Source organism: Trachemys scripta, chromosome 1, assembly GCF_013100865.1.
Source record: "Trachemys scripta elegans isolate TJP31775 chromosome 1, CAS_Tse_1.0, whole genome shotgun sequence".
Taxonomy (NCBI): Eukaryota; Metazoa; Chordata; order Testudines; family Emydidae; genus Trachemys; species Trachemys scripta.
Genome location: NC_048298.1, coordinates 260,196,553 through 260,268,641, shown reverse-complemented (window position 1 = coordinate 260,268,641; position 72,089 = coordinate 260,196,553).

Here is a 72,089-nt window from a genome sequence, read left to right as displayed (position 1 = left end):
AACAAGGACAAGTGCAGAGTCCTGCACTTAGGACGGAAGAATCCCATGCACAGCTACAGACTAGGGACTGAATGGCTAGGTAGCAGTTCTGCAGAAAAGGACCTAGGGGTCATAGTGGATGAGAAGCTGGATATGAGTCAACAGTGTGCTCTTTTTGCCAAGAAGGCTAACGGCATTTTGGAGCATATAAGTAGGGGCATTGCCAGCAGATCGAGGAACGTGATCGTTCCCCTTTATTCGACATTGGTGAGGCCTCATCTGGAGTACTGTGTCCAGTTTTGGGCCCCACACTACAAGAAAGATGTGGAAAAATTGGAAAGAGTCCAGCAGAGGGCAACAAATATGATTAGGGGTCTGGAGCACATGACTTATGAGGAGAGGCTGAAGGAAACTGGGATTGTTTAGTCTCCAGAAGAGAAGAATGAGGAGGGATTTGATAGCTGCTTTCAACTACCTGAGGGGGGGGAGTTCCAAAGTGGATGGAGCTCGGCTGTTCTCGGTGGTGGCAGATGACAGAACAAGGAGCAATGGTCTCAAGTTGCAGTGGGGGAGGTCTAGGTTTGATATTAGGAAACACTATTTCACTAGGAGGGTGGTGAAGCACTGGAATGTGTTACCTAGGGTGGTGGTGGAATCTCCTTCCTTAGAGGTTTTTAAGGTTAGGCTTGACAAAGCCCTGGCTGGGATGATTTAGTTGGGAATTCGTCCTGCTTTGAGCAGGGGGTTGGACTAGATGACCTCCTGAGGTCCCTTCCAACCCTGATATTCTATGATATTCTATGATTCATTTCTTCTTCTTTTGCTGGATATTTGGCTTTACCAGGAAAAAGTTATGTCAAGTATCAAGTCTTTTCCTATGCCTTGGTAAATCCTTGTCTGAAAACAGGGAGAAGAGTCATTACAAGAATCCTTTCCCCTCCCCTCCTTAAACTTGTGCACCTTCAGGAGAGTCAGTTATGCTCTAAGTCCCTATGCTTTCTGAACACTGGTGTGGAGGATGAAGAGATCACAGATCCACCATCTGAGCTAGATTTCCCAAAGTTAGGTGGGACTAAATACATATAGTGAGGAAGTACAGTAATGGGCAACACTCACTTCTACCCTTTTGTGTTGTTTGAGCTGAAGGTGATATCTTTTTTTCTTATCTTGTGACCTCTCACACAGCAAAAATTACCCTTAAGCATGAGAAATTGTCATTTACGTCATTATTAGTCTTGTAATAAATAAGACTCTGCAAATTAATTTGCATACTCTTATCCGGTTCATAACTTTAAGATAAGTATTAGTACTTTTTCTTATTGTCTAGGCATGCAGAGTTAGGATTTCCCCAGAAGTAGTAAAATGATTCATCTCCTAACTGATTTCTAAAAGCATAGAAAGTAAAGCAGTGCAATGACTGTTTGTTTGTTTGTTTCTTTTGATTCATTGTGCCAACCAACAGTCAAAAATATTTTTCATTTTAAGGAAACCAGAAATGATTTTTTTTGAACTTTTTAGCAAACTGAAAAAGTAGTTCTTGATCTTTTTACCCTTTAAAAAATGAAAGTGAAATAAAGTTCTAAGCAAAAATGTATTTTTAATTGAAATATATAAATGTTCCATTTTGAAAATACTGAAATTAAACTTTTTCAACTGCAGCAATCTGGTAAATTTGACATAAATTCATGAAATATTTCAGTTGAACAGAATCTGCAGGTTTTTTCCTGAAAAAAAAAATGGTTGAAAAAACTTCACCCAGCTCTAATGGAAAGGGAAGATATCAGGCACAGGAAAACAATTTATGAAGTTAAACTTCAGCACCCAGTAAAAATATTAAACACATGAGAACTGAAGACAGAAAACTATATAGTTGTCAATGGGTTAAAGTGTTCCTAGATTAGCTGCTTTCTGATATTGCTGTCTGCTAGAGATGGGTCCGAACCAAAATCCTGGATTAAATCTCAGATCCAAATGCCCCTGATGCTGGAGGATTTGCAATCAGGATATGAATTCTGTGGTGTTTGTCATTTTGTATGGCTCTCTTTAGCATCTAACCTTATATAAATTGCCTCTCTTAACATTTCCTCTATCCTCCCACCATTTTAATGGTCCTTATATTCTCAGCCAGATATAGAATTCCAGTCTTCTATGTGAACTCTCTATGTGTTTCCTTAGGACTCTTAAGCCTGTTCTGTTTTACTAGTTCCTGACCATCTACAACAGGGCTCATCCAGCTTATGTAACACTTTATTCAGAAAGCTATTGAATGCCAGTCCCAAAATCACTGGAGGAAAACTTCTGGGATATATTGCACCACTTGAGACATCTGATGGAAAATGTGGAAAGTTTCAATCCCTCTGAAAATCAGTGATGCTGCAGGCAGTGAGAAACAGAGATGAATAGGAATTTAATACTTTTGCTTATCCAAGTTTTGTTCTGGGGAAAGGAAACTCAAGCCCTGGAGTCTTGTGTACCACCTGTACATATAAATGACTCTTGTAAGTCAATTCAATGAAATATTTCCGCACAGTAAGTATTTTCTATGTGTGGGTTTTAAAATAGACCTCCATGTTTTCTGTATAAGTCCTTTTAAGTTATGGTAGTTAAGCTTCATTTTTGTAGGCAAAGAAGCCATGTAAATGTTGGAGCATTCATGCTTATGTTGGAAATGACCTGTTAGTTTTCAAGTCTTTTTTATAATGTTTCAGTCCTAGTTATCTTATGTTATGCTACTAGAGAAGGGAACTGATCCACATTTTTTCCTTAGGGATACAGCTGCTTTCTAAATTGGAAATTACAGACTAAATTGGCAGCTTCTTTGGATCTGATACTTTCCTACATTACTTGAGAGGATACAGATTGTAACTAGGTCGTTCATAATAGTTACAGTAACAATAAACTGGAAAGAAAGAACTGACTGTCTAAGTGTCTTGGCACCAGCCCATTATCCCTCACGTTATCCTGTGGGAGACCCAGGTTTGGGAGTTCCCTCTATTGGCTGATTAATAGAACTGCATTAATATCGATCTCAGAACTGACACAATCTTCACCTCTCCCAGTTGAAAGGATTAAATGCTGTAAAAGTATGTGGATGAGATCATGCAGAATAAGCAGAAAACAGCATCAGCTTCAGAATGAAGACGCAACACTTCCCCCATAGCTATATAGGATGGAGGAAGGGAGTAAAATAACTCTCATAAAAGTGGATAGTTCTCATCACCGTCTCTTGCAAAATATATATTGGTGAAAGTAGACAGATCACATGATTCCTAAAATATATAGTTAGTGTTTTACCATGCAAATATGTTGTCACGATATATTTTAATGATAATAGAAATGTGCCAATTTCACAATACTTCAAATGTGTAACCCATTTTATGGAATATTTGAAATGTGTTTTTTTTTTTCTCTTTTAATATGGGGTGACAGCATGGAAAGGCTGAGAACAAACACCAAAAGTATCACTATATACAGTATATGGATCTGTCTTATTCTAAGTAATAAATTGGTCCTACTTTAGTTGAGAAACATAATACAGAAACCTGCTATCAGAGGCCTTATTGTGTTATTTAGACACAACCCATAGCAAGGGGTGATGCAGAACCTGACCCAGTTCTGCCTTGAAGAAGCAGAATACTTCCCAGAGCTCCAAGCTGTGCAGGTGGGGAGGACACAGCTGGCTGGTATGTAGCAGGCCAGATCCATGACTCTGCCTCCTTTCCACCCCATTGTACTCTGCTGGGTTTTTTTGAGCAGAGGGTACTAAGGACCTACAGAATAGTAGGGAGGGAACAGTGCTTCCTGTACTTACTTGCCTTATGCCTTTTTATTCCATGTGGAGAATAAAGCCTGCACCACGGCCTTCCATCTTGGACAGTCTCTTGCTACAGTTTTAGCTTTTTCCCATGTCTTTTTGATGTTTCTTAGTTCTGCTTCTGTTGCGTATTTCTATGTTGTCCTTGTTCTACCTCGTCACCTCCTACCATGGGGATACCAGTCCAATGTCCGATTTGTTATGTTGTTTGGGTCTTTTCTCCATGTGTGTTCTAGCCATTTTAATTTTCATTCTGTGATTTCCTGTTCTATCAGTTTCTGTTTCTTCTTTCAAAGCACCTTGCTTGTAATATTTTCTGGCCATCTAACGTTGAGGATTTGTCTAAGGCAGAGAACAGGATCTGCAATTCCCCAGGGCCTTACTATGATCATACAAAGTGCAACCCATGTGTTCATTGAGTGAGTTTGCAAAATGTAGCCCAGAATGAAGATTCTTCAGGGTATGTCTACACAGCAAAGAAAAACGCATGGCTGGCCTGTGCAGCCAAAAAGGGCTCAGGCGGCTTGGGCTGCGGGGATGTTTCATTGCTATTTAGACTTCCCAGCTTGGCCTAGAACCCAGTCTCTGGGACCCTCCTATCCTGCATGGTTCTAGAGCTTGGTCTCCAGCCTGAGCTTGGACATCTACACAGCAATGAAATAGCTCCACACCCTGAACCCTGTGAGCCTGAGTCGACTGGTACAGGCCAGACAAGGGTGTCTAGTTGTTGTATAGTGTGGAAGCAGAGAAAGAACTGTCATGCATTGCATCCCCTTCCATTCAGTTCTTTCCCTGCTTCCACAATAGACATACCCTAACAGACTCCTTTTACAGACAGCTTCCTATCACAGTGCAGTCCTGGAATATGTAACTCTGACTGCAAATTGGGTGAAACAGTCATCTTCCCGACATTGTCCTCTGCTATAAGTAGAAGAAACGGTGTGGCTGTATAAGTTACTGATTCACTTAAAGGATGTTGCTGAGAAAAGAACATGTCAGTGCTCACTGAAGATGCAGAGTCAATCAATGTGATATGTTGATTAATTCACTTACGAACACCATGCACATATTAGGACGTTTACACCAAATTGAGTTTAGAAGACACCATAACTTCATTGTTAATGCCTGTAATGAAAGATCTCTGCTAGTGCCTATGAAAGAGTATCACAGAACTTACAATGCACAGTTACACACAAGCCAATCTTCATTGCAAGCAGCATAGGTGTACCTAAAAAACTGAGCACTTGCACCCTCTGTCTCTCTAGATTAGAATCTTGCGTTTTCACATGCCGGTAGATGTTTACACATACAGATCATCCTTTACACACAAATCCCGCATTTACTATGTGCTCCATTGTGAGGAGACTTTGAGCCAAAACCTCAGATGGTATTATAAAGCTAATGTATACAGATATATCTCCATTGAAGTCAGCCTAACTATGTCGATTTACATCAGCTAATGAACTGGCCTGGAGAGCTGATCATATTAAAGACAGTTACAAGTACATCACAACAATTCATTTCAATGTTTCCATATCAGCAGTTGCAGTAGTTACCATAGGAGTAATTGCAAATGGGCTAGTGATTAGGAAATTAGAAGGAGAGGTGGTCCATGAGACCTAATCTATTAACATGGAGTCCACATTGTGTAAATGTTTGAAAATCCTTGGGCTATCAGAACAATAAGTGTTTACGAAGAAAAAGTAAATAAATGCTATTCAAGATTAGGGACCTATTATCATTCTGTGGGTCAAGTTCTCCCAGTATTATGCAAATTGAGTATTTCCTTACTCCAGATGAAGTCCAACTGAAATCAATGGATTCAGATTCTACTCAGCCTGGGTAGCGGTGTCAGGTCATTGCTATTAACAATAAAGATGTGCTATTTAAAAGGGAAGAAAATATTATAAAGAAATTGCTGTGAAGATCTCAGAAGCAGCTCACTGACCCAAGGCTTGCCATGTATTTGTCTCCTTTACCATCATGTTTAGATTGTTTTTAATGTCACTGTGTTTTGGATTTCCTGCTACACATTCTGAAGACTATATTAACTGCACCCCTTGTACAAACTCTCATCCAACATCCCTAGGTTTGGTTTGGTTTGTTTTTTATTGTCATCTGGTAAGAGCCAAGCAGTTCATCTTTTATGTCAAGGTCATTTGATGATCAAGCTGATTTACTGAGCACATACACACACAAGCGACATCAGGGGTAGTCAATAGGCAGACCATTGGCCAAATCCAGACCATCAGTGGCTTTGGAACAGACACCAAAATATTTTATTGATTTATCATCATTATTGTTATATGTTTATTATATTTGCTGGAGTCTGGACCTTAACTATTCATTAACCAAGAAATTTAGGCCTTGACAAAAAATAGACTACCCATGATGATGCTGTTGTAACTTATGTAAAAGAGACAGGGATGGTGTCCGTAGCCTTTGTTTGCCAGAAGATGAGAATGGGCAATAGGGGATGGATCACTTGATGATTAGCTGTTCTGTTCATTCCCTCTGAAGCACCTGGCATTGGTCACTGTTGGAATACAGGATGTTGTGCTAAATGGACCTTAATCTGACCCACTATGGCCGTTCTTGTGTTCTTATGTTTGAACTCTATTTTCTGTTTATTGCATACAAAAATGTGTTTTGCTCATTCTTTGTAAGAAGGAAAATATTCATAATTCAATGAAAGAGTAGGTGCTATGTCCCTTAATTTACTTTCAGCTATTCCCTTTGTTTAAAAGCAATAATAACTAATGGCCCTCACTACTGTTACTCAGGGTACTGGTGCCTTATGCTGCTAAACATGAGGTATGCTCTCCTTTTCAATAGCTGAAACCTTTGTAACACTAAACTAGATAAAAAATTAAAAAATGGAAGAAAGAGGAAGTGAAGTTTTCACATTAGAAGCAGTTAAATGACACATTTATAACTAGCTTTGGAAGGATTTGATTTTTTTCCACGAATGTCAGTAAATATTGATTTCACTGTACACACACAAACTGATGACAAAATATTTCCATAGAAAATAATTGACATTTATAAATAGGCAATGTCAGAAAAATGTTGCAAGAGAACTTAGAGTTTGATTTAAGGGAGTTTACTTCATCTATTTTGACATATGATGTTGACTGTGGTTTTAATGGTTATAAGACTAATTCATTTAATCTTAGCTTCTACTTTCATTAAATAATTGTCTATACCCCCATAATTTCCTGCAACTGTAAAAATGTAAATCTATAGCAATTGAAAAAAGTGCTTAAAATAAGCATTTATGTTATTCATTGAAATTACATTTAAAAAAATCAAGTCTGCCAATCCTATTTATAACAAAAGACATCACTGCTAATGAAAGAACAGGGCATTCACCAAAACAGACACACACTTATAGTTTCTCTACTGTATATCACTAGAGATGTACTCTGACTCAGTAAGCCACCATACAGTATGTTAGGTACAGCTACAGTTAGCAAACCTTCATCACACACTTGGTGGCTTGAAGGTAAAAGACATGTCCAGTTTCTGTCTTCCTTTTCAAGCTGGCACAATCGATTCTCCAAGATCATTGCCAATAATGAAGGCTTGCTTTAGAGTTGGTGAAGCATCACTCCCTGGAGAAGACAGATGCTTTGTCTCACTCTGCAGTTGCTCCCCTGCACCACTGCCTTTAAAGCTGGTCTCATAAAGCACTAACATGGTTGGTAAGGTGCACTAATGTGTATGGAGGAATCCTTCATAGATGATTAACTTATTTTGAGACATTCAGAGCCCTATTTTCCTTTCACATGGGCCATTTTTATCCCACTATAACTCCATTCCTTTGAATTATTCCTGCTGCATATTAGTGTGAGAAGAAAATTAAGCCCATTGCAAATTTGCAAAATACTGTGTGGGGCTGTATCCTATAGATTTCCAATAAAGTCAATAGAAGTTCTGGACAAAATTTTCAAATTTGGGCAACAACATTTTCTCAGCATCAAGGGTAAAAATCAAGGGAATTTTGCTATGGACTTCAATGGGTCAAGATTTCACCCCTTCTCTTCTGTTTTACATGTATTAATTAAGATTATAATACCAGGTCATTGGGATTAGCTTCTGTTGTACAAAATGAACCCTGATTAACACTTCACACAACTACTGTTACAAACATAAGAAAATATTAAAGAGGGAGAAATTAAGAGAAATTGACAAATGAAAATGATGTTCCCAGGTGAGATTTGAAACTGTATATGGAGAACCGATAAGATGTGGCGAGCTGGAGAGGCTGTACCAATTATATATGGTATATTTTTGATATTAAAATACTCTCTGGGAGCCCTTTTCATAAGCCACCATCAGAATTAACATATTTTCAAAAATGAAAACATTTAACATTGGTTTCTGAGTTGAAATGCTGATGCAGCCATTGGTTCGGTGTTTTCTTTTCTTCAGGATTTTAAATATCATGTCAATATAGTGTCATCGATCTGTTCAACAGAATCAGCCTGGCTTGCAAGCTTCTTCAGAGATGTCCTGCACAGTGAAATTGTCTCATACAAACACTGATGAGATTTTCTGAATGGACAAAATCTGGTCCTAGTTGAGGGGAGGAAGCAGGGAGTGGGTGTAGAGAAATACAGAAGTGGAAAAAAGGCAAAAAACAAGCTACTTGGCCACCCACCCTCCAGCCTTGCAGTCCTCAGTGGGGCTTTCCACAGGCTAAAGGGTCCACCCACACTAATCTGTTTGCAGGATTGGGGAAAAATGAGGGTAAATTTGAATTAGCTCTTGGAAAGATTTGGGATCCTGAATTGGGATAGTGTCACTCTTCTTTGTAGATGTCAGATCAACTAACAAGCAGTTTAGAAGAATCCAGGATTGGAGAGGCCTCTGCTTTATCTATGTATAATGCAATATAGTTGGTGTTATGGATCGTACACCATTATTCTCTTGTATTTGAACTATTTGTTTAGCTACATGGATCACAGTGGATATTTGTTTGGTTTTGTGCACATAGATAATGCTTCAAAGTGTCACTGAAACTTAGAAAAGAGGAGGAAAAGAAACCAACAAAATCAGTAACAAATGGAGGAGTGTGGAAGTTATTTGTCTGTTAAGTGTGTGTTTTTTGGTTTTTGGTTTTCGTTGTGGATGGAATTAGGTCGCCTTCCTTTCCTCTCTTCCTGCATTAGTTTCAGTTAGCTGCCTGCCTAAGGAGTTAGAACTGTCAAATTAAGGGGGAAAAGTGTGAATTAAAAATGCATATAAATTTGGAGGGGGCTTGAGGGAACAAAACTATTCTTGCCAGAAGATAACAAGTAAGACTCAGGCTGCCCGGGGCTCTTTGTTTAGGCTCAACTAGGATTATCTGAAGCGAACTAACCACAAAAGCATAGATACTCTGTGTACAGACTATGGTTGGGTGAACCATTCACAAGAAAAACAATCCCACCAATATGTGAGTTGTTTGACACTGCTGAGGAGACCCTGCTAGTGCTAGTCCTATAAAAATGAACATAGCCTTTCATCTAAGCCTTTATCTTCTCTTTCCTGTGACAAGGCTCTCACACCTCCACTTGGGACTTCTCTGCCATTGAATAACATTTTCCCCAGTTTACTCCTGTGATGGGTTCGGTCACAAAGATCCCCTTTATCTTGGGACTGTCACCTGATGTGCTGAAATTACCTCTGAGTCCGTATTCCCTGCCAGCTTTGGACTCCAGAACCCTGCCTTGTTGAGTCAGACACACTAGCCTGCTGCAACACAGACCCAGGTCTGGGCCATGCCGCCAAAGCTGCAGACTTTAACTAAAAACAGCTCAGCAGGTTACCTGACCCCAACACCCAGACACCCAGCTCCCAATGGTATCCAAACCCCAAATAAATCCATTTTACTCTGTATAAAGATTATATAGGGTAAATTTGTAAATTGTTTGCCCTCTATATCACTGATAGATATGCACAGCTCTTTGCTCCCCCAAGTATTAATCACTTACTCTGGGTTTATTAATAAACAAAAGTGATTTTATTAAGTATAAAAAGTAGGATTTAAGTGTTTCAAGTAATAACAGAGAACAAAGTAAGTCACAACAGCAAAATAAAACAAACTTGCAAGTCTAAGCCTAATACATTAAGAAACTGATTAAAGGTAATATCTCACCCTCAAAGATGTTCCAATAACCTTCTTTCACAGACTAGAGACCTTCCTAATCTGGGCCCAATCCTTTCCCCTGGTACAGTTTTTGTTAGATCCAGCAGACATCTCAGGTGGTAACTAGGGGTTTTCTCATGACTGACAGCCCCTTTTGTCCTGCTCCATCCCCTTTTATAGCTTTGGTACAAGGCGGGATTCTTTTATCTCTCTGGGTCCCCACTCTTCCTTCTAAACGGAAAAGTATCAGATTTAAGATGGATTTCATTATCAGGTGACATAGTCACATGTCACTGTAAGACCCCTAGTCTTCATTCCCCATGGGCTGGCCCACACATACACAGGGTGACTTTCAAGTAACTAGGGCAGGTGCAGGTACATGCATTTCTTTGCACCAGCCCAAAGAAGGGCTTTAAAGATTATGTCCATGACTTAGAAGCAGAACTGACGAGAGGGCAAGTGGAGAGTATGGAACGCTGGTGTGATATGTTCTCTTTAGGGTTTCTTGCCTAACAGGTGGACTGCTAAACATTGATTTGGGCTGAAAATGGATTTTTTCAGGTCTAACATAGGTGCCCAGGTTTGAAATCTTAACGGTGTATCCTCAGCTGATGTAAATTTGTATTTGTGATACATAAAGGAGGTGCAGGGGGTAGCTCCCTTTGATTGACACCCAGCTAGCCAGTTAGCTGTAAAACCCCTCTTGGTGCTGTTCTCTGCTTGCTTTACTTGTAAAGGGTAAACAAAGTTCCCCAGATAAAGGGAAAAAAGTGGGAAACTGACCAAAAGAGCCAATGGGAAGGTAGAACTTTTTAAAATTGGGAAAGAAACTTTCCCTTTGTCGGTTTTTCTCAGGAGAATGAGACATGGAGCAGCAATGCTATAAGCAGGAATGCTGTGTAAAATTTGAACCAGATATGAAAACCTAGATCATATCTAGAACTACTTTCAACCCAAATATGTAAGTAAATTAGGAGTGTTTAGGAAGACACAATTAGGTTTATTTCTGTTTATATTGAAGGCTTGCAGATTCCTCTGTGCTAACCCCAGATGCTTTTGTTTGTTTGTAACAGTTAAGCTAATCCCTAAGAAAGCTAATTTGGGTGCTTAATTTTTGGAATTGCTCTTTTAAAATCTAGCAAAATCCTAAATTTCAGATGTATTTTCTTCCTTTTTGTTTTTAATAAAATTTACCTTTTTTAAGAACAGGATTAGATTTTTGGTGTTTGTAAGAGGTTTGTGCCTATGCTGTTTCATTAGCTGGTGGCAACAGCTAATTTTCTTTGTTTTCTTTCTCAGCTCTTACCCAGAGGGGGTGTGTGAAAGAGCTTGAGGGTACTCCACAGGGAGGAATTCCCAAGTGCTCCTCCCTGAGTCCAAGGGTGTTTTTTTGTTTGTTTTTTAATTTTGGCGGTGCTTGCATTTACCAAGCCAAGGTCAGAGAAAAGCTGTAACCTTGGGAGTTTACTACAAGCCTGGAGTGGCAAGTATTAATTTTTAAAATCCTTGCGGGCCCCCACCTTCTGTATTCAAAGTGACAGAGTGGGGATTCAGCCTTGACAGTGTTGTTCCATTGAATTCAGTGGAACTATGCAGATGAAATTTACCCCTGCAAAATAGAATTGAGACAAAGAGAATGTCTACTGATTAGAAAAGGCGAGTCAAACAAGACTTAAGTTACACTCCTGGCTCTGACACTGACTTCACAAGTCAATAACAAACAAAATTATAAGACATGTTCAGTAACATAAAAATCTTGATCTGAGATTCCCAATGTGTGTGTGTGTGGGGGAGGGAGTACTAGATAGTTATGTTACAGATGGGAGAACTGAGGCACAGGAATGTAATGCCCAAACTAGTGCCCTCTAGTTCAATTTTTAAATTAGTGGGCACATTTTGAAAATCTTGAATTAAAATTATGAGGGTTCGGTGAAATTTACATTTGTCTCCAATAAATACCCTGCCTTTCAACTCTGCCTGCTTTTAACATATACATTTTACAAGTATTTAAATAAATGAATATTTATAGTGCTCATATGCTACAGTGAATGGACACATACATGTTAGTTTCCTTTTATATGTAACCATTTTTATTTCCTATCTTTCTTCATTAATTTTAACCAGCTTTGATGTCTAGCCAGAAATCACTATATATCAGATTATATATGATTTATCATGATAGGAATCAAGGAAAGTACAATATTGTTCATTAAGCACCAATACTTAATTAATGATTAAGCTACTCAGTTGAAACTAAGACCAATAATTCTGAATTTTCAAAACACATAAGGAGAAGTGACAGCAGGAGCTAATCAGACTGCACAAAAAAGCCATACTAATGAGTTTCAGAAGTGCTGTTCTTCACTCTGTAGTGGATTAGTAAAGATGCTCCTGTCACTTTAAATGAGAAGAGTTCATCTGATGGCAAATAATACCCTTTTTTGTCCAAAAGTAATGTTAAACACTGCAAAGGGATCCATATTTTGGCTGAAAATCTCTCAGTATGCTTTTTGGGATCTATCTAAAGCTTAAAATTATATAGCAAATTCAATACTTTATTCAGGGTAGCCTAAAGGGATTATCTGGACATCTTTTTGTATAATGTGGTTCTTTCTCCACAGTTTAGTATAGAGGTACAGTGTATGCATAGGATTCTGATGTAAAATCTCTACAGAAGGTCAAAGGCACTTTGCTTTATACTGTGAAATTTGTTAGGATTTCGTGGATTCAAAAACTGCTTTTCATCTGCATCACACTTAGAAGCCTGTGCTGAAGATGGTTTGAAATCTTTCAAAGTCAGTTCACAGGAAATGCACCCTCACTTGTAGCACTTTCAATTCCAGACAAAGTTGTAGGCTTGAAAAAATGTTGTCCTATAGATCAGTGTAAAAGCCAATTTTATATGCTCACTTGAGTCACCCATAAAGACAAGACATGGTTGATAGTTATGATCTTATTACCCTCCACCCATCAATTCTGCAAATTATTACTAAAACCAGTATCATTAAGGCAGATTTACTCATGAGATAACAGCTTGAGTTCCTGCACTTAGAAGCTTTTAGAAAGTCACTTGGTTTTATATGAAATTCCTATTTTTCTTCAACTCCACATTATTATTCTAAAACATATTTTAATTATATGGCAAAGCCTTATCTATGTCAAGACAAAGAGTTTTGGAGATTGTCAAATGTCTAGTCTTTGTTTGACTTACTACATTTTCACTAGTTTCATATTACAAAAAACGTTTGGTGTTTGGTACTTCAGAAGGGCTAAGGCATATGGCAACCATGACTTCTGGAAATGATGTGGAAAATTCCAGATGAAGCATATGTATTACAAATGGTACTGAACATCTTTCCTTTCAACTTTTATGGAATAATTTTTGCTCTTTGAATGGGGGTGGTGGGAAATATTCAGCTCTGCATCAGTATTGCAGCACAGAGATACAGCAAGCTACTGGATAGAGTTTCTGAAGAAATGCAAGCAAGCCTGTGTATGTTGATTTTGTTAGGCTAAAAGATGACTGCTGGTAGTCATGACTAATGGCCAAGCTTCTAATGACTCTTGGGATGGGTGGGTGTAGTTTGCCAGGGGTGGGGCACATGAAATTTTTTTTTGCCTCTCCCCCACCTTTATCTATTCTATAGGGGATATTTCCAAGTAGGTAGGATTGCAACTCTTCACCTGGAGATTAGAGACTAATCATGTGTATCCCTAATTTTATTTTAAAATTAGCTCTTTGAGAATTTTGGTAGACAATAAGTGTTAGTTCTGTTGCTTAGGAATATTCCTACTTCTTACATAATGCACTATTAAGAGCACAGGGGAAGTGTTTCAAATAAATAGCAACTTCAATGATTTGTAGGCTCTTCAGCTCTACGAGAAGGGCCTTGAAAACAGATTGACGTTTTAAAGATCTAGTGACTAAAGCTATGTGAAATATTCATGGAAAAAGTGAAAACCCTTGAATATGCCACTGCCACCACCTGCGCTGAACTGTCTGGGCAAGTAACAATGGGATCAATGTGTGTGTGTGTGTGTGTGTGTGTGTGAGATTTTTCTGTTATCTGAGTGACTGGGAATTTTGTTGAATTTTTGTGGTGGTGTTTTCAATTCTTAGCTGAGTTGGTTGATGCTAGACATATGGCACTGGTTATGAGTTTCTAATTGGTCGGGCCTGTCCTGTCTCTTCAGGAAGGTCAACAGAAATAATTTTGACATTATCAGGGCTATAGCTAAAGTATCTCTCCAATTTCTGTGTTCACTGATAACATAACGCTTTGTTATGGATGGACAAGGTAGTATTAGTTTCTGATTTTTTTTTCCCTCGGGTAAAGAATTCACATAGTTTGGATGCTTTGTTTGAAATCTGTATTTCCTGAATTTCTAACATTTGAAGTTGAAGTTTCTAACATGTTTTGTTATATTGGTTTTGTTTTGTTTTTAACTCCAATGTTCTTGAAAGGCAATGACTTTACCTACTGATTTTTAGTTTTGGGTAGAGATTAAGATGCCTGACAACATCTGGGTCTTGTTGGATTCATCTCTATTCATGGATGTCAGATACCACTACTTTTCCCATCTACTCTTGGCTCAGGGACTGTTTGAACACCTACCAATGGTGATACAGTCCTTTATCACTCCGTGCTAGACTACTATAATGCATGCTCCCTGTGTTTGACCATAACAGCCACTTGGAAAGAAAAAAACTCATGACGATATCCAGCTGTTAATTATGACAGAGCACTGAGAACACATCATGCCATTGGATCAAGCCATTTGCAAATCCAATTTAAGGACCTGATCCCTGTCTACAAAGCTTTTAATAAACTGTGACTCAGTTACCTTAGTGACTTCTTGTCACTTTACACTCACCAAAGGCAACCAAGTTACACTGGATTGGATTGCAATCTAGACCCTGGATTGTCTTGACAAAATAGCTAAGCACAGATCCAGGAAAATATATAAATCTATCCATAATTCTAAGCATGTGATAGTCCCATAGACTTCAGTAGTTTTACTCACATGCTTATAATTAAACCTGTGTTTAAGTGCTTTCTTGGATTGAAGCCAAAATACCTTTATAGGAAATATTTACCATTCATTATATCAGAGGGATGAAGCTTTCTCAGAAATGCTTTTGGAGATAATCAAATGCCATTAGATTGGGAGCTACAGTAATAACTAAGGATTTCAATTTATCTTAGATTAGTTAGAATATTCATTGCACATCAAGTGATTAAAAAGGAGCCAGGTTTGTTAATTTTGTAGATTATCTGTTTTTATAATACTTAGTGTTAGGGAGAATGAAAATAATACTTTATATTTAAATTGTTTGAATATCGGACCTGAAGCCACTGTTTATGATAAATTGGGAAATAATGAGAAAAGTCTAATAATTTCCCAAATGTCAACTATGGAGGGAATTTTGTTTCTGAACAAATTAAACTTTTTTAAAAATATCAAAAATCCATAATATTTATTGGGCATGTTTATTAGCAAGTGATACTATACAAAATGTTGGGGGCTGGCTCAGAAGAAAATGTATATTGCTATGCAAAACTGAATATAAAACTTTGAAAAACAGTGTAGCGTAGTCACAAGTTGTTTATGTTAATGGTAGGCCAGAAGAGAGCTCTAGAAATTATAGCGAGCCAGAAACTCCTCATTCCTCTTTAGTTTTATAAGAGAAATGAAGAATATAAAAATAATATGCAAACTGCAAAAATACCGAATAAAGCACAGACTGCTAAACAAGCTTTTTGGATTTGTTTTGTTTGTTAATATCCCTGAACATATTGGAAGAATAAAAAAGTATGTTGTCAATAATAGGACATCAGAGTATGAAATTATTGATTACTGAAAAGAAATATTGGAAGATTTAGTTTATTTTAATCAGTGTTTGATAAGTAGACTATTGACAGGACAGTTATGGGTGTTACCATGACAGGTCAAGCTGGATAACATTTCTGAAACAAGCATTTGAGTAAAATAAACATAAATAAAGAACCAGGAGTAAGGGGTTATATGTGTGAATGAGGCGAGACTAAGGATCAAACAGCTTAACTAGCTGAATTGCTGAAATCAGTGATTAGTTTTAAGGTACTTTTTGATGCAGGTGTAGTACAAGGTAATGGGAAAACAGCTAATATAATTCCAATATGTATTTAAAAGTTCTTAAAAGAGAATGAAAGTTATAGACTGCTAAACCTCACATCTTTGGGACCAATTCTATCAATCTTACTCCCCGTGGGTAATAAAATTATTTCATGAAAAGTGCCAGTAACATCATGAGCAGGAGCTGAGGCAGCAGTAAAATGAAGAGCTGGTCAAACTAGTTCTTGTTGTTGGCTTTGCTTTCTAAACCTCAGCTGGTGCTACAGAGTCAGCCATATGTCTAACCTCATTTTTTAGGCTGATTCAGATATTTCAGGTACTTAGACCACTACTGTTAAGTGCTCCTGCCATGACTTTTTTCATTTCAACATTTCAGAGTCTCATATCAGTGTCAGTTGGGTTATATATTACAATCTAAAACATGGTAGCTGGGGCTTGAGTGAGGTCTCGCATAGTCCTTCTGTGATGGCAGCAAGAGGGTTGTGAGTGTCTGGGTACTGGTGCTGGCACCAACTGAATCTATGTTTTCCTTCTCCATTGTCAGGACTGAGGTCATGGGTCACTAATTAGTATCTCTGGCAGCGACCAAGAACTGTTAATACTAGCTCCTTCCTAGATGGTGGTGACATTTTTCAAATACTGTAGTTCCTATATACTTATTTCCCACTGGAATTGTTTTGGTGAACTGCACACAAGCTATGACAGGTGGAAATTAAACTCCACTATTTTTTTTAAGCCAGACTCCCTTGCGGCTGCTGATATGGTTGTAAAAGAGGTTTTGGCTGCCTGCAATCCAGCAGACACCTTAAATGTACCACAAAATTTACGTGAGAAGGATATTAATTGTTAGGATGTGATTAGGGCAGTGTAAGTGCATAGATAGGTTGTGTATATCTTGTTCCCAGAGGCATGGGAGTTACAAACGTGCAACTAGCATGGAAAAAAAGCAGTAAGGTGAATAAGTATTTTAGAACTGTCTTAAAGGTTTTACTGTCATCCAGTAAGAATATGAACGAGTGGGGTACCGCAGGGGTCTGTTTTAGGACCGGCTCTGTTCAATATCTTCATCAACGACTTAGATATTGGCATAGAAAGTATGCTTATTAAGTTTGCGGATGATACCAAACTGGGAGGGATTGCAACTACTTTGGAGGACAGGGTCATAATTCAAAATGATCTGGACAAATTGGAGAAATGGTCTGAGTTAAACAGGATGAAGTTTAACAAAGACAAATGCAAAGTGCTCCACTTAGGAAGGAAAAATCAATTTCACACATACAGAATGGGAAAGGACTGTCTAGGAAGGAATACGGCAGAAAGGGATCTGGGGGTTATAGTGGACCACAGGCTAAATATGAGTCAACAGTGTGATGCTGTTGCAAAAAAAGCAAACATGATTCTGGGATGTATTAACAGGTGTGTTGTGAGCAAGACACGAGAAGTCATTCTTCCGCTCTACTCTGCTCTGGTTAGGCCTCAGCTGGAGTATTGTGTCCAGTTCTGGGCGCCGCATTTTAAAAAAGATGTGGAGAAATTGGAAAGGGTCCAAAGAAGAGCAACAAGAATGATTAAAGGTCTTGAGAACATGACCTATGAAGGAAGGCTGAAAGAATTGGGTTTGTTTAGTTTGGAAAAGAGAAGACTGAGAGGGGACATGATAGCAGTTTTCAGGTATCTAAAAGGGTGTCATAAGGAGGAGGGAGAGAACTTGTTCACCTTAGCCTCTAAGGATAGAACCAGAAACAATGGGTTTAAACTGCAGCAAGGGAGGTCTAGGTTGGACATTAGGAAAAGTTCCTAACTGTCAGGGTGGTTAAACACTGGAACAAATTGCCTAGGGAGGTTGTGGAATCTCCGTCTCTGGAGATATTTAAGAGTAGGTTAGATAAATGTCTATCAGGGATGGTCTAGACAGTATTTGGTCCTGCCATGCGGGCAGGGGACTGGACTCGATGACCTCTCGAGGTCCCTTCCAGTCCTATAATCTATGAATCTATGAATCTATGTTGACCTAGAACTAAAGATACTTGGCTATACTGCCATACACTAAATACACTGACACCATTGCCAACCAGTGACATATAACTCCAGTGGGTGTTTTCTCTCTTCTCCTTTAGTTTGTGGCTATCTGTGCTCAGAAACAGACCATAACAGACCCTTAACAGATTATATATTTAATTTGGCTGCATGCTGCTTTTTTGCTTGGAACTGAGAGACCTGTGATATTAGTTCTCCTTTTAGTGCATATAAGCAATAATCAAAGTAACTCATTGTATTTTCCCCATCATTCCAAACAACGGTTTATATTAAGCTACTAGCTTTTTTGGGAGGGGAGGATTCCACTAGTATGAAGTTACTGGGATATGATAACTTAACACCAGATTCAGATGCTGTTTCTCTACATGTATAGAGAGATTCATGCCAAAAACAACAATGTGAATAAGAGAAAACACTTCCCTCTTCATACATTTATATTGATTTCTGGTGACAGTTGTAGAGCCAAAAAGAGTTGGAGGCCATTCAATGGGCTTGATATACAAATAAGAATTAATGTCAAGTCAGGTTATGGCCTGCTAGGAAGAACAGTGTGAACATCAACATTCAGGATAGTGGGATAACATGCTTTTGCTTGCAAAGGTCAGAGTAATTAAATATGAAGTTAGTCCACCTAAAATTGCCTATAGTACTATGTGACCATCTTCATGATTGCATACATGTGTAGAAGAAACCATGAAATCAGCTTTTGCCCATTGCTACCACATACTTACCAAAGATATTTCCTAGATCAAACTACATAATCATGATGGGGTCTACTAGCCTTAACATCTATGAATCTCTTAAAGGTACAGGGAAATTTTGCTGTCTATCGCATAGTCTGATAAGTGTTTGAAAATCCCCACTTGGTGATCCTTGTATAATAAACAATATACTATCCATATTTACCTTTATGTAACTCAAAGCAGATCATATAGCAACTGCAGATACCTCAAAAATCTTAATGTTTACTAGTTAATACTAAGTTGGCTGACCATCAAAATGAGAGGGATTTTCAAAATAAAATGTTAAGAAATTGCACCAAACATAAGAATGGCCAGACTCCACCAGATCAATGGTCCATCTAGCCCAGTATCTCTCTTTCAATAGTGGCCAATGCCAGATACTTCAGAGGGAATGAAAAGAACAGGGAAATCATCAAGTGATCCATCCCCCATCATCCAGTCCCAGCATCTGGAAGTCAGAGGCTGAGGGCATGTCTACACAGGAGCTAGACCCATGTGTCAGGCCTGTACCAGCTCACAGGGCTTATGGGGCTCAGGCTGTGGGGATGTTTCTTTGCTGTGTAGATATCTAAGCTTGGGCTAGATCCAGGCTCTAGGACGTTGTGAGGAGGGAGGGTCCCAGAATTCGGTCTCCAGCTAAGCCCAGAAGTCTACCCAGCAGTGAAACAGCCCTGCAACCCAAGCCCTGCGAGTTCAAATCTTCTGGCATGGGACAGATGTGGGTTTTTCATGTGCTGTGTAGACCTACCATTAGGGATACCCAGAACATGGGGTTGCAGCCCTGAACATCATGGCTAATAGCCATCGATTGACCTAGTCTCTATGAACTTATTTATCAACAGTGAATTTCATCTGCCATTTTGTTGCCCAGTCACCCAGTTTTGTGAGTTCCCTGTATAACTCTTTGAAGTCTGCTTTGAACTTAATTATCTTGAGTAATTTTGTAGCATCTGGTCCGACTACAGATCCCTGGGGGACACTGCTATTTACCTCTTTCCATTCTGAAAACTGACCTACCCTTTGTTTCCTGTCTTTTAACCAGTTACTGATCCATGAGAGGACCTTTCTATCCCATGACTGCTTACTTTGCTTAAGACCCTTGTGAAAGACTTTCTGAAATTCCAAATATACTATATCCACTGGATCACCCTTGTCCACTTGTTTGTTTACCCGCTCAAAGAATTCTAATTGATTGGTGAAGCATGATTTTCCTTTACAAAAGCCATATTGACTCTTCCCTAACAAATCATGTTATCTATGTATCTGATAATCTACTCTTTGCTATAGTTTCAAACAGTTTTCCTGGTACTGAATTTAGGTTTACTGGCCTATAATTTCCAAGATCACCTCTGGAGTCTTAAAAAAAAAAAAAAAAAGGTGTCACATTAGATATCGGCCAATCATCTGGTACAGAAGCTAATTTAAGTGATAGGTTATATATCAGACTTAATAGTATATTTCATATTTCATACTGCAATTTCATATTTAAGTTCTTTAGGAACTCTTGGGTGAAAACCATCTGGTCCTTATGACTTCTTACTGTTAAATTTATCAATTTGTTCCAAAAACTCCTCTACTGACATCTCAATCTGGGACATTTGTACAGATTTGTCACCTAAAAAGAATAGCTCAGGAATCTCTCCTACATCCTCCGCAGTGAAGACTGATGCAAAGAATTCATTTAGCTTCTCCGTAATGGCCAATGGCTGGTCTCCCTTACATCCTTCTTTAGCATCTTGATTGTTCAGTGGCCCCACCATTTTTTTTTGTTCTTAGTTGTTGAGTATTTTGCTAGTTGCTATTCAAATTATTTTTTGGCTTGCCTAATACTCGACTTACTAGAGTTTGTGCTCCCTTCTATTTTCCTCACTAGGTTTGACTTCCAATTTTTAAAGGACGCCTTTTTGCCTCTTACTGCTTCTTTTACTCTGTTGTTTAGCCATGGTGACATTTTTTGGGGGGGTCTTCTTACTATTCTTTTTAATTTGGGGTATATATTTAATCTAAGCCTCTATTATTGGGTTTTTTAAAACTCTCCATGCAGCTTGCAAGCATTTCACTCTTGTGACTATTCCTTTTAATTTCCATTTAACTAGCTTCCTCATTTTTGTGTTCCTCTTTCTGAAGTTAAATGCTTATGTGGTGGGCTTCTTTGGCATTTCTTCCCTCCCTCCCACCACAGATCTGCAAAAAGATGTTAAATTTAATTATATTATGGTCACCAATATAGAGCAGTTCCACTATAATCACCCCTTGGAACATATCTTGTGCTCCCTCTCCCTTTGTGGGTTCCAGGTCTAGCTGCTGCAAGAAGCAGTCATTAATGGTGTCTAGAAATAGAAAACAGGATAAATGAGAGCAGATTAGGGCAGACTCCGGTTAGGGAAAAATAATATGATTGCCATAAGGCATAAGGCTTGTCATACAGCAAACACTTTATTTAAGTACCATCTGCCAGCTGAAGTCAACTGAGTTATAAACATGCTTCTTGAAAGAAGCCCTAAATCTTTGGATATAAACATTTATTATTCAGCTTTAGACAAAAGAGTTTCTGCTAAAGTCTGCTTCCCAAGTACACTGATACTGTTGGCTTTCAAGCAATGACGAGCTCATTTAAATACACTACTTTGATGTATCAATATTAATAACCTGTTACGACAAAGCCATTTTACACTAATGATCACTGAAATTCTGTCCAGAGTGTATATGTTATCTATTAGTCTCTGCAACATACTCATGTATTTAAGATAATAACTATAGATCAAGAAAGAAAAATAAAAGTGTGTTTCCTGTTTTCAGGTAGCTGGAAATTGTTTTGCCCACCTAGATTCCAGTGCATGGATCAAGTTTCAAATAGAATGACAGAGGACATGTGAGTGGGGAGTAGTGGCACCTCAAACAGTTACTTTCCTATAACCAGGGATTATATAAATCAATGAGTATTAAAGCTAAGAGAACCATATTAACCTTTGATAGCACTTATGGGAAGTGAAGGTTTTTGAGATGAAACCAAGTTTTTACAGTGCACTGATTCTTGGGCCTTTTGCAGTCCTTGACTCTTTAAGGAGGATCATGTTGGGAGATATAATCCCCAAGAAGGATAGTTGGGAGCTGTAGTCCCAGAGGGGCCACATGCTCAAGAGGCTCATTTAACTGTACCAGAATAATATAAGAAGTCTGGGTTGGCTAAAGAGTCTGTGGTGGAGGTGGGATCTAGGGGAGATTCTTAAGCCACGAAGGGGTCTTGGGGAAACAGCCAAGAGAACCCTGTTAGCAGATTCTTCAGCCATAGACTCTTGGCCAAGGACTGAGAGATCACATAGGAAGTGTCCTAGAGAAGAGCTTTTTGAGTGATTTTAATAGTTTAGGGCTTCTGGGCCAGAACCCAGAGTAGAGGAATTGAAAAGATTCCCCTGCCCAGGAGGAGGTAATCTGATACTTCCACAAGAAGAGAAAAGAGAACTATGTCAAAGAGCTACGTGAAAGGCCAAAAGGACTATTTAGGCCATAGAGAGCAGTGAGACTGTGTTTTGTTTTGTTTTGTTTTTTATCTGGATTTGTTTTGCTAAACTCTAGAAAGGAAAGGGCATTTATATATGTTTGACCACAGAGCTGAACTCAAAATATTCTGTTCACCGGAGAGGGAAATTAAGGGAGCAATCGTGTCTTCTTGACAGGAAGAAGTTATCAAGTGGTTAGCAAAATTATCTCCCTCCTTTTCTTCTTGATTTCCAGTACTTCTCTCTGCTTCCTAAACCTGCATATCTTCTGCTATTGCTTATTAGAGTACATTCATCGTATACCTAAATAAAATTCCTACAAATGTATTCAGGCTCCCTTCTGTTTTTCTTTTTTTTTTTTTTTTTTTTACAAAAGCTAGTAATCCATTCTGGATATAGAAACAATCCCATGTGACTTAGTTGACCAAACATATAGTTCTAATATCAGACACTTGCCGTAGACGATTGTAAATAATCCATGAACTGAAATGTTCACAAAACATTAATTAAATTCGAATTATGAACAAATTTGTGAAAATGATTATCTGTTCATGGAGAACTCACAAAGAAAAATGTGTTGAATTCGAATACATTGGTTACTATCAATACCTAGTTCAATTAATCACTGGGCCAAAATTTCAAACTTGGACACATAAAGCTAGAGAATGAAGTTTGGGATTTCTCTACATGATTCCCACCTATTATGGACATACATATAAAGTTGATTCAACTTCTAGAGTGATAACTGGTTTCAGTGATATTACTCATTTTTGGGAATACTGCTGGAACCGGTAATACTCTGGAACAGAGAATAACTTTTTAAGTTGAACCACCGTAAGTGCCCTCTTTGTTCAGAGATTCTGAGCCTCTCCACTGATTTTTAAGTGGAAGTTGTGATTGTTGAGCACCTCTGAAAATCAGGTCCTATTATGGCAGGGAAGTAAACCCTATGTCTCCATTTTAGATTATATTCAGCTTCACTATACAGCAAAGACTTACAAGTTTTACTCCATTTTCACAAGAACAACCAACCAATCTTTGAACAGCTACAACAGAGACAAATTTAAGATTTGTATTTAAAATTTATTGTCTATTTCCTCTTTGGGGACTAAGAACAAATATTAATAACTTTTTCTCTGTTTTTGACATGGTATCTGCAATATTCCTTATCTTTACGCTACAGAAAGTTATTCTCTATATTGTGTAGCTGAATGTGGTTGTTAAGGGCAGGACTGAAGAAAAAAAAAACATTAAATCAAACTTTAGAGAGGTTGTTCACTGGTTTACCATGACAGATAATCCCCCTCATTATGTTACTTTATTTTGCTAAATTGCCCTACTAACTTAACATTTCTTTTGAACTTAGCAGAATCAATTTCAACAAGCCAAAACCAGTTCTGCTTGCCATCTGTCTTACATACCAATTGCATGCAACAAATTACAGGCGTATTATGCAAGGGTTTTTTTTACCATGATAGCAGTATACTATACCTGTACGCTCAGAGCTGGAAGGGAAACACCAACCTCATTTCATTTCATATACATCACTAACTAGAATTCAGGTGATTAACTTTTGTCCCCCACAAGCTATATGTGAACTGGTAATCTACAAATAAGAATCTTTCCCATTAACAATCTCCTGCTCCATCTATTTCCCTACTTCTCAGTAAAGTGACGTACTCTATGCAACAAGAGCCAGACTGTGGTGAACTTTCTCCCAGTGTATAAAAAGAGTGTATCCCTTTCACTGGAGCCATCCGGAATTATAGTTCCGTGCTTTATGAGAAAAAGTACTGCTCTTTTCCTAATTACAAGTGCTAGCTAATTCAGAGGAAGTGGGGTCAGCAGTGCTGCTGGTCATGAAGGGAATCCACTGAAAATGGTGGCACAGAGACAGTGGTCCCCAGCAGCTCCCAGAGACAGTTTTCTACTACTTAAACACCATCCAACTACTGGAAATCCTTATGATCATGTCTGTACATGTCATCTTCCAGATACCTATCCAATATCCCCACCAAGACTTGTACTGAATTCCCCCTTCCAGGTACCCTGATCATTATATGATATGATTTGCAGATGGAACTTTTGAGGGAATTGTGATTTTTAGGTAAATGAAAAACAGTAAACATAAAGCCTTCTCTCCTTATCATATTACAGCAATCTTTTGTACCAAGCAAACTGGTTATATGAGTAATTAGCTGCTGAAGGACTCTTTTTTTTTTTTTTGCAAGTAAATATTTGCTAGGTGTATATGTGTACCATCAGCATCATTAATTCAGCTGGCAAACAATGGCAATGCATTCCAAAGCGTCTCTTTATTCAGAATTGATTAGCCCATTCTTTGTCAATTCTGATTCATGTGCTATAAGATATGCTTAATGTTAAAGGTGAAAGGAGAGACTATATTATAAACAGAGTGTGACTTACACTTGTAACTTTAAAATAAAATCTTTGTTGCTTCCAGCTCCACCTATAATACTCAGTTAACTGAGGAAGGAAAACATGTCTATTGTTCTAGAAGATGTTTTCTTTCAAAAGTTACTAGGGTTAAGTTGTTGTTTTGAATGTTTTAGTAATCAAAGAGGACCCCTAAACTTCAGAAAAAGACCTAGAAAGTAGGTCAATAACTGTAACAGTAATGAGACATGCTTGCAAAAGGGAGATCTCCTACAAAAGATATAAATACTTTTGTTTATTGGATAATCAACTCCCCAAAGCTTCTTCAAGTTTGTTACACAGTTAGCTGCCTTGTACTGTGGCTGATTGAATATGCTGGCCCTCAGTAATTGATATAACAACCTATGAATTATTCAACACTGCTGTGATTTATTCACAGAATGGAAATGTTCTTTTACTATTGCTAAAAGATTCATTTAGTATTTTTAAGTAATAAAAGTAATGCATTTGTCTTTATAAAGCATGCTTGTAGTAGTTTTGGGGCAAGGTTCAGCCGTCAGCGGGGCTGTGGGGTATCCCACCGCCTTGCTCTGGTCCGGCGGCAGTCTGGGACCGCAGACCACAGTTAGGGGCTCAGGCCCGTGAGCAGGGGCTGACCCAAGAGGTCCGAACGCAGGCCTTTAAGCAAGGGTTGAGGCAAAGACTATAGCAGCCCAGGCCCTAAGTCAGGGCGGGGCAGTAATCAAATAGTCTATCAACGGCCCAGGCCCTTAAGCAGGGGCTGAGCCAGTTTGTAGCAGGTTCCAGCCTCTCTAGGCCAGGGAAAAAGGGGGGAGTCTGCCACCCAAGGAGTGGGTGGCAGGGGGGACGCAGGCCCTCCCACTCCACTGCGTCCCAGTCCGGGGCTCTAGCAGCGACGGAAACTCGCTGCTGTCAGTGGGGATCCTGGCCGCAACACACTGACATTGGCTATGGCAGTGCAGCAGCCAGACTGGGGTCGGCTGCCCCCGGGCTACTTCCACACTCCCCCTCATATGGTACCTGGGCCGTCTTAGTGTCGTCGGTGCTCTCCACCAGCATCGGCTCCTCTGGGTAGCTGGCACGGGGCAGGCTCGGCTCCTCCTCTGGGTAGCTGGCATGGGGCAGACTCGGCTCCTCCTCGGGGTAGCTGGCACAAGGCAGGCTTGGCCAGTCCTCCTCAGGGTAGCTGGCACGGGGCAGGCTTGGCCAGTCCTCCTCAGGGTACCGGGTGAGAGGTAGGCTCGACCGGCCCGGTGAGTCAGCAGGCCGGTCACGGCCTGCGGCTGTTTCCCAAGCGGAGCTCGGCCACGGACGTCTGCTATCTCCGCCAGCCTAGACTCCACTGAGCTCTGCGGGCAGGCTTTTATACTTCCGGGTCGGGGCCGTGACCTCGGAGGGGCAGGCCCCGGACCCAGTGGCTCCGCCCACATTGGTATTAGGGGTGGTTCGGCCGTCAGCGAGGCTGTGGGGTATCCCACCGCCTCGCTACAATGCTAAACTCTTGTGTGATGACTCTGGTTCTGGAACTACTGGAGGGTTTTTCATTTCCTCTCAAGCTGCCATGGCTCAAAGATAGTATGCACTGTGGGACATACACCTAAATGAGCATGGGGAGGGGAAGGTCAGGGCACAAAAAATAATTATTCATGCAATATTGTGGAGTAACTCCCTGACTGTAAATAACTCTTTGCCAATCTTTATTTCAGCTGTACATAATTTTCAATAGTAATTGGGTGGGATCACTACACTTTAAGGTAACTTTGAAACTAGAATGAGTCACATCCTTTGAAATGATGATTGTCTGAGAATTATGGGACACTTGTAAGTTAAAGAATTGGTTAAAAACAAACTTCTAGAGAGTTAAATGATGTTTGTTTCCTATCAAGTTCTTAGCAGTAAAGGGGAATGGTTTTATTCACCATTCACGAAGGACCTAGAAAGCAGATATCATCACTCTTACTTCAGATAGCTGTTGACGGTTTGCCTTCAGCATAAATGGTAGATCTCTGAGTTTATGGACAAAAGGATCCCCAGTTCAAATTCAAATGAGGGACAAAATGTCTCAAAATGTTTTCAAGAGACTCTGTATGTTGCAGTACCAGGACTGGGCATTTTCATAAACTCTAGTGTGCAGTCCTTTTGGAGGCTGATTGACATAACTGGATCCAGAATCTTTTCTAGCATTACTCATATTTTCATAAAAGATGGATATGTTTTCTTACCTACCCTGCAGGTGTATTTGGAAGACTAATTTATTATTGTTTGTAAATCACTTGGAAGATGAAAAGCCCTATACAGATGCTTGGTGGTGGTGGTGGTGTGGTGACGATGACTAGGATAATGTTTTGTTCTCCTTAGAGCACTGTTTCAGCATGAGACTTCTTGGAACTGCAGAGGACTTGCAGGGAAGAGTTAAACGAGTAATGAAGTGTCTTTTGGGAACGTGGGAAAACAATCAAAGCAGTTGATAGTATTGACTGTGAAGCAATAATTAATCTAGGTTTGTTTTTAATTAATATGGCTAATAATTAAAAGATAGACTGCCACTTCAGACCTTTATTAGCTATGCAGAGATATACCATTCCAGGCCACTGTTCTATCTATTAGGCAATAAAAGAGAACCCGCTACTCAAGAGCTGTAGCATTCCACTCATGGACTTAATTACCTTACTTCTTGCATCATAGACTCAAGTACCCTATGGCTCATCAGTCTGAACACCTAGAGTTGGGTGCCAAGATTTATAAATGACACTAGTGTGGAGAGAGCAGAGACCTCTATTTTCCCACCAAGTTACACACTGGACTTCATGTCTCTCTTCTGTGCTATTCAAAATTAGAACCAGTTCAGAAAACCTCTCATCTGGTTCAATATAAGAAACTGCTGTGAGCTGCTGAATCCAATGCATCATGGTCACAATATATTCACTTTATAAAAGGAAGAGGATATACATTCTAGTTGTGTCTAATTTAGGCTTTTTTGATGGATGGAGATAAAATAGGAGAAATGTTTTCCAGGTTCATCAGTTTTGTCTTACAAACAATAACACAACAAGCAATAGGACTGGTTCTTGTTTCAGTGAGACTGCAGGAGGAGTAATGTCCTCACAGAAAGCACACATGCCAGAACAGAGCCCAGTGTAATTATTTATTGGCTTGTATCTTGTTTAGTGCAATGTTTGTAATAAGGTTTATGTTTGAATTTGATGGGGGGAGTAGTCATGGAAAAAAAACCCTGTTGGAAGCAGACACTCCTCGAATGAAAAATTTGCTTTCTACAGTTCATGAGAATGTGCCATTCATCACAATAAAAAGACATTTCCCATCGCTCGGGGAAGCCGAAACTTTTTGTTACAGCTGACCTGAATTTCACTACAGATACATTCGTGCAGAGAGGAGGGACACATTAAAGTCACATTGATCTGTCAATTGGACAAAAGATGCATAAGGTGCTTCAAATATTGACTTACAAATAACATGATGCTAAGCAATCTATCTCATAAAATATTTGTATACTGCCAACCTGAAAAACGTATGTGTGCTCATACTCTCCAAACTAGGCCTTGATTTTCTGCACTTAAATACTGCAGGGAACCAAACCTAGTACTGTCCAAAGTTTATGATGATGGTATCTTTTGAGATTTTGCTATCTTTTTTATTTTTTTTTTCTATGGGTCACAAACATATGTTAAAAAAGAACTTTTTTACTGTATTTGTTTTATATGAATGTACATAATCCTAATGGTCAATTTCACTTTTCCTCTCTTTTTAAAACCACACCTCTATTTAGCAAATGTAAATTAAAAGCCTCAATCTGCAGATCCTTACTCAAGATGCCAATATTGTTGTCTGTATATGAATTATAAGACTGAACAAAAAGGGCCATATTATAAATATTTTACTCACATTGATGAGCAGTTATTGATGTGAGTGAGGGGTCATGTTCTGGTCCAAGATTAGAATTTTTGTGACAAAATGGTGATAGGTAAGAAATTCAAACTTCTTCCTGGTGCTATATCATTGACTTTCACTTTGTGAAAAGAGTGGGGGGAGGGGGGAGAAGGGAAGGGAGGGGCAAAGCTGCAGCTCTTAAAGGTCATAAATACAGGACAGATTCCCAAGGACAAATTGGCCCTGATCTGGGTGCATAGGCTGTGTTTGGGAAGCTGCGAAGATCCCTTCTGCCCCTTATGAAGCCCACACATGGACAGGGAGTATTCCTGCCATGCACCCTAAGGGTACACATCGTTCCAGAGGAGATGGGAAGGAGGCTACACAGGCAATCAGCCGGGCACGCAAGCAGGGGTAGCGTAGCAAGCTGCATGCTCCCTTTCACAATTAGGAGCTCAGAGGAGGATTATATCTGCCTGAGGCACAATCCTTCCCTAAGCTGCCTAGGACAGCTCCACACTACCCACAATACAAGAACTTGTTTAAATGGTACAGTTCAGTTCTCAGCATTAGCAAAGAATTTCTCTGCCTCTGCTGATTTGTGTCACTTCCTTAAATTTATGTAAGAGCTTGTCTTCAGGATTAAGTAACACATTGTATTGTGGCTGCACGATCCTTTAATTCGCAAGATAAAATTGTATTTGTAATGGATTATTATAATTAAAAGTTGAATTTTTCTGCAAAATATATGGGAAGTATTCTTTTCCTGCTAAAATATGCAATTTTAGATTTAGTTCACATACAGAAAAGTATTTGCTTTTACATGTATTGTTAGTTACATTAAAAAAGACTTTAGTGTTAGAGTTCACACAAAAAATAGACACGAGCTTGCAGTATGTGTTGGTGGCAAAAACTTGGACCAGGAAGTTGATAATCCCTATGTAGCTGTATTATAGCAACTATGCACAGAATGCTGTGTGCTACAATAGGCACACCTTGTTACTGTAAATTGATATTTGTATTAATAGGACCCATGGCCCCAGTTGAGATCCAGGATCATTGTGGTAAGTGCCGTACATACACATAGTTAGAGACAGTCCTTGCCCGTAAGAACTTACTATTAAATTCCTGGCATATGCACACAGAAATTAGTTAAAAACATTAATACACTTGCTGGATGGCTGCAATGCAACACTGTGTTATTTCTTAGAAATCAGAACGATAACACATAGGAACCCACAAACAGACACTGAGAAGGCTACGCTCTAAGACAGCAAGGCACAACTCACCCCCCCTCCATTTTCAAAATGGCACTTTTCAGAATGAGTGCAATAGCACAATTTGCTACAGAGCCCCCTAGCCCGCAAGCAGAAGCAGAAAACCCCTCTGCTCTTAAAGCGATAGCTTGCAATTCCAACACTGTCCTCAATACCTTACCATCTACATAGACAAGACAGGACTGGAAGAAAGGAAGTAGTATTATCCCCCTTTTACGGGGGGCGGGGAGGAAGAAGGGGACTCAGAGATTGAATGACTTGCCCAAGGTGTCAGAAGAGTTCTGTGGCAGAGCCTGGGAATGAACCACATTTCCTGAGTCTCAGTCCAGTGCCTTAAGAGGAAGACAAAAAAAAAATATGTCAGTAATAGGAATAGTAACCTGTTCCACCTTGTATTTAGCTGTGACACTGAGTACATTTCCCAGGCCTGCAGAAGAGCTCTGTGTACGCTTGAAAGCTTGTCTCTCTCACCAGCAGAATAAAAGATAGCACCTCACCCACCTTGTTTCTCTAATAATAGGAAGGGAATTCAGAGAAAGACAAAACAATAATTAAGGGGCAGAGAAATTGACTTATGAGAAAATAACTTGCTATGAATAGCATGACTTAATTTGGAGACCTGAATCTTCACAGAAACAAGAGCACAAAGATCATATAATACCCCTGAAACTACAGCTGGTCATTTTACAGGGGACCAGGAAAAAATTGGTGGTGGAACAAAGGGAAGGCAAATTATCTTACACTGCTATACGTAGGTTGGTATTCAAATTTATTACAGCTCCTGTCTACTTATAGCATCTGGTAATGTGTTTATTTTTTTTAATTCAGTTATGAGCTTGAAAACATAATGAACCAGATTTTGATTTCCATGACACCCACCTAAATGCAAAACATCTCCCCTGATTTCAGCACAAAGGTAATAGAGATCAGAATCTGACCCTGTAACATTTAGTTTGATTAGGATTTTTAAGTGCCATAATATAATATATTCATTACACTTCAAAAACTGTTTATAGAAGACTGATTTGCATTGTTCTATGGATGATAAATCTTAAATTTCATTTGAACATTATGACTCTTCAGTCCTTCCACAACATTAACACTAATTTATATTGTCTCCTTCTTTGTAAAGAGGAAATTGAGGCACTGCATGTAATAAAAGAAAGAAATATTCTAATGGACTCATAATCACTAATGAAGTTTATTGACAGAGTCATGAAATATGTTGTTTTTTTCAAAATCAGACAACACTAATAACTGCAGGAGTAAAAAGGGTCCAGTAACTCAGCATTAGAACCAGCACCAATCGGAACTCATTCCATTAAGATGATAGGAGGACATCAAAAATAAATCAGCTCAGGTACAGAAGCAAGGACAATGCAAATAACCTGGCAGTTTGCAAAATGTATCTCCCCGCACTGTGTCACTGAAAAATCCCATATTATAATAGTGCAATTATAGGGAAAATTCCGCTTTTTGAGTGCTGGCCCTCACTTACTATGGACAGCACTTGTGAAGGTATCTTCAATTTTGGAATGGATACTTTCCTTTCAAGAGCAGCTGCTCAGTAGCCAATGTATGCATAGCACAGCTTGGTAAGAAAATCTCCCTTTTCGAAAGTGGAATTGGTGGGAAAATGCAGCCTACCTGCTATATGGTATTTTTCTCCAGGAGAGGACTAAGGATTGGATCCAATATCAATTCAAGTCAATGGTACTTATTTCACTGACTTGAGTGTGTTCACTGGATTGTACCCTTTAATCACGTTCCATCAGCCAAAGAAGAAAATCTAAGGGGGCTATAAATTCCTGGTTGATTACTACTATGGAGCTGTCAGCAAGTGAAAGAGGCTCCATAGAGCCTAGCACTCCTACCTTACACCATAGCAGGAGCACTCTCCTACAGACCATTTATCCAGTGTAAAGTCTCCGCTGCCCCACCAGGATAGAACGACTAAGTGGCAGAATTCCCTTTTTGTCAGCAGCCAGCCACAAATTAATAATTCTCCGAGTAATTAGAGGGTTAGGGTTAAAATGGTGTGTTCCTTTACCAGGGGCTTAGCCTGGGTGTCAATCGAACAGTGTGCCCAAAAAACTGCAGCAGCCTACACTCCTTGGATGGGAAGACTCACCTGCTCCTCAGTGCAAGGAGTTCTGCAACTCTAGAGAAAGGGAATACATTTATACTTGCAGCCAAATCCTCATCTTTAGCAAAACTCCATTTTCCAACGGAACTATCGGAATGCATGCCATCTGAGGATCTGAACCTACAACTGCACTACTTCGTGGTTCAGAGAAGGTTTGGGAAGCTTTGCCCTTCCATGGATATCTGAGATGCATTGCCTAACATGAAGCCAGCATTCACTCTGTGCAAAGCCCCGATGGTCACAGATACTTTCTGTGATCTGTTGTCACTTACATTATGAGCTCTGTTTTTGTATTTAAAATATCTTCCAACCAAAGCTCTTGGATATCCACTTTACATCTATCGCTAAGAGAAAAAAACATTCCTGACTAAGTAACTGCTCACCACCCATGTTATGCTGGAGTGCGCAGTTGATTCTGGCTGAAGATAGAGACACTTTATTTTGTTAAATCTTTATTTCAATAGATAACTGTTCCTGTCCCTGAGGGACTCTCTCCTTCAGATGGGTGGGTCTGTTTTCTTTCTAATTAGAAAATGTGACATCTCTGTCTCATGTCTCAAATGTTATCAGGAATGGCAGTTAGTCCCATTTCAGACCCTTGATTAGGATAACCTTAGGATGATGAAATGGCAGAATTGAGAGGAAATGCTGTAGTTCTCCTCTCCTGCTGTACATTTATATTTTTCAGTGAATGAGGCTTTCTGAAGAATCTTTCTGTTTATAGATATACTTGAGAGACCTTTTCCTGCACATGTATGGCTTTATATAAATAATAACAACTGTAGGATTCTGTCACTGTTTTTTAGTATTTTTGCCTATACTATCTGTCTTGGATTGAATGCACACTGCTTGCTGTTAGCATTGTTATATTTTATTTAAAAAAAAAAATCTGTCAGTGAGTAGACTTCAATAGCTAGTTTCCATGAAGGCTCGACTTTACAGTGGGCTTTTCCAAAGCTGATCTGAAAGAAAAACCCATCACTTACATTTACACCTGTGAGCTTGCATCCAAACTTTTGACACCTGTGCTGGTCTTTTATGGTATCCTAAAATGGAGAGAGTTTAGGAGGTGATATAGATAATTAAACTGACAAATTTTTATACATTTTTGTGAATTGTTTGTAAGCTCTTTAGTGTTTAATATGCTGTGTACATCGGCAAAATGCATCTACAATGCTGACCCACTTGCAAAATAATGTCCCAGCTAAAGCTGTGTGGAATATTCAATGCAGAATTAAGTATCAGGAGGTAGCCATGTTAGCCTGTATCCACAAAAACAACAAGGAGTCTGGGGCACCTTAACCTTTTGGTGGCTCATTACAAAAGCGGCTTTGTCTCTCTTGGAATTGACACCTCCTCATCTACTATTGGGAGTGGACTACATCCACCCTGATCAAATTGGCCCTACCAACATTGGTTCTCCACTTGTGAGGTACTCCCTTCTCTTCATGTGTCATTATATAATGCCTACACCTGTAACTTTCACTCCATGCATCTGAAGAAGTGAGGTTTTTACCCACGAAAGCTTATGCCCAAATAAATCTGATAGTCTTTAAGGTGCCCCGGACTCCTTGTTGTTTTAATGCATAATTAAAATACTCTATGGGTACATTTTTCAAAGGTACCTAAGTGCCAGTTTCAAAAGTGCCTATGTTTCATTCAAGTTAATGTGACTTGGGACCATACGTGCCTAAGTTATTTTTGAAACTGGGATTTAGATGTATATGCCTCTTAGGTGCTTTTTGAAAATGTATCACTCAGTTGTTGTGTGTTTTCTTTTATTTTTGAGTTTGCAGATCTTTTGCAAAACTAAATTTTCATATCAGCAAGATTGTATTATTCCCCCTGCCATGGTTTAGAGATCAGTAAAGGTTTCATTGTAACCTCTCTCAGTGCATTTTCAAATTCCAATCCACTGCATGATGAGAATAGAGGATGCTAATAGCACAACAAGGCACAGGCTAAAGTGTGTTTGCAGAAAGGGATAAAAGAATTGCAAATAACAAACAAAACTCTACAATACACAACCTGTTTGCAGAGAATTCACAAACAGAAAAGGTTTGTTTCTTGTAGTTCACCCAGCTCTTCTAAAAATGGCTTTGACTGAGAGATTAATGGGAACAATGTTGTTACGGGCTCTGGAGAGCTCCCATATATGTTTCTTGAATTAAATGGAGATCGAATAATTTTAAAAAACATGAACATATAGGTTATATGCTCCAAATAATCTATATTTTTGGTTTGTAAGTACTTTTTCCTTAATGCTTTAAATTACCTTAGACTAAAAAAGGTGGTTTTAAAAAAGTCAAAATCTAAACAAAACATTTTGAAATGATCAAAACTAAATGTTTCAGTTGATCCAAACTGATATTTTGTATGTTTGTTCACCAAAAAATTGAGATTTTTTTTACTTTTTGTCCTGACTTTGGGATGGGAAAAATCTTGAAAATAATGTTTCCCAGTCTACCCTATTCCTGTGACTCTTTGAGTTATATACAGCAATGATCCCTTTAATAACAGGAAGCTATAGCACAGGAAGATAGGTAAGTCTAATTCTGCTGCAGCTGTGCTTTCTGTGAAAATGTGCATGTGCTTGCCTAAACTATGCATACTCTTTGATCCTGCTATAGCTTGCTGCAGAGTGCTGCTGATGATCTCAGTTCTGCCTGTCTGCTTGACTTAAATGGCATTTTAGCAACTGCTCCTCATTTAATGACAAGCTGACAAAAATGCTGGCATTCAATTTATTGACATTCTCGTCTGCAGACTTAGGGCAATATGTGAAAAATAACAGTCCCTCTATTATAGTTGTCAAAGCATATATGTGTGAGCACTCACAAGTCGGCTTGCAAGAGGGAATTTTAACACAGGGAAAGGGCTTGATACTATAGGAGCTGCAGTTCCAGCAGAATGCCAACCTGCATGTGCAGATTCCAAAATTGGAAGGGCTTGATTCTGCTCTCATGTATACTGATATAAATCTGGAGTAACTCCAGTAAAAACAGTGGAGTTATCCCAGACGTAAAACCAGGGTAAATTAAAGCAGCATCAGCATGTAATTTGCTGTAGAAGTTGAGGGAAGCAATGGGAAGGTGGCTGACCAGTTCTTGTCTCTCCAAGGACCTCAGACAGGAGGGTCAGTGTGACACTTGCAGAGAGTGACAGTCAGGGCTGGCTCTAGGCACCAGCAAAACAAGTTGGTGCTTGGGGCGGCACATTTTTAGGGGTGGCATGGCTGGCCGCCCTAGCTCACCTCCGCTGCTGCTACCATGGCACGCGAAACAGCTGATTCGCGCGCCGCTACTCGCCCTCCCTCCCAGGCTCTCAAACCTGGGAGGGAGGGGGAGATCCCGAGTGGACGTTTCGCGCGCCGCTGCTCCCAGTCCCTCCCAGGCTTGGGCACCTGGGAGGGAGAGGGAGAAGCGGCGCCCGCGCCGCGGCCACTCGGAGTCTCTCCCTCCATCCTAGGCTCTCAAACCTGGGAGGGGGGGGAGACTCCGAGTGGCCGCGGCGCAGGCGCCGCTTCTCCCCCTCCCTCCGTCCTAGGCTTGAGAGCCTGGGGGGAGGAGGCAGGGCTGGGGATTTGGGGAAGGGGCGGAGTTGAGGTGGGGCAGGGGGTGGGATAATTAAAGAACGGGAGGGGGGCAAAATTGTTTTTGCTTTGGGTGGCAAAAATCCTAGAGCCGGCCCTGGTGACAGTGAATTTGCCTGTGAATCCTGTTTTGTGCCATTTAAAATTTTATATTTTGGGAATCCCATTAGAAACCTTGGAAATGTCAAGGTCCAAAACTTTTCACCTGTTCATATTCTTTCATGTGAAAAGAAATTCTCAAATTATACCAAAAAGTGAAGGTGGCGGGAAGTGGGGGCACAATTGCTCAGAACAGAATGCAAAAGCTTTTTTGAGTGCTGATCCCTATGGGTATTCACTGGGGTCACTACATACCAGGTGTGACAGACCCAGACCAGTGGGGTACAGGAGTCTGGTAGAGGGCAAATATACTGGTCACTGGATGAGTAGTTTTCTGTTCCCTGAATGACCAGACCTATTGGGATCCAGGAAGCCTGCCCACTGCTAAAGGATCCCCCCAGCCTAAGGGGGGGTCCACAGGACCTGGAGATCAAAAAATTACAGGGGACAACTAATAAAAGAACAGGGACAGGAGTGAGGTCAAAGGGTCAAACGAAGCGAACCAGACGGGGACACCGAGCAGAGACCCCCGGACAGCGCCCACTGCTCCTCGAAGGCGTCAAGGGAGCCAGTGGATGCCGCCCAGAGGAACTCTACCCGGATATGTGAAAGAACGGAGGACCTGAAATATGTCCCACAGTTACAGGAAACTCCATCGGCCAACCTCCTCACTCTGGTTTTATAAATGGCCAGTTTTGCTAGGGCCAGAAGGAGGTTGACCAGGAGGTCCCGCGACTTTGTGGGGCAATGGATAGGGAGTGCATAAATAAAAAGGTGAGGAGAAAAGTGCAACCAAAATCTTAACAAAATATCCGTGAGGAGCCAGAATAGGGGCTGCAGCCTGGCGCACTCCAGGTAAACATGCACCAGGGTCTCCCTCACGCCGCAAAAGGGGCAGGTGTCTGGGATAGGGGTAAACCATGCCAAATACACGCCCGTGCTCACGGCTCCATGAAGGAGCCACCAACTGATGTCCCCGGTGGGCTTTGGGATCAGAGTAGAATAAAGGCTGGCCCACCGGGGCTCCTCACCCTCCAAAGGTGGCAGAAGGTCCCGCCACTTCGTATCGGGGCGGGTCGCGAGGGTGAGGACATGAAGAACATGGAGCACGAGTGTGTATAGATGTTTCCTTGGCGCGGTCTGGAACAGAACCGGCTGCAGATGGTGCAGCTGGCTCATGGCGAATGGACGGGGAGGGAGCCGGTTGGGTCCACGGGGCAGGGGCCCGATAAAAAAGTCTGGAGGGCTCGGAGTGGAGGGTGGGCGGGGCGTGCCATCTTGCAGGACCCGGTCGAGATAGTCCCGAGCAGCGGGCGGTAAAGCGGCCCGCACCTCCTGAAGTATGCGCCGGGGAGTACGAGGTCTGGAGAGCCCCATGCGCTGAGCGAACGTCAGGGGATCCAGCCAGTCTCCCCGTCGTAGTCCAGGAGGTCTCCGACTTTGGTGACTTCTGCTAGGACCAACCTCCGGCGCACCATGGGGGACTCCGCCACCTGCACACGGAGCTGGGGGTTGTATAGCAGGGGCTCCGCGAGGAGATCTGCCCCCACGGTGGCTGCCACGGACCTGGTCACTGAAAACAGTTTCCAGGTCCGGAGGAGGTCCTGGTAGAAGACTGGCAGCTCGGAGAGGCCTCGCGGAAGACCTCTCGGATGGAGACAAAGGAGCTGCCGGTCATATCGGAGCCCTCGGAAGCGGCGCAGGAAGGCGTGCGCCAATACGCTCCATGCCGGACTACCTACTCCATAAAGGAGCCTCTGCAGGGCCTGGAGGCGGAAGACGTGGACCTGAGCGTGCAGACACTTCAGGCCCTGCCCTCCCTCCTCCAGGGGTAGATGGAGAACCCCTGCAGAGACCCAGTGCAGTCCTGGCCAAAAGAACTCCAGAATCAATGTCTGGAGGGTGGTCAGGAAGCCCGGGGCCGGGACCAGGGTGTTGAGCTGGTACCAGAGCATGGACAGGACTAGTTGATTGAGCACCAGTGTTCTCCCTCGAAGGGAGAGACACCGGAGTAGTCCTGTCCATTTCCGGAGCCGCTCCGACACTCTGCCCTCTAAACCTAGCCAGTTCTCCGGCGGAGACGGATGTGTGGCAGAAAGGTAAACGCCGAGATAGAGCAGCGGACCCGCGCTCCACCGGATGGCCTGAAACGCGGGTGGGAGGGAGCTCGCCTGCCACCCTCCCCTACCACCAGGCCAGAGCTCTTGACCCAGTTAACCCGGGCGGAGGAGGCCGCCGAATAGATGGTCTGGCAAGCCTCCACCCGCACCAAGTCGCCCGGGTCCTGGACCACGAGGAGCACGTCGTCGGCGTATGCCGACAGGACCAGCCGCAGCTCCGGCTCCCACTGCACCAACCCTGCCAGTCTCTTACGGAGGAGACAGAGGAAGGGCTTGATCGCCAGAGCATACAGCTGGCCCGAGAGGGGGCACCCTTGACGTACTCCTCGCCCGAAGCTGACCGGTTCGGTCAGGGCCCAGTTGAGCCTGACCAAACACTCTGCGGAGGCGTACAGCACCTGGAGAAAACCCACAAACTGGGGCCCGAAGCCAAACGCTCGCAGAGTGCCCAGGAGATACCCGTGGTCCACCCTATCGAACGCCTTCTCCTGATCCAGGAACAGGAGGGCGAACGACAGACCATCCCTACACCCGAGTTCCAAGAGGTCCTAGACCAGATACAAGTTGTCAAAGATGGTGCAGGTCTAGTCTGGGTGGATCACGTCCACCAACACGGACCCTAGCCACAGCGAGATGGCCTTTGCTACGATTTTATAGTCCGTGCTGAGGAGCGAGATGGGACGCCAATTCCGTAAATCGCGGAGGTCCCCCTTCTTCGGCAATAAGGTCAGCACGGCTCGCCTGCACGAAAGAGGGAGGACCCCGCCTTGCAAGGACTCGGCCCAGACGGTGACAAGGTCCGGGCCGAGGACGTCCCAAAACACACGGTAGAACTCCATGGTCAGCCCGTCCATGCCCGGAGATTTATTGGTGGGCATGCGGCGGAGGGCTTCCGAGAACTCGGCCAGAGTGAGAGGCAGCTCTAGCCGGTCTCGGTCGCCCGCGCTGTCCGTCGGGAGTTCATCCCAGAGTATTCTGCAAGCGTTAGGATCGGTCGGATCCGGGGAGAAAAGGCCTGCATAGAAGGCCCTGGCCCTCCTGCACATTTCCCCGCCGGATCCGTGAGGGGGGTGCTGTCCTCTGCTAGAAGGCAGGTGATGTGCTTTTTAGCCCCCCTCTTTTTCTCCAAGACATAGAAGAAGCGGGAACCGCGATCCATCTCCTGAAGGAGGCGGATGCGGGATCGAACAAAGGCACCTCGGGCCCGATGGTCCTCGAGGGTCCGCAGCTCTTCCCGCTTCTCCCGGCACGCTCCACAGAGGGATGGATCACCGGGGCTGGCGGCCAGACGCCTCTCCAGCTCTAAGAACTCCCGTTCCAACTGCCCTATCGCTGCATCCCTCCGTCGGCTGGTGCCCCGGGTGTAGTCATGGCAGAAGAGCCGGGTGTGCACCTTCCCCAGGTCCCACCACCGTCGCGCCGAGGGAAAGGCATGCCGCTGCCCTCGCCAGGCTAGCCAGAACTCCCAGAAGGACGCCACGAAGCCCACATCCTCCAACAAGCTATTATTAAAGTGCCAATAGGCCGGCCCCGGCCTCTCCGTGCAGAGAGAGGCTGTCACAGTGGCTAGATGGTGATCTGAAAAAGGGGCCGGCCAGACGCTGGAGGAGTGGGCCCGGGAAAGATGGAAGCATGACATATAGATGCGGTCCAACCGGGAGTGGTACGACCGATGGACCTCCACCCGGACAAAAGTGAATGTCGAAACGTCATCCGGGTGGTGGTCGCGCCAGACGTCCACCAGGGAGTGATGTTCGATGATCTCCCGGAGGACGTCCGCGGCGGCCTGGTGCTGCTCGGTCCCCGAGTGGTCCCGTTCCTCAAGGGTGGCGTTAAAGTCCCCGCCCAGGACCAGGCACTCGCGAGGATCCAAAGTGCCGAGGAAGGCGGACGCCTGCTGATAAAAACACAACCTCTCCGGGCCCAATGTTGGGGCATAAACGTTGACGAGATTAACTACAAGCCCCTCCATGCGGACCCGGAGGTGCAGCAGGCGGCCCGGCACAGCCTCGGTGACCCCCAGCACCTCGGGCCGTAGGTCGGGGGAGAACAGGGTCGCCACTCCAGCCGTACGAACTGTGAGGTGGCTAAAATAGACCCTGTCCCCCCACTCCAGCCGCCAGCTAGCTTCAGCGGCCGGATCCGTATGGGTCTCCTGCAGAAAAATCACAGACTACCCCCCCTCCTGAAGGAAGGAGAGCACCTGGCTCCTGCGGAGACCCATCCTACAGCCCCGGGTGTTTAATGTTGCGAAGATGATTGGTGCCATGAGGAGGGCTGGGGAGGGATCCTCGCTAGCAGAGATACCCATGGCCTCCGTCGGGCCGCTCAACAATCCGTGATCTACCCCATAAGCGATTAAGGAGTCACGGAAGAGGCGGACCCGTTGGTAGGCCGCGGCGGCCTGCCTCCCGGTCCTCTTACCCTCCCCCATGAGGGCCCTTGCGGCCCGGAGGATCTGATGGAAATCCCCCCATCGCTGGAGTGCAAGCTGTACCTTGTTGCGGGAGCCACGGACGTCCTCAAGGAAGTCCCGTAGCTCCTCTCTCAGCGTATGGGGGGGTGGGTTTATTGATCTATGGCTATCCCCCAGCGGGGCCCCTGTCACAGCCCCGTGGCCCACCGAGATGGGCAAGCAGGGGGCAGACCCTCGACGTGGCGTCCGAGGGGCTGGCGCCACGTGGCCCGCCTCAGACCCTGACTCAATGGGGGGCGGCGGAGGGAAAACAGCAGCCCCTGGTGGGTCGGTACAGGGAAAAACAAAGGCCGCTCCTTGGGGGTCATCCTCTGGGATATGGAAGGAGACGGTCCCAGGGGTGGCAATAGCATCATGGGAAGTGGAGGGGACAGGGACAGGGTCAGTGACAGGGGCAGGGTCGGAGTCAGGAATAGGGACAGGGGAAAGGGTAATATTGGGATCAGGGGTCCCAGCAGCCAGGCCACTGGGTTTGGGGGGGGTAACACTCCGCAAATGGGCTCAGGGATTTGCGGGGAGGGAGGTGGGCCCTTGGCGATGCCGGACTTGTGCTCCAAGGCAGATGGTAAGGCCACGGCATCCGTAGGTGGAGAATCAACGATGGGGCCCCCACCCAGGAAGGAGGTCGGCTGCCCCTCAGCCACGAGGGAGTCCCCTGGCGACTCGGGTCCCGGTTGCGTGGCACTGGCCGTCACCTCAAGAGGCTCGGCGGCCGCTAGCGGGGTGCCATCTGCAGCCGGGTTGGTGGAAGAGTCCAGGGGCTCCTCGGAGGCGGGAGCGGAAGCAGTGGGTAAGGGGATGGAAGATGGGGAAAGGGGGGCCGAGGCGAGGTCACTCAGATCGAGGCCCCCTGGCAGAGGGTCGTCCTCCCCCTGGATAACCGGGGTCAGACCCAGGGCCTCGATCTCCTCATAAATGGAAGGGAGATCACCTTCCACCACCCCAGGGCTCTCCCCGCCTGCACCCGAAGCGATGCTCACCTTGGTGCGTGCAGGGGCTTCAGATTGTAAGGGGGCGAGAGGGGCTCCCATAGGAAAGTACTCCGGAGGAGGGGTAGTGTTATCCTCCAATGCTGCCACGTCTTCCCTAGCTGGTAATGGTGGACAAAACCCACCCAGGGGCAAAGCGGAAGGCTCAGCATCGGTGCCCCCCTTCCTGGTCTTCCGGGAGGCTACCGCATCAGATGGAAGGAGCGGAGCTCGAGCCTTCCGCTTGCCCCGCTTCCCCTGCGCTAAGGACCAGCCCTCCATGGCATCATCCGGGGGCTGGCTAACAGGGGTCAGGTCAGGGAGCAAGCGCAAAGGCTTAGGGACTCAGGGAGGCAATGGTGGGGCAGCATGTAGGAGGGAGGATTCTCCCTGGGGCATGCCCTCTTCTATGCCGGCGATATCCCTACCTCACCCTCCTCCACAGGCCCCGCTAGATTGCAGGCGGCAGAGGCAGGGCCCACTCGCTCGTCTAGGCGCACTGGGGGAGATACCCCTTGGGCCCGAGCAGGAGTGTTGGTGGGCCGGAAAGGAGGAGGGGCGGCTTCGGGCGCCGGGCAGCTAGGGGCGCCGGCGATGACAGGGCCGGCGCCCTGCCGGGGCTCGGGGGTCCCGGATGTCCGTCCGTGCCAGGCCAAGGGGCAGTCCCTCCGGACGTGTCTCATTGCCCCGCAGAGGTAGCACCGGGCCTCCCCCGTTGAATAATGCACCTGGTAGTGGGCCCCCTGGTAGGGGACCAAGAAGGACCCCTCGAGCGCCTCACCGCCACGTGCCGCCGGCGGCAGTTTTAACTGTACCTGCTGGCGGAACGAGAGGACGTGACAGAGGGCGGGGTCTTTGCAGCCCAATGGGAGAGGGCTGACCACAGAGATCGGCCTCCCCAGGGTAGAGAGGGCGGGTAACAGGGCGGCATTTGGAAGGAAGGGAGGGACAGAAGTCAGGACCAGTCGGGCACCTAGGTCTTCTAGTGGCTCCAGGGGGGCGCACATGCCCCCCACCGCCAGGCCCTTCTCCACTGCCTCCTGGGCGGCAGCCTCCGATGCTAGGAAGAAGACGACCTTTCCGTACATCTTGGAGGCCGCCACAATGGCTGTGGGCCCCACCACCCTTGCCAACGCCCGCACGTAGGTCTCCATGTGGGGCGAGGTGGGTACCAGGAGGCAACGGACACCATGCTTCCTGGTCAAGGTGGGGAAGGGGCCCCGGCTGCTATAGATGGTAGCAGAGGCAGTGGATGGGGGAGATGACGTAGCGGCAGGCGGGGGGGCTGCCGCCACCTGGGCGTATGCCCTGGGAGCTGGGGGTGGGACACCCATAGAGCTGGGGAGGGAACAGCAGGGAGGGACGCCGCGACTTGTTGCGGGGCCGTGGCAGTGGGGGCACCCCCTGCCATGGAGGGCCTGGCTTTTTTAGCGGGGCCTTTACTCTTCTTCGTGCCCTGTCCCTTCCTGCCGGCTGGGGGGACTCCCCCAGAGTCAGAGGGGGCGAGGGACGTGGCAGCAGCGGAGGTCACCTCGTTACCCACCGCTGCCGGCGCTCCAGCAGGGATGGTAGTAGGTGGCTCGGCAGCGGCGGTTGAGGTAGAGGCTAGGGGGGATGATGGTGGGGTGGGTGGAGGAGAGACAGCAGGGTCTGCCCGAGGGGTCTTACTCTCCTCATCCCTTGCCATAATGAGGACGGGGGGAGAGCAAACACTGGAGGGGGGATAGGGAAGGGGGAAGCAGGTCGACCACTCCTCCCCGCTAGGCTGTAGGCAGGGGAGGAGGGCACCAAAAAAAGGGGAGGTAGGTGCGGGGGGCTATCAAGGGCTAGGGGTCAGTCACTGACTCAGGGAAGGTTTCCGGCTCCTCTTGTTGCAAACAAGGAAGGGAAGATATAACAGCATTGGGGGGTGCAGTGAGACAGAATCAAACTAAAACGGGGAGGGGCACAAGCGCATAGGAGGGGACATGGGCGCATGAGGGGAGGGGCTAATCAGGGCAAGGGGACCGCAGGGGGAAGGGAGCAACCAGGCGGGAAATGGGGCAGAGGAACCACCGGGCTAGCTTCAGAGGCTGGGGCGGGTCAAACAAAGGCTGCAGAGGGAAAGGGCAGGGCAGGCAAACAAACTGGAGCTAGCGAGGGGCTCGGGCAAGGGGGGGGGGGAAAAGGCAGTAAGGGGCAAATGGGTAGGCAGCAGGGGCAAAGCTGGGGGCTTGCTGCAGGGGGGAGGGGGTCAGTCCAAAAGGGGGGGGCACGTGCACCCACGTGCGCTTGTAACAAAAAGAAAGTCCTTGGAAGCTGGCTGCTGTATCAGGCCCAATGGTGGCAGCAGGGCGTGACAAGCAATGGGGAGCAGCTGAGTCCCAGAGGCAGGAGCCCAAGGCAGATAGTGAGTAGCCAGTGGGGGTGGTGGAGGGGGCAACGATGATTGCGGGGGGGACGGGACACAGATGGACCAGGGGGCAGGCTCCACGCCACACCTCCTGTGTCCCACAAATACAGTCTAGACCCCCACCACAAGAGCACAGTTCAAAAGTTACTCAGTCCATGAGAACCCCCTCCACAGTGGTCTGTTCCTACGTGCTTCCCAGCTGGCAAATGGTCTTCTTCTCCTCGGGGCTCCAGCAGCTCCCAGCAGTAAACACAGCAGCTTTAGGCAGCAGTCTGGTGGCCAGCAGGAAGGACCCTTCTCAGGTGGTGGTCGATGGTGGTGGTGTCCTCAGCAGCAGGAGCAATAGCTGGCTCTCTCCCTCCTCTCGGGAGTGGGCCCAGCAGCCCACCCCTCTCCAAGGGGCTGTAACTGGAGCAGCAGCAACCAAGGAGGGGCGGGGGGGGGTCTAGCAGCCAGCCAGCCAACAAGCAGGTAGCAGAGATGCGGCGGGGCCAGGGGGGTTAGCCCAGCCAGGAGAGTAGCTGGAGCAGCAGCAACAGACAGCAGTTGTAGGGAAAACCCAGGGCCTAGAAGCAGGAGGAGCAGCTCTCTACCTTCCTCCCTCCAGGCCAGTGAGGTACAGGAGTCTGTTCAAAGGCAAACACACTGGTCACTGGCTGAACAGTTGTCTGTTCCCTGAGTGACCAGAGCAGGGGCTGCACTAGAGTAATCAGGAACCTGCTAGAACCAGTTAAGGCAGGCAGGCTAATTAGGACACCTGGAGCCAATTAAGAAGAAGCTAGTAGAATCAATTAAGGCAGGCTAATCAGGGCACCTGGGTTTTAAAAGAAGCTCACTTCAGTTTGTGGTGTGAGTGTGAGGAGCAGGGAGCAAGAGGTGCAAGGAGCTGAGAGTGAGAGGGTATGCTGCTGGAGGACTGAGGATCACAAGCATTATCAGACACCAGGAGGAAGGTCCTGTGGTGAGAATAAGGAAGGTGTTTGGAGGAGGCCATGGGGAAGTAGCCCAGGTAGTTGTAACTGTCATGCAGCGGTTACAGGAGGCACTATAGACAGCTGCAGTCCACAGGACCATGGGCTGGAACCCGGAGTAGAGGGCGGGCCTGGGTTCCCCCCAAACCTCCCAATTGACCTGGACTGTGGGTTCTTCCAGAGGGGAAGGTCTCTGGGCTGTTCCCCAACCCACATGGTGAATCTCTGAGGCAAGAAAATCTGCCAATTAGCACAGGACCCACCAAGATAGAGAATGCTGTTTATATAGCTTTTCCCATCTCTGATACAGTGAAAAAGATAGAAAAAACAATTGTAATTATGTTGTGGATGGTTGGTCATACAGTAAACTTAGTATGTACTTGCAAATTATGTAAAAAATCCAGCTGAACCAGCTCCCGCATGTTTGTCTGGAGCAAGATCCTGTTGTATACTTTTGGCAGAAGTTGCCACCTCTCAATCACATAGCCCCACAAGCTCAAGTCATTGCTGTAATAATATTTGGGGCCCAATGCTGTGTTGGTGGAAGTCCACTTCACATGAGATACCCTAGAAGAAAATCTGGTCCATAGTGTGTCACCACAGTGGGGACCTCTAAGAATTAAATCCATAGACCAATATTTGACACATATAATAAAAAAAGTTGGTGGTATTGTCACTGATCATAAAACTTTACTTAGAAAGACCAAGATTCCAAGTTCCCTGTGAGGTGAGAGAGTATTTTCTGTAGTTTATCTGAGACACTGAGGCACAGAGTTTAAGATAAAAATATCAATTAATTTTGGGTGACCAACTTGAGACATCTAAGACCTGATTTTTTTTTCAATATTTAGTATTTTTATACCAGTGAATATATTCAAAGCACAGTGCCAAGTGACTTCCACTGCAGTCATAAGTGCTCAGTACTTCTGCAAATTAGATCTCAGGTCTTGCACTGAGCACACAGGAAATGAGAAACACCCAATAAGTGACCAACTGTGAACGTCTGGGTGTAAGTGACTTGCCTACCATCACACAGAAACTCTGTAGCAGAAGCAGGAATAGAATCAAGTTCTCCAGGGTAGCGGTCAAGTGCCTTGATCACAAGATCATCCTTTCTCTTCCCGCAATCACTTACTTCATTCACTATACATCTGTTTTTTGCAACAAATGAAACAAAGGTCTTATAGACAATAGTCTCATTTCCTACACAACCCTGATTCATCCCCAGAGCACTGTCCATATTGTCCTTTGAATGAAGCACCAGTCCTCTGGAAAAAATAGTATGTGATCATGACATTGAAGATTATATCCTAATGCAGACAACCTTAATTCTGGCATTTCCCAATTTCTGAGTGCTTGATTTTGTGACAATGTTCTCTTAATACAACGATACTCAGACTAAGGCTTAGGAGCCGCAAGTGGCTCTTTTATGTGTCTCCTGCAGCTCTTTGAAGTTCATATTAAAACATTGTGTGATTTAATTATTAACCAGGCTAAGTTATTAACCAATCAGAATGTTTTTACAATGTTATTAACCAACTGTAGAATACTTGGTCAGTCATTTTGCTGTGAGAATATATATATATATATAAACATAATACAATACAAATACAATACTATGCAGAACAGAATGTATTAGAGTTTGAATGTTCTTATTTGAATTTGGGCCATTAAAGTTCAGAAAACTTGCAGAAGAACCCACTTTTCAATATATGAAAATGAAACTTTTAGTTCACTTAACAGTTACAATCTGAACAAAACATACAGGGGCTTTCTAGATTCTCACAAAACACTCTAGCAACTGCCAAGCCTGGAATAACCACATAAATCATTTTAAACGATAGCCATAAAAATATTACAGTCAGTGCATAATAGCTCCTTTGTCAGTAATGCCAAGAAAATAGATACCCAAATAAATCAAAGTAACTTTCTACTGCACAGTCTCTCATTCTGGATCCTGAACCTTTCTTTCAAAAGAGAACTGAAAAGTGTTATGATCTATTTTGCTGAAGGTAAGTCACTCCACATTCTCACACAGCACATATATTCTTTTATCACTGACTGCATCCCCAGCAGTGCTGAAAGGTGTTCTAAAGACTGATTTTTTTAAAAGGACACAAGCTAACAAAAGGACATCTTTGCCAAAGGCGCTTTGGTTCCTTCTGCTAAAAATGTGGATGGTTCAATTATTGGCCACCTACAGGTGGCATCATAAGATAACATTCTAACATGGCGGACAAAGACTGATGTCAAGTATCAGGGGGTTGCCGTGTTAGTCTGTATCTACAAAAACAGCAAGGAGTCTGGTGGGACCTTAAAGACTAACAGATTTATTTGGGCATAAACTTTTGTGGGTAAAAACCTCACTTCTTCAGATGCATAGAGTGAAAGTTACAGATGCAGGCATTATATACTGACACATGGAGAGCAGGGAGTTATTTCGCAAGTGGATAACCAGTGTTGACAGGGCCAATTCAATCAGGGTGGATGTAGTCCACTCCCAATAATAGATGAGGAGGTGTCATTTGCAAATGACAATAACAGAACACCACTGGCCATCACATACAGCCCCCAGCTAAAACCTCTCCAGCGCATTATCCACGATCTACAACCTATCCTGGAAAATGATCCCTCAATCTCACAGACCTTGGGAGGCAGGCCAGTCCTCGCTTACAGGCAACCCCTCAACCTGAGGCAAATACTCACCAGCATCTACATACCACACCACAGAAACACCAACCCAGAACCAATCCCTGTAGCAAACCTCGTTGCCTACTCTGTCCCCATATCTCCTCTGGCGACACCATCAGAAGACCCAACCACATCAGCCACACCATCAAGGGCTCATTCACCTGCACATCCACTAATGTTATATATGCCATCATGTGTCAGCAATGCCCCTCTGCCATGTACATTGGCCAAACCGGACAGTCCTTCCACAAAAGAATAAATGGACACAAATCGGACATCAGGAATGGTAACATACATAAGCCAGTAAGTGAACACTTCAATCTCCCTGGTCATTCTATTACAGATTTAAAAGTCACTATCATTGAACAAAAAAACTTCAGAAACAGACTTCAAAGAGAAACAGCAGAACTAAAATTCATTTGCAAATTTAACACCATTAATCTGGGCTTGAAGAGGGACTGGGAGTGGCTGGTTCATTACAGAAGCAGCTTTTCCTTTCCTGGAATTGACACCTCCTCATCTATTATTGGGAGTGGACTACATCCACCCTGATTGAATTGGCCCTGTCAACACTGGTTCTCCACTTGCGAAATAACTCCCTGCTCTCCATGTGTCAGTATATAATGCCTGCATCTGTAACTTTCACTCTATGCATCTGAAGAAGTGAGGTTTTTACCCACGAAAGACTGATGTGTGATCAGAACTGCTATAAGAAACCACCAGGTCAGCAGGTGAAATGAAAATATAACTGGCTTAACCACACAGACTAACTACAATTTGAGATATTGCCTCTCAAATTTCTCCTGCTTCGAACCCTGAAATATATAGAGGATGAAAAGTCAAAGGACAAGGAGAAGTACAGTTTTCCTATTTCCTCTAACATTTTATAGATGTATGTAACTTTTATTGTTTTCATCCTGAACGATCATATGTGCACACATAGGAATTGTTTCATCATGTAGTGAAATGTAGTCTCTCATGTAAAGTGTACCAGGATGGATCAATGAACATACAGCATATAAAACAAAGGCCTGATTCATGAACCTCCATCTTACTATTACACTGCCCAACTAAGTGATTGCATATTAGGACTATGTTAGTGAAAATAGTATATTAGAACTCTGAATAATTTGTTATTTTTTTTCTACTGAATTTCACTTCTTTTCTGTTCAGAATTGTCCATGAACAGATCACTTTCTTTTCTTGTATGTATTGTTTAAAACTGTTAAGTAATTTCTGCAAATATTGCTTTGCCTTTTGTGTGTTCATGAGCAAGCCCTGGTCGGCATACAAATTTATACCTTTTTTTACTAAAGTTGTGTTTTAAACTGATTTAGTTGGATGAGTCCAAACTCTTGTCTGGATACTGTTATATCAGAAGAACAGAGTAGAATATGACAGGTTTCAGAGTAGCAGCCGTGTTAGTCTGTATCCGCAAAAAGAACAGGTGCCACAAGTACTCCTGTTCTTTTTTTAGAGTAGAATATGGTTCTCGAAAGTATCAAGAGGGTCTGTTCTGTAGGATGTTCACAACAGGAGCCATGGAAGGACATAACCAGTCCTTGAGTGAGAGGCTGAGGCATAGTCCCATGAAAGGTATACAGAAAAATAAGGTTTAGCTGACCAAGCCATGTCTCTTATACATATCCATGTCATAATTTATTTCTAGCTTGAGAGGGCATAGAATGTATAAGTAATGCCTGTCTGCTTTCTTCACATCCTGATTAGGGATATGTATTCACACTCGTTTGCAGCATATATACTCATCCATTTGAGGAGAAATTAGTGTTTTCATTGAATCTGGTCCAAATTTTTAATATGATCTATCTATTTATCTATCTCCTTTTGCTCTGCACTTCCTGAATGGAATTCTGTTTGTTTTGAAACTCACCTTCATCCTCTCCATATCCTGATTCTGAAGCTGCCACATACACTTGCATAAACAAACTTTTATTTATAGTTTGAAAGTGAGTGTTCATCTCCTTTCCTATTTTTATCCCAACAGCATTACCAAACCTGTTATTTGCAAAGAATTAAAGTAATTTAGGTCCTTAACATGCATAACCTACATTTATCCAGGTAACAATGAAAGTGAGTAATCTGGAAAAATAAAAGTGGTAATTTTGCTTTAGGAAAAAAAAATCAAAATTGTAGGTATTTCAATTGATGCATAATATCTAATTTATATTTCATGGGACAGCTGAATGGTTTTGACTTAAGGTTAACTTCACATTTGCAAAATAAAGACAACAGTAGCTAGGGTATAAGCAGTGCAGACTAAAATGCAGGCCATGAGCCCTTCATGTCTGAAATGGTTTGATGAGAACTCTCATTTCTAACATATATAAATGTAAGCTTTTAAAACTTAACTTATTTGTGCAAGTGGAAAGAAATAACAATCCCATGAAAAATAATTCATGGCAAATCTGGGAAAAATATATCTGCTCAGCTAGCAATTCCTTCTGACTCCTAGAAAGGGCAGCTGGCTACATCCAAACACAAATCTTACCAATACCCTGTCATTAAATACAATGTAATTCATTGTGTGTTTAAACCCATTAATTCTGCTCAATTCTACCACTTTATCTGGAAGTTCATTCCACCTATTCACCACTTCGTAAAATAGTATGTCCTTAAATTCTTCTTAGGTGGAGAAATTCTTCTTCCAAGATGGAATATGTCCTACTTCTTGCCTGTTCATCATTATCAAATAGATGAACAAGTTACATTTTGTAATAACCCTTATCTAGATTAAATACATCAGTCTTTTTTCTTCTCAATCTACCTTTATTGTTTGAATAATGTTGTGCTATCCTTTTACACAGAGCTGTTTTATTTCATTTGCAGCCTGATCCACAGCCCACTGAAGTCAATAGAACAGCTTCCATTGATATCAGTGGGCTTTAGATCAGGGTCTTAGTGCAGTGTCAAGTGTTGAAAAACCTCTTGAAAAAAGTTAGTTAAGTCAGAGAAAGTACAGAGAAGAGCATCTAAGAGCATAAATATCATTCATTTTTTTCCCATACAGGCTCTTATAGTACGCTCATTACTGTTGTATCAGAGCAGTCCCCTGAATGAAGGGATTTGTATGCAAGGATTCAAATATAATCTCAGTTAAATCAACTGTTGTATATAAGCCTCTCCATTTCACTTATCACATGAAATCCTTGCTCTACTGAAGTCGATGAGAGTTTTGCGAATAACTTCAATGGTTCAAAGATTTTCTACCATCATCTCAGTTGTTCTACATTACACTCTTTCCAGTTCATCTGTATCTGTGTGCAACAAGGGTGTGACCAAGGTGTGATAATGGACTGTTCCAAACGTGATAAATCAGTTCTTTTTAAAAGGTTAGTAACATATCCATATTCCATCATGTAAAACATCTGTCAAAATTCTTTTGAAAATCCTAATATATTACAATTATTGGCTCCCCTCTATCTAGACAATGGATCGTCACCTTTGGCATGCAGCCCGCCAGGGTAAGCAACCTGGCGGGCCTGCCCAGTTTGTTTACCTGCCATGTCCACAGGTTCGGCAGATCAAAGCTCCCACTGGCCGCGGTTCGCCGCTCCAGGCCAATGGGGGCGGCGGGAAGTGGCGGCCAGCACATCCCTCGGCCCGCACCAGGTGCTTACCCTAGTGGGCCGCGTGCCAAAGGTTGCTGATCCCTGATCTAGACTAAGTTATCAGAAATGTTTATCTTTCACAAAACCATGCTGACTATCTATGTATTTATACGTTAAACAAATTTATTCTTAAACTATCCATAAATATCCTCTCCATCTTTTTCTTACGAAATTAGATTTATTGTGTGTTATTGTCCACCTGTTTCCTAGAACTGTGAGAGATTAATGTGACTTTTTAAATTCATGTTTGCTCTTCACCCCTCACTTGGTATTTCTGCAATATTAAAGTATGTTTCTATCAATTCAGTAATTGTTAATTGATCTGATGTCTCCAACAAATGCAATCCACTACAGTTCACAATTTGACCTTCCATTGCCTTCTCCAAAATACTTGCTTACTAGTTGACAGATACCTTTTCATTTTTCCTCATTTAGAGATTCATCCAACTGTCATTGATTGAAAATCATGACTCTGGAATATTTTAAAAAATCTCTTATTCTTTATCTTAATATCCTTAACTTCTTTCTTCACATTATTTCTCATTCATCCTTTGAACATTCTTTTTACTATACTTCCCTATATTTCTTCTGATAAAATTAAAATTAATATTATAGTTCTTAGATCCCTGAGATGTCATAAATCGCGAGGGTATTTTTATTATGATTTTGGATGGATTGTTGAAATTTTGAGATATATTGCATCAACCAGCTTTGAATTCATGACAAACAATATACTAGAACTTTATTTACAGTACCGTTATCTACCAATTCATAACACAAAGTACCTTAAATAAACTGGTAAATGTTTTCAGTAACAGATTTTTCTTGCATACTGCTGAACACTTAAACCAAAGTATTATATGGATGTGATTAATTGCCAGTTCATTATGACTACTGTTGCTATAGCTTTTAAATATTGAAAAAGCTTTATTTAATAGTGAAGACAATGCAGTGCTTTGTGGTCATTTGGAAGTACTGCAGATTATTAAACATCTTTTGGAGTTTTTAGGTATGGAAATTATATGTCTCTCTCGAGAAAAATGAATAAAATGGAGAATTTCTGGGACAGTTTATGACAAATGTGAATGCGGCCTTGACATTAACCTGCAAGACAAAGAAACCAAAGCAGAGATTTATTATAGCAAATTAATGTTTTCCAAGGAACAAAAAGGATGACTTCACAATGAGGTTGTTAACTTAATGAAAACATCCCGCGTTAATATAGGTGAAATTAAAAAGAACCCCCAGGGCTGTGGCTTTTAATGATGTATGGGTTAAATTTCACTTCTATTATCATAATGCTCCCTTTTTGTGTCACATTAAAACCTTTAGTTAAAAAAGGTTGAAATCATTGTTATTTTAGGGAAGCAAAGGAATGTGATTTGACTGTATTCATTGTAAAGAAGATTTGTGACAGCATGGCAATGTGAATTTTATCTCTCCGTATGTCATTGATGATTGTACTTGAGAATACTTATATGCATAGCATACTCAAATTCTAGACCTTTCTGAATAGTAAGGAGAGATGGTCTAAACTGGTTCTTTACCAGCAGAAATTAGAGAGTGTCTGCCTGAAGATATAGTGTATGGCTCTGGATTGGGATTGGGCTAGAATTCTGGATTCATGAGAGAATCCAGGCTAGGTGTCGGGTTTGGATTCAATGACATTAACATTCCTGTGCTGAGGATGTTCTGGCACAAGATGTCAGAAATCAGTGTATTCATGAGATTTCTTCTGTTTCATGCCAAAATCACAAAAGAGGCACAGTTCTCCTGAGATTTGTATCTGCTCAGATTGGAAAATTCAACATGACTGAGAGCTAAAGCTGAGTTAGGCTTGGTTCTGGAGGATTCAAATCTGCCCTCCAACCCTGCCAAACTGGGGGTGGAGGTGGGAAAAGTATTAGAGGTTCCACTTTGGGTGCAGAATGTATAGAAACACTCCCCTTCCCTCACTTAGTCTCCTAAACACAATATCTCTGTGTAGATAGATATTTGTGGTACAGCCATTTAGCATTGATTTAAACTGCCAGTTCTTCTTTGCAAGTATCTTACTGCACTGAACACTTCTCTCTATATCTTGTTGATTCAGCACAGTTAGACAGCAAGAGCAGGACAAGTTGTTCAGGATTTGCTGGGGCATAATAAAGACATACTTTATAAACATTATTATTTATAATAATGATTATTTTGTTTGAGTCATACAAGCCACCCCATTCCCAGCACATTATAGTGGGATCAACCCTTTGTTTGATAGGAGGGACTGAAGGCAATATGAATACAGCATGAAATAAATCCACAAAATCATACAGAATAGAGGCTATATTTTCTGGAGGGTTTTATCCACACTCCATTACATTTCAGAAGATTCTTTTAAAAACCCTGCTGTCCAACGATACTATTATAGTGCAGGGTCTTTGATGCACTTTTCTAGAAAAGTAAGGAAATGTTCAGGTACTTTCAACCAGTATATTGATTCTCTGGATTACATGCTTAGCTACTGTGTGTGTAATAGGAAGATAATTCTGTTTCAAGGACTTAATGTAGCACAGAATTTGAAACAGGCAATGTCTATAGGGGAAGAGATACAAAACAAATAATTTCTGTACAGGGTAAAGTGCAAACGTGATAATACTATTATTATTTTAAATAGTGCATTAGTGTCTGTTTAATAAATGAAATTGGTTAAGATGCTTTTAAAGCTCTGTGAAACTTTTGTGATGAAACCCCAAATCAGGCAAAAGTTGCTTTGCTGGTTTTGAGATTAGCTGTTAAGAGAGAGGTTTGCCAAATTTGTGAAAATTTTGAAGAAATCTACCCCAATTTTTTGAGTGAAGGTGGATCAATATATGGGTTTGGATCAATGGATGTTGCAACCCAAATCCAAAAATAATTTGCCTGTTCGTTCTTTCTTTCTTCCTTATCTAAAACTAAGTGTAAAACCAAAGTTTTGCAAATTCTTGAAGTGAAACAAACAAGCAAAAAAGAATCAGTCTCACTAATGCTCGTTAAGTAAAACTGTTGGATATTCTGTGATGCCTTACAAAATATCACTAATGCCAAAAATCTCACATTACAAATAGAGAGTAAACTGACCGATATTGCAAATCCTCTGGAATTTCTCCTATGTTCTAAATCATATAACTGACTGTGTGCATCCCTTTCTGACTTAAGGGTGTCAATGGCTTTGCACATTTCTATAAATATTTCATTGCATCTTTGAAATATGCTGTTCTTTAGAGAACTCAGAGCAGTAAGAATTTATTTCACACAGGCTATTCTATATCTTAGTGCATTGCCTATTAATATTATCTGCTATATCACCAAAATCATTGCAGAGCGGTTCAGCTTTTGAAATGCAGGAGGATTTCCATCTGTCCGGTGGGCTTCTCTGTTTACACTCTTGGGTAACGCTGGGAGGCTAGCCTATTCTCTTTAACAAAAGCTAGGTATCGTTTGCTAAATATAGGTATAATTGTCAGGCTGAAGTGAAGTATAAATAAAGCTTCTCTTCAAAGATCTCTCATCACATGCCTCTCTCTGTATTATTCCCTTATGTTACTTACTGCTTTGTTGGTTTAATTGAAACATTTCTTATACCCAGATGGCTTATTAGGCTGGCATTAAGTACATTGGTGGCAGACTAGACTTAAAATTTCCATACCAAAGTGTTGCTTGAAATGACTCACTGTTGACTGAATGGTTTTTACCACTTATGCTTCAGCCTTTGCAAATTTTGAAACACAGTTCTTCAAACGTAGTCTCTAAGCCAAATTTGGGGTTTCATGTATATGACTAAGATCAGAATTCGGCACTCTAACTTTATGTAGGTCTTTACAATCCTTTGATGTTTTCTGAGCAAAATAGCCTTATGGTTCTTGACTTGATGTGTTCTCCTTACTCAGGCAAAACTTCCATTTTACCTGGACTTCTGAGACTGTGCCCTGGGTATTTGGATGTTATTGATCTTAACTATGTGGCACTTGGTTATACTTGATTTTCCTATGTATTTCCAGCAATAACATAACCTAGTAGCATGATATAGAAGCTAGTCATTCACTTACATATATTTTCCCATTAACCATTTCCTTGTTTAAAAGGTGTTGTAAGCTGTACTTGTAATGTAAGAATATATTATGATAGATGAGAAGATTTGTGATTTCAATAAGCATCACTATACTATCTACTGTAGGAGCTCATTCTGAATACACACAGTCTGCTTCTGGACTATTAGGAGTCAAGGGTTTTACCATATGTAATTGGAAAGGTAATTATCCCTAAATTTTCACTAAGGATGCACAAAATCTGAATAGCAAGAACAGTCAAATTAATAGAATGATTTCAATGCTGATACTCAGCTATTGAAACCTTACTCCAGCACTCTTTCTTGGCCTGAGATATGCTGTAAGAGGAGGGCGAGCGGAGATAGTAGTGTTCATCTCACCTTCTCAAGAACTGAAGATTTCTTGGTCAGATTAGAAAGGCAAGCAAGAATTTTATTCCACTGAGCACATGGAAGAAAATGTCCTACCTTTTTTGGCATCTAAGATGAGGGGGAGATCGGGCCAAATATAAATTCTTGTTTTATACCAAACAAGTGGGGCCCATTAATGCCTTCTGTTGGATTCTGTCTATATCCCCATTTGCACTAAAGGCCTCAGATTTGACCAATAATCTCTGGTATATGTCCTCTGCTCTAGAATGCACAGGTATAAATTCCACTTAGATTACTAGGAGATGAAATTTGTGGACTATGTAATTAGAAAGGTCATCCCTATTCATGCAATGATGTCTTGGATAATGATTTATAACACCTAAAGTTGAGCTAGGCATGACACAGGAAAATACATACCTTGATCTGAATATTCTTATCATTTAAATTTGGCAAATAGGAGTGATGAACATAGGAAAAGGATAAGGATCAAGGCAATTTAATTATGCAGTTACTTATCACAGGCACATATGGACATCACAAAGCATTTGCTAAAAAGAGATGATTAGATTTAGGCCTTAGAATGTAAGTAGCTCGTATTGTGGGCATTATGGAAAAGAGTCATTTAATGTTTTTGGGCAGCATGAAAAAAATGCCTGGGGCTGCTGATGGGAGAAATGCATAATGGGACATCAAAGCTGGAATTACTGACAGGGCGGAGGAGATGGGAAGCAATGTGAGGAAAGACAATGTTACATTAATGGGATGGGGCAGAATTATTATTTGTTTTGCAGTAAATGCCTAGAGGCCTCAGCCAGACCAGGGCCCCATTCTGCTAGTCATGTCCTTAATGACAGTCTTTGCTCCAATATGCCACCTACCTACCTCATCAGGTGGTAAAACTTGGTGAGGCCAGAGGTGAGATGGGAAGCCCCAGCAATGAGGAAGGGGCACACAGTGAGGGACACCAGGTGACTACACCACTCCAGAAGTCTCCTGCGCCCATTGGCCACCTGAGGGGGTGGAGGAGTGCTAACTGGCCACCATTTCCCAGCTCACAGGATTGAACCTGGAGTAGGGCCATGTGATACTTCTTTCATCTCTATCCCAGAAGCCTTACACTACCCACCCTGAACCAGGAATAGGAACCTGGCCTAGCAGATGTTGTGGGACTAGCCAATTGTCCGTTTGGGGTCAGGAAGGAAGTTTTTTCTCCCATGGGCCAATTGGCAGTGTACCAGGGAGTTCCTCACCTTTCTTGCAGCATCTTCAAGTCACAGTGGATTAAGTAGGAATGCTCTTAGCACCTAATTGAGTTACTCGGGTTGAAGTTGTTTATTTGTTGAAACCTGCAGTTTTCAGTATGGTTAAAAAGATAAAATGAACAGTTCCCAGAGGTAAAAGATCTGGAGTTTGGTGATGGGCCTTGGGATCATGGGATAGGGTGAGAGTTTGTGGCCCTCATGGGCCAAGGTCAGACCTTCTGGTTCTCACAGACTGAGTTCCCAACCCTTTTGCTCTCTCTGTCCCCCTTGTGAGGGGGTGGGGAGGTGCTAGAACTCAGAAAGAGCTGAGTTCTGGGGGTTGGCGGAGGAGAGCCTATCCTGAGTTATGGGTTATATGCTAAGGAGGCCTATAATCCCCACACTGGAACCAATTAATGTCTGGTACGGGAGAATGTGGATGGGCAGCGCCCCTTACCTGTGCTAAAGTTTAATGGAAGTTGCAGCCTGTTGCTTAATTCCATGCATGAGTCTGTCTCCATTTTGCTGCTGTGTCCACATCAAAGAGCTTACATTTCATATGATGTATTACTGTCAGTCCATTATAATTTTGTTTTTAATAAACCAGATGCTTGAGTAAATACTTGTTGTTGCTGATGTAATAGCAGTAGTAAGTAATTGCTATTTTTACATTTTTTCCAGGAGTGATTTGCAAAATATCTTTTTTTTTTTCCTTTGAGAGAAATAAACTATCCTCTCCCATTTCATCTTCCAAGTTGACTGCCCCTACCACTCTTTGCGTCATTGTCAGCTGTCAGCATAGTGTACCAGTAGTACGTGGATGCAAATCCTAAATTAGCAAACATCAGTGAGCTCATGAGCTAGAAGGTGCAATATGGCATAGCTTTGGAATCTCTGGCAAACCTCTTTCTGCAGCTTTTATTTACTTCAGCAGTTGTTACACATGAACATGTAAGAATGGAATTTGGCCCTAGTCACCCTTTCATATCATCCACATTTGGCAGACACTTGACATATGTCTTCTCAGTCTTGATATGTCATAGCATATACATCACCGATATACTTTCCAAAATATATTTCAAAGGACGACATAAAACAGATGCAACTTCAAATTTCAACATTTATCTCCAGTATGTTTTTGACCTCTCAAATAAACATTTTTCACCTCGACATAAAGCAGAGAAATATAGTAACAGATCAATAAAGAAGCCAACTGGTATTAAGAATTGTATCTTTCTTTACTTTTAAAGCAGGTTAGGCCTAATATTTCCACACCAAGAACTTGCAGTGGGATCATGATGCCAGACAGAATTATCTACAACTTTCCCTTGGATCTACAATTCTGCAATGTCTTCAAATAATAGTTTATTTCATTTGGAAAAGAGTGTCAGTGATACAGAGGCAAAGAAACGAATGATATAGAAAAAGAGAATGTAGTAAGATGTGTAATTAAGAAGGAAACAAAAGAGATACACAATAGCACACATTTACATCTACCTTTTGTCCATCACATCTTAAATCCATTGACTTTTAGATCAAGGGAAAAGACAAAATTATTCTTTGAGGCTTTTGTCCAGCAGAATGAGGGCCAGGGATACTTATATTTAACATACACATTTTGGTGTTGGATTTATTTATTTTTAGTTAATGTCAATTGATTAATTATGTATTGCTTTTCTCATTTTACATGTGTGTGAACACAACTATGTTGGGCCCATCTTTAAAAACTAACAATCACATTCAATAAAATAATGATAATAATAAATAATCTAGAAAAAAGCATAATTAAAATGTATTTAGACTTTGATTAGTGTGGTGTGAAGTAGGAATATGCAATCAGAAGATTGAAACAATTGAAACTGAATATTTCGTCAAGTAGCCTAGAGAATGCTCAAAAGCAACCAGAGATATCTAATCAATCAGAATGCTGAATTGGCATAACAATGTAAAGTCTTTTTTTCTCTAAGGTGCTACAATAGCAAAAGTCCTTTCCATTGCTAGTCTTGAGATGGAATTCCTTAGTATATGGGGGTTTCTTGTAATTAAAAAAGACAATATGCAATATGGGATAACTTTGGATTCTCTGGCGAACAACTTTCTGCAACCTCCAGGGGTGTCTAATAACCTAGAGTGGGATTTTGATAAGCGCTCCCCACTGGCCTAACTGTGCTGCCGCTGAAGAAACAAAAAAGCTCCCACTGTCTTCAGTGGAGTAGTTAGGCCATAAACGAGAGTTCTGAAAATCCTTACTGTAATGTGGCAACTTGATCTTGAGTGTCATTCTTCATGTGACATTGTGCTTGTGATGGAGATCAAACTGAGTGACTCAGACACATGAGAAATGCTTTAATCCATTCTTCTCTAGCTGTATGCACAAAAGCACGTAGAACAATCAGTAAATTATGACAGAGGATAATATATTTTTCCTTGCACTCAAAAATTTTATTTTAATATGCTGTTTTTCATCTATTTCATCCTCCCTCTCGCACCAATTTAGATCCTAATTCTGCAGGCATAATCTGCATGAAAAAGAACTTTGTACTCAGAGCTATATGAGCAACTAGTTCCAGTCTACTCCTTTCTGGTGTGGAATGTAATAAAGCAATCTGGAACAGGTAAGCCAAACTGGATTTATTTTTCAGCACACTTACTGACAGCCTGCCTGGGGGCGAGGAGGGAAAAAATTTGGAAGATGATGCGAGGTGTCACATTCCTCTCCTTTAGCATTGGCAAGAGTAGCCTGTGGCAGAAAGATTACAGAACATTGATTATGAATTTTTCCTAGTTTTAAATATTCTCGTTTGCTGCATGCAAAGGCTATGAAGTAGGGCTGATAAGTTTCCTATTATATTGTTATTAATAAATGAGGCAGATTAGTAAAGGTTATAACATTATAGAAAGAGTTTCAAGACTCTGTGTATTTGCATATTTTAAAGGGTAGCAGACAATATAACATTTTGAAAACTCTTAATTAACATTACTGATGGAATAATAACATCATGGGAAACAGATATCACAACTACAGCCAAATTGACTTGTCATTTTAAACCAATAAGAACAAAATGGTTTATGGCAGACAAGAAAAAAAAATGTTTTCATTACAGTAATGAGTAAATGCTTTAGATAATCCAAATCTATTTCAATGCATATTAATCATTGCATTTTTGAAGTTTTTGTCAGAGCTTTCTAATTATTTATAACTAAATTAATTAATGTAGAGTTATTTCTCTTGATTAATTGTTGCTGCATCCGGTGGTGGTGATTTAGCTAGAAATGAAGAGTGGATTTCCTTACACTTAGTCATGATTTTTTTTTTTTTTTTTTTTTTTTTTTTACATTAAGGGCTAGATTTTCAAAAAGCAGATTTCCAAGTGCTAAGGACCCACAATTGAAGGCAGATTTTTGAAAGAGCTCACCTCCCACTTAAACAAATAAATAATGGCCAAATTCTCTACAGTTCTCAGAACCCAGAGTTGCCATTATGACAGTGATTTATTAGCAGATTAAAATAAAATAGCTCTCAGCACTGATCCTTTTAAGCACTTCTAAAAATTCTACCCCATGAGTATGAATCTACATTACTTACATATCAGAGGGGTAGCCGTGTTAGTCTGAATCTGTAAAAATCTGTTGCTTATTACTTACATAGGTGCTGGAAAAAGGAGTGCTGGGGGCTTGAAGTGGTTTCCATTATATACAGGGTTTACAGTTTGGTTCAATGTCTCTTAGCAATCCCACTATACAAATTGTCCCAGAGCCCCAGTGTGTATCCAAAGTCCCATCTACTACTAATCAAAGAATTAGGTTCTAAAATGGGAAGAGTATGTTTACATTGCTGAAATATCAGTTATATATCACTTAGAAGGAGTATAGTGTAGGGGTTAGAGCAGGGGACTTGGTTCAGCATTCGCGAGTCTTCATTGATTCTTTGTGTGGCCTTTGGTTTTCCTTGACTTTAATATATAACTAAACTTTTTTTTTAAGTCTGTTGTAGACAACTTGTCATGGGAGTGATCTAATGCCATAATAGGTGTCTTGCATCTCTAACTTCTGTGATACCATTGTACATACTTACCTGTAAAGCTGGTTAAAAGTGATGAAAATTCAAGTGAGATTTTTCTCCAGTTTGTTTTGCTGATTTCACAGATCTAAAATGTTTTTGGGAGATGTGAGAGGGCACTAGCTATAGTAACCTGAGTTACTGAGGTTGCTGCAACACTGGGAAGACTGCAGGCTTCCTTGAAGTCAATTAAACTGTTCCTGTTGGGGATTGCTGACAATTGGGTGGCAATTGCTGGGTCTGATGAGGCAATTGGCCCAGTAATTGGGATGATATATTTTTGGAAATAACAAGTTGTAAAAAGGCACTCACAGGGTAAGCCCCTGGGGGAGGGGATAGAGAAGTATGAAACTTAACTCTCCTCCTGCAGTAAACCAGTGGTTTATTCTTGTATGCATTGCAATTGAAGATTAAAAGCACACATGGTGGAAGGGAGATAGTCTGCATGCGTTTGTGGCTATGCAATCACAAGAACAGGTTAGGTGAAGGGGTACCCTGTGACAGGGGATATTGTATTGACATAGCAATTTCAACCTGAAATGTAAGCATAAGTGCAGCAAATGGCAGCGCCAAAAAATCACTAGTAGAGAGAAAAGTGGAAATTACTCTTTGAAACTCTAGCTCCTCCCTCATAGCTGATATAAACTGTGGTAGCTGCACATCCAACTACAAAAGAGCCCTTGATTCTCAGTGTGATTGGATCCTCTAACAATTCCAAATACAAAACACCCATGGGAATCAATTTCAAACTGTATCGTTGTACTCTCCGTTAAATAAAATGGACACTCATCTTTAGCTGATAAAATATATATGACAATTTAAGAAAAAATCCTGAATCCACTGTTTAAAAATTAAGACAGTCATAAGAATTAAAGAAATTATAGTGAAACAGCTCCTGGTGTAGATTGAGTGGCTTAAAAGCAAGATGCTATGGATGTTGGTGAGTAAATACCTACCCCTTTGCACATGCATTTAGAAAGATGATACAGAATCTCTTGGAGAAAAGGTAGGGGTGAGAGGTCATTGAAAAGCATTGTGGCTGACCTTCTAATGTATGCAAGGGATTGAGTAAAGTAAATTAGTGGATTCATGAAAAGGAGCTGTTGCTTGTTTCTCGTCTTACTTCAACCCTGTGTTCCAACAAAGGAGAAGAGTGCTTATTCATGATACAATAAAAGCGGTGTTATCTGGCACTTTACTAGCCGGAAAGCTCTATAAACCGACATTTGTGATCTTTGTTGAAAGTCCAGTTTATAGTCCGGTTGGTGCAGGGCCAGCAAGCTCCCTACCTGGCTCCGCATAGCTCCCTGGAAGTGGTGACATGTCCCTGCTGCTCCTAGGCGAAGGAATGGCCACGAGGGGTTCGGAGTGCAGGAGGGGGCTTGGGGCTGGAGGTTGGGGTGCGGGAGGGAGTGTGGGGTGCTAGATCCAGGTGGCGCTCACCTTGGGCGGCTCCCCGTGATCGGCAACATGTCCCTGCTGTACCTAGGCAGAGGCGTGGCTAGGCAGCTCTGCCCCTACCCTGTCCCAAGCACCAGCTCCGCAGCTCCAATTGGCTGTGAACTGCAGCCAATGGGAGCTGCAGGGGGGCTGCACCTGCAGGCAGACATGTGGCTAGGCAGCTCTGCGCACAGCCCCTGCCCCGCCCAGAGCACTGACTCTGCAGCTCCCATTGTCTGGAAACCATGAGCTCCCTCCCATACCCAAAATCCCTCCCAGAGCCTGTGCCCCGCAACCCCTCCTGTGCCCCAGCCCTGAGCTCCCTCCCACACCCAAACTCCTTCCCTCTTAGTTAACTGGATTTTTTTACTTACCGACACCCCTCCATTACCCCAACATGCTTTTACCAAAGCTTTTACTGAAATTAATTAATCATAACTTTTTTTGAGAATAATTGAATAAGGATGAAATGTCCTCCTCAGAGATGCAAGCAATTAATTGTGGGCAAATGCTCTTCCTTTCTGATACCTAGGTGCCAAAACTACTGATTAAAAAGGTGGGTGAGCAGGCAGATAAGAGGTCCAAAAAGGTCTCTGCAGAGGAGCCGTCCACTTCTATTTGCTTCATTTCTGATTTAGCATATACCTGACTGGTTAAAATATTTGGCTGACGCAGTTTGAATAAACTAGTTATGCTTTATAATACAGTGGCTAATTTCTCTGTGATTATTTTTTTAAATAACTACTCACTGATAATTAATACAACAGTAAGGTTGCTTTCATGACTGATTAATTATTATTATTACTCTGTTAGTTTTATACTTAATGTATTTTAATTGGAATATTATTGTATTGTACATTGTATTTATACTGTAATTACCCTAGGTCATGCAGCTACCCTTCCAGCTATATCAATTAGTGATAACTTTTGTTACCAGAATCATAGAATCATAGGACTGGAAAGGACCTCGAGAGGTCATCTAATCCAGTCCCCTGCATTCATGGCCGGACTAAGTATTATCTAGAACATTCCTGACAGGTGTTTGTCTAACCTTCTCCTAAAAATCTCCAATAATGGAGATTCCACAGCCTCCCTAGGCAATTTATTTCAGTACTTAACTACCGTGACATGATGATGTTTCTAATATCCAATCTAAACCACCCTTGCAGCTATTTAAGCCCATTGCTCAGAGGTTAAGGAGAACATGTTTTTCTCCCTCCTCCTTGTAACAACCTTTTATGTACTTGAAAACTGTTATCATGTCCCCTCTTAGGGTATGTCTACACTACAAACCTAAGTCAACCTAAACACAGCCAATGTAAGGGACACAGTGTCTACACAGTGGATGGAAGGAAGGAAGGATGTAGTGTAGACACTGACATAATTAGGTTGACATAAACTGCCTTATGTTGACCCAACTTTGTAGTAAATCAGCTCTAAGTCTTCTCTTCTCTTCTCCAGACTAAACAAACCCATTTTTTTCAATCTTTCCTCATAGACCATGTTTTCTTTCTTTCTTTTTTTTTTTTTTGCTCTTCTCTGAACTTTCTCCAATTTGTGCACATCTCTCCTGAAATCTCTTCAGAACTGGACACAATAATCTAGTTGAGGCCTAATCAACTTATAGCAGAGCAGAAGAATTACTTCTCATGTCCTGCTTATAACATCCCATATTGACATTTTTTTTTGCAACAGTGTTACACTGTTGACTCATATTTAGCTTGTTTTCCACTATGACCCCCAGATCCTTTTCTGCAGTACTCCTTCCTAAGTGGTCATTTCCCATTTTCTATTTGAGCAACTGATTGTTCCTTCCTTTACATTTGTCCTTATTGAATTTCATCCTATATACTTCAGACCATTTCTCCAGTTTGTCCAGATTATTTTTAATTTTAATCCTATCCTCCAAAGCACTTGGAACCCCTCTAAATTTGGAATCATCAACTAACTTTATAAGTATATTCTCTATACCAATGGTGGGCAACCTGCAGCCTCGGGCCGCACATGTCCGGTCAGGGTAATCTGCTGGCAGACCACCAGACAGTTTGTTTGCATTTGCATGGCTTCCTGCAGCTCCCAATAGCTGCGGTTTGCCGTTACTGGCCAATGGGAGCTGTGGGAAGCAGCAGCCAGCACATCCCTGCAGCCTGCGTCACTTCTGCAGCTCCCATTGGCCGGGAACGGCAAGCTGCAGTCACTGGGAGCTCTGGGGGGTCATGCAAATGTAAACAAACTGTCTGGCAGCCTGTCATCAGATTACCTTGATGGGTTCTGTGCAGCGGGTGGGCCACAGGTTGCCCATTACATCTCTATGCCATTTTCTAAATCAGAACCAGACCCAGAACTGAACCCTGTGGGACCCCACTCATTATGCTCTTCCAGCATGACTGTGAACCACTGATAACTACTTTCTGGGAACAGTTTTCCAACCAGTTATGCACCCATCTTATAGTACCTCTATCTAGGTTGTGTTTCCCTAATTCTTTTTATGAGAAAGTCATGCAAGATAGTATCAAAAGCCTTATTGAAGTCAAGCTATGCTGCATCTACCACTCCCCTCCTATCTTGTTACCCTGTCAAAGAAAGGTAGGAGGTTGGTTTGACATGATTTGTTCTTGACAAATCCATGCTGACTGTTACTTATAATCTATTATATTCTAGGTGTTTAAAAAGTGATTGTTTAATTATTTGCTCCATTATCTTAACCATTGTGCAATTAATAATTAATCATAACCACAGTGTAATTATAGTCACTATAGTGTAATATAAAGATTAACAAACCACACTGTGCAACTAATGTTCCAATAGTTGAAGCAGTGAAGCAACTTCTGCTTTGACAATGTGAAGCACTGTCCAAAATATACTTATTCTGAGCTTTCTTAAAGAAATTTAAGACTGGTCGTCTTTCTAAGAGATATGCTTGATCTCAGCCAGAATTTACAGGCTTTATGCAAGAATCACTGGTAACATTTTATGGCCCATATTATGCTGGAAATCAGACTAGATTATCATAACAGTCCCTTCTGGCCTGAAAATGTACAATATCCTGTTCTTATTAAAGTCAATGGCAAAACTTCCATAGACTTTATTAGGTCCAGGACTTAACCTTATGAATCTGAATTTTTCTCTGTAAGCTAGACTTTTGCCGTACATAGAGTACATAGACTTTATGTTAAGGCATGACTTTCTAGTAAGTAAACTGTAGAACTAGCTGTTTATTTTGTTCATTAAGATGGAGACGTTTATAATAGCTGAAAATGTTTAATCAGTCATTGCAAGCCCATTATAAGTATATTTATATATCAGGTTGGTATAATTTTATTATTGCAGGAGTAAAAATAGGTTAATTCTATTTATTTTGCCTCAATAGTAAATGAGCAAAAACAGCAGCATCTGCTTTACTTTTTTTTTCTTTTTAAATTGAAGTCTGAGTGCTATGCATCAGGGGGTAGCCGTGTTAGTCTGTATCTACAAAAACAACAAGGAGTCTGGTGGCACCTTAAAGACTAACAGATTTATTTGGGCATAAGCTTTCGTGAGTAAAAACCTCACTTCTTCGGATGCATAGAGTCATGCAGTGGTTCTAGTGTCATTGTTTAAACGTTGCTGTTACATATTATGCAATATGGTCTTCCTTGCAATGAGAATACTTGATGATATAAATTCTATGTTGGTAAATTTATATGGTGGAACTAATCAAAACATTTAAAATTTGTCTGGCATAGAATCAACGATGCTCAGGTTCAACACTACTTCACTATGCACAGATATTTCAAGGATTATGCAAAATGAACATCTGTGCTTGTATTCAGACAGTGAAAGTACTCTAAAAAGACAAGTACACCAGTAAAAAATTATGGTAATTTTTAGAGACATCTACATACATTTTATAGACTTAATCCAACTCTAAATATGGGGATTTGTGTATGCTCTGTAGAAACATGATCTGCTTTGATATTAAAATGTGTTGCATAACCTTCAAGTTTATATGACTTAAAATTTATTCTTAATTACTTAGTGTAATCATTAATAAATTCTGGCCCTGACTCTTTTGTTTTCTAGACTGCAGTAATTAAATGTCAATTTAACTATTTACAATCTGTGTATTATATATATTTGTTTTCTTTTTTCGTGTATTCTCATATATCAGCAATATGACCAGGGATTTACCTTAGCCTTCATTTTAAAAAGCCTTGGATTTGTCTTCTTTTCTGAATTCCAACCTCTTTCTGATATGATACATTGTTAATTATTGTAGATACTCTTGTATGCTCCTCCAATCCTTTACTGCTCACTTTCACACAGGCAGCTATTCTGGCTGTTTTCTTGTCCATCTGTTCCCTGTCCCCCTTCCCCTCCCCAAATATTTCACCACCTCTACCAGCTGCTCTCTCTGAGTCTCTCGTATTTCTATCCTTCCTTTATGCTCACAATGCCACTGTTGGATAAATATCTCTGCATTTCCATTAATTTAACTCCACTGACATCAGTGGACTATACTGGTGAAAACAGACTTATTATGATATCCTCCGAACCCCTGCAGTTGCTTTACCTGCTCACAAAAATGTGCTTTTGAAACAAGCTGGAATTGCATTAGGAATAGTGTACAGGATTCCTGCTTTCATATGGGAAGCTTTGTATATCATGAGCAACCTCAATTTGGCAGGAAGATGATTAAAATTACCAAAAAGGCTTCTTGACAACTGAAATGTATATGGACTATTTCTCTTTTTAAATGCGGCTCTTGTATTTTCTAAAATTTAATTCCAGTTGTGTTAATGTAATATATCAAACGTGAAAACAAGGAAATACTGTTCTTTTAGTGTTCCTTGTAAGTGAGTGAAAATGTGATTGGATAGGGTGTAATCATTATGTCATTCTACTTCAAGGTGCATTTCATGTTGCGTGTTTGTTTTGTTTTCTTGTTTAAGATGTTATATTTTACTTGCGGTTTTAGATATGTATGATAAGAGATAAATACCTATGACAGGGATCAGTAACCTTTGTCATGAGCCCGTCAGGGAAATCCGCTGGCAGGCCGGGATGGTTTGTTTACCTGCAGCGTACACAGGTTTGGCCGATTGCAGCTCCCACTGGCCGCGGTTCACCGCACCAGGTTAATGGGGGCTGAGGGAAGCGGCAGCCACCATATCCCTTGGCCCATGCTGCTTCCCACAGCCCTCATTGGCCTGGAACAGTGAACCGCAGCCAGTTGGAGCTGCGATTGGCCGAACCTGCAGACGCTGAACATTAACATTTTGACACTGTGGCCAAAAGGGTCAATGCAATCCTGTGATGCATAAACAGGGGAATCTCAAGCAGAAGTAGAGAGATTAATTTACCTCTATATTTGACACTGGGGCAACTGCTTCTGGAATATGTGCCCAGTTCTGGTGCCCACAATTCAAGAAGGCTGTTGATAAATTGGAGAGGGGTAGAAAAAGAGCCACAGAAACGATTAAAGGATTTAAAAAAATTGCTTTATAGTGATAGACTCAAACAGTTCAATCTACTTATCTTAGCAAAGAGAAGGTTTAGGGTGACTTGATTACAATCTTTAAGCACCTACAGGGGGATTGTACTTCAATCTAGTACAAAAAGGTATAAGATGATCCAACTGCTAGAAATGGAAGCTAGACAAATTAAGACAGGAAATAATGTGTAATCTTAATGGTGAGAATAATTAAGCATTGGAACGATTTACCAAAGGTTGTGGTTGATTCTCCATCCCTGACAATTTTAAAATCAAGGTTGATGTGTTTCTCAAAAATATTCTCTAGGGATTTGTGTTTTTAGAGACTGCCTGTCTCTCCATACTTGTAGTGCAAGTAAGGCCAGTGAAGCCAATCAAGATGGAGTCCCCTCTGCATAAAAGAGAAGGAGGTTCCTTCAGAACATCGTCCATGAGGAGACTTTATCAATGGAGCCTACTCCCTTGGTCCAAAATTATCGGAATTTGTTGACCTATATAGCTTGCTGCAAGGGCCATCTATTTAGTCTGTCTTTGGGGAACACATGGGCAAAAAGCAGCTATGTCTTGTGCTCCTTACCGAGATTATAGCTAGATTGTATCTCATGCGGCAGCTCCCCACCCCAGCTCACCTCTGCTCCGCTTCCTCCCCAAGCACGCCACCCCCGCTCTAATTCTCCTCCCAGGCTTGTGGGGCCAAACAGCTGATTGGCACTGTAGACACTAATATTTTTAATTATTAAGTGAAAGCACATTACTTTGAATTGTAACAGACATATATAAAATATATGGAGATATACCTATCTCATAGAACTGGAAGGGACCTTGCAAGTTCAGCAAGTCCAGCCTTCACTAGCAAGACCAAGTACTGTCCCTGACAGTTAATTCCCCCCTGATCCCTAAATGACCCCTTCAAGGATTGAACTGACAACACTGGGTTTAGCAGGCCAATGAGCAAACCACTGAGCTATCCCTCCCCCTGCTATTATGAATCAAATAATATCAAACATATAAATGTGAAATACACAATGTGAAAAAAAATCCCTTTTGGGTTTCTGGCAACCAAGCACTTAAGCTTTACTCTTATGATATCAGATTCCCATGATGGAATTCTAGCCCCGTGTTACATGACTGGTTGCTTGTTTGTATTGTTTTAAATAAAATTAATGCTTCTGAAAGCTCCTTGAATCACAGTACAGGAAAATTAAACATTCTACCAACAGAACAGTTACTAGATGGGCAGCAATGTGGTGCCAGTTCCCCATGCTGCTTAAGTCTCTCTAAATTTCCTCTCTTTAAGAATATACGTAATATGTTTAACAAATTTAAGTCACTGATAACCTGGTCAACATTGAAGCCAGTGTCCTAGTGCAGAGGTAAAAAATGATGACTATCACCATTCTCTTGCAATATCCAATCCTAGTTCCAGCAGATTGCAAAAATACTCCACTAAAGCCCCAAACAGGCATATGCAAAGTAGGTTTGTTCCTATATTTTCACAAATTGTATTGTGCAGGGGGTGAGTGATGAAGAATAATGAATAAAAGGTTCTGAGTCTGACTACAGTAACATCTTGTTTCAAAATACAAACAAAACTATAGTTGGAATCGGAAAGACCCATATTCTGCTAAAACAAGAAGTTGCCAAAGAAAAATATAGAGAAACAAAGAGGAAAAGTGAGAACAAGAAGGTTCAGAAAACTGAAGCTCCTTTATCCTTTCAAAAACTACATTAAATGTATAAAAAAAATACAGTTATGAGAAAAAGGAAGATAGGTGAGAAGGCAACTCAGTATTCACTGATCCTCTGACGTCCTGTCGTAATTATGATTTGGGAAAGACTAGGTTTAAGGAAATTGCAATATCTAGCATTTTTTATTGACTTTGCTGACAAATGATGGTAAGTAAAAATATGTTGCCCAAAGAAGTGATGTCCAAAATTTACGATATCTTTCCAAAATTTACGATATCTTTCTGAGGATCACAAAAACAAGTCTGTCAGTCTCTGAAATAAAAACAAAAAATGCAAAATACCAACAATTTGCCTCACCTACTAGATATCTTAAATGTAATGTTGGGCACAATTATCATTTCCTAATTTACTATTCTGAAATGTACCATGTACAGTTTTTACATATGATTTATGTGGAGTTAGGTGTTTTGCTCTATCTAAAGTAAATATAAATGGCCTCTGTTATTATGTCCTCATACACAGGCATTTTAACACCATAACATCAGGCATTTTTCTATTTTTTGCCATGAAGTGTCCTTTAGTATCATCCTGTCGTTAACAGCTATTGACCTAGCTTCTCCTTTCCAGTGGGCAAACTGGAGAAGTGAAATCAGCTTCTGCAGAACCATCTACATGCTATTTTTTCCTAGTATGAAATGCACAAAGGTGAAGTATTTTAAAATATATTGATTCCTTCTTTTAATAGTGTATGGTGGGTTCCATGCATGGACCCAAAAAATAAAATTTCAAAATCATGCTAGATTTAGGAAGCTCAGATCCCATCTTAACAACTAGGAGTTTAGAATCTTTAACAATGACTGAGCAATCCTTTCATTGATGTTAGCATTTCATTGTCATTAGTAGGAATGCATTGTATCTTAAATTGGGAGACCTTGGGGGAAACAAACTGAAACAAACTGCCTTAGAGAAAACACAAATGCTTGCCAAGTTGCTGAGCCTAGGTACAGTTTAATTAAAATCAATCTACTCTAAAATTGAAAAAAAAAAAGGATATCAAGATATAAATTAATAACAATGCTGCATTTTCAAACCAGGAAGAGCCAGGGGGCTTTGATCTCATCTGTCAAAGAAGTGAAGGATCATATATACCAACCAACAATAGAAATTACCATGTTGTCATGTAGAAACCACAGTAAGGCTAATATGAGGACCATCCCACAGAGGACTACAGAGCATTTAATTTTTACCAGATGAGGGCAATAGCACCTGTATTCTGTCTCTGTGGTTAATGGAAAGCACCCACTCTAGTCTTCCAGCACCTGAGCCATCACTCAGAGGCACTGTGGGTGCCCCAGGGCTCAAGCTCCCACCAAAAATTAGGGAATGCTCAGAACCCATGAGCCACCAGTAGGGTAACAGGATCACATACATGACACAAGTTGAAAAAGGAAGGTGGAAAACATCCATTGACAAAAACAAAAGTCAGCACCTGAGCCATCATCTCTTTAGGATACAGACATACATGTCCTTCCAGTTGTTTTTTTTTTCCAGGCTGTACAGTTCCCTGCCTATACAGTGATAATTCCAGTGAGCCAGACTGCCTAAATAGTCCCACTTCTGTACTTTGGTTTCTCTCCAGAGGTTATGAACAGAGCAATTGCCTACAGATACAAGTTATTCATGGATGTTCTGGTTCTGAATCTGACACAGTCATGACTACAGAGGCAGAATACAGATACAGTTGCACTGAACTGTGACATATATGGAAGCAGATCATTATGTGGATAGTTGGCCTGTGGTTGAAAAAATTCCAAAAGTCCATTTTAGTCTGGCACATTGTTCCATATTATCTTTTGAACCTCTCGGTCTCTCAAGTCCTAGGATAGTGTCTGAACAACTGGGCTGTTTTCCCTTTCCAGAGCAGGTGTGATGGAGACTTTGTGAAGAGGTAGGTTTCACTTTGGGGGGGGGGAGAGGAGAGGACATCTCTGCTAAATTTTCACTCCTGAGAACCAAGGGAGAGTACAAAGGAATTTGTGTCTCTTTGAGACATTTTAATCCTCCTGGAATACTCATGAGGTATACTGCTATGTGCTTCACTTACAATATATTATAATGACAAAATCTAGCACTGAGTTTGCTATAAAATAACTGTACTTGTACATTTCTACATGGGATGTAGATTGTCTGCTCTGTCAACATTCATAATGTACAGAACAAAACCAGGTGCATTTTTGCATATTGTTTGAACCTCATTGTCTGTTTATATTCTTCTCTAGTTTCAGTTTTATTTTACATTCATGCCATTTCTGTAATTCCTTTCTTATTAGTTTGGCAATTATTATAATGTATAAACTTTTTTCTTTTCATCCCAGAGCATCTTTGCAGATACAGGGAGCAGTACAGCATCACTATTCATTCTTGTCCATTTTTTGTTCCTCCATTAAGCACAGCCTGGCCATGACCCTTTGTATGAAAAGTTGCCATCAAGTTGATGGTCAGATTCTAAGTCAGACTGACCTTGTTTGTGTTTACATTATTTGTTTTGGCATCCTATCTTCCATTTGTCTTCTGCAACGTCCTAACCATCATACGTTTTTTGACTATAGCCAATCCTGTACCCTGATTTAATTTCCTATGCTCCTTCTAACTTCTTCATTTTGTCTTATGATCATTCCACTTTACACTTGCCATTTTTTGAAGAACTCTCATCTCTACTGCCTCCAGACTTCTGATGTCTGTATCATTTAATGCAGGAGCT